This window comes from Carettochelys insculpta, chromosome 6 (assembly GCF_033958435.1).
Source record: "Carettochelys insculpta isolate YL-2023 chromosome 6, ASM3395843v1, whole genome shotgun sequence".
NCBI lineage: Eukaryota > Metazoa > Chordata > Testudines > Carettochelyidae > Carettochelys > Carettochelys insculpta.
In genome coordinates, this window is record NC_134142.1 from 103622215 (window position 1) to 103694303 (window position 72089).

General features: G+C 42.9%; 2 protein-coding genes across 2 annotated transcripts; one reads left to right on the top strand and one right to left on the bottom strand.

Moving 5' to 3' along the window:
- Nucleotides 1-651: 651 nt before the first annotated feature.
- Nucleotides 652-31152, bottom strand: CYP2R1 (cytochrome P450 family 2 subfamily R member 1). Its single transcript, XM_074999037.1, has 5 exons — nt 30940-31152; nt 16501-16642; nt 5308-5940; nt 2648-2977; nt 652-2424 (listed from the first exon to the last, which is right to left on the bottom strand). The coding sequence occupies exons 1-5, from the start codon at nt 31150-31152 to the stop codon at nt 2249-2251; spliced, it is 1494 nt and encodes a 497-aa protein (XP_074855138.1). The 3' UTR covers nt 652-2248.
- A 262-nt stretch (nt 31153-31414) lies between these two features.
- LOC142015495 (calcitonin) lies at nt 31415-49789 on the top strand. The gene is made up of 5 exons (XM_074999040.1): nt 31415-31435; nt 46687-46993; nt 48221-48316; nt 48635-48766; nt 49574-49789. Exons 3-5 carry the CDS (start codon nt 48231-48233, stop codon nt 49770-49772), a joined length of 417 nt encoding a protein of 138 aa, XP_074855141.1. The 5' UTR covers nt 31415-31435; nt 46687-46993; nt 48221-48230; the 3' UTR covers nt 49773-49789.
- The last annotated feature ends 22300 nt before the right edge of the window (nt 49790-72089 follow it).

Here is a 72089-nt window from a genome sequence, read left to right on the forward strand (position 1 = left end):
GCCAGCCACATTTGTAGAGAGCGCACATGAAGTCAGTCATAGCAGATGATGTAAGTACATGCAGCCATGCACCTCTAAGGCACAGACACACCCTGGCTGTCATCACTGGGAACCAGGAGACTCCTTCAGTGATGTCTGCCGGAGAGCTGTACATTTCCCTGGGGAAAAATGTTCTGACAACTGTGGCATCCAATACTACCTGGCTTGTTCCAGGTTGAGTCCCAGCAGTTGCATGCCAGGGAACAGAACCTACAATCTTCCCTTGATGGAGTCCAGTGCCATCATGGTGGGACTAAATGCAGGCTTGCTCCTAGATGATGGAGTCACAGAGGCCTGACCAGCTGGTACCAGCAGATGCAGTCTCTCTTGCACAGCCTGCAAGGCCTCCAGCATTTGGCGCTGAATCTCGTTGGTATGCTGGGGCCAGGATTGACTCTGCAGAACCAAATATCTCTTTTTTTTTTTTTTTGTTGTCCTTGGCTTAAAAGGTTCACAAATCTTGCACCTGCAACTGGTGTGGGTTTCACACAGGCAGCACAAGCATCTACGTTGCAGGTCACTGATTGACATGTGCCATTTGCAGGTGCCATGGGACTTGAAGCCCAAAGAGCTCTCAGATCTGGGCACAAGTCCCAAATGGGACCAGATGAAACTAACTATAAAGGAAAACCAACCAAAAGGAGAGAAGACAACAGCAGATAGCTAAAGCAAAACTATTCTGAGGCACTGTCATTGGTGGCAAGAAGGACCTGAGGGTGGGGGTTAAAGCACATTGCATCTCTTATACTGCACCATGGAGGTGCCACTCTAGGGATCACTAGAGGAGCTCTCTATAGGTACTTCTAGGGGAAAGTTTTCCAGCACCACTGCATTTGACAAGCACGTACACATCTACTGTGCAACGGACATGACCATACACACAAGAACTAGAAAAATGTAAAAAAAGGGGTGATTTATTTGGTGTCATGCCAGAAGAATGATCTTTGCAGCAGCACTGTGAATACACATAAGTGAGCAAGATGACATATGGCTAAAGGAATATATAAAGCAATGATTTATTTCAACATATTTCAAAAAGGGGTTTTAATGAAAAGTGTGATATAATTTTTAATGGAGTACTTTAAAAATAAGTTTGTTTGCACCATCCATTATTATTTTAGATTTCACATGGGGACTCCTGCCTGCTCAAAGTTTCATCCAAGCTCTCCAAATTTATCAAAACATTCTCTCAAACTAAAAACATTTTGCTACTTACATTAAAACCTTTAAATTTGAGAAAAATAGTCTTTATTTAAATATCATGTACGTTAGAATATAATTGAGTCAACTGAATTTTTATTAATCTTTGTGATCTATCATGATATTTTAAAAAGTCAAAATCAGAACTGAAACTTGATCTAGATTTTTGAAATGAGAACAGAATCTTTAAACATGTGAAGATATGAATGCCTCTTTTTATGAAAATGACTTACAAATAGAGAAACACATGCAAAGCCCACCAATAAACAAAATGTGTGTAAGTCCTTTAATGGAGTATTTAGAATTTTTTGTTCTTCTGGAAAACCTAAGACGACGACACCAGGAGCAGCAAGCTGTACATGACCCATGGTGTCTGAGCTCCATCAATATTAGAACATAGGAGCACAGCTGCACCAAAGCTCAGGGCTAGATCTCTCCCTTAGCCCCACCTGCTGCCACAATACACCTCTCCCACTGCAACCCCTATCCCAACCTACCACCCCCCAGAGACTTCAAAATACTCAATAGCCCCCACTGGTTCCACAGCAGAGCTAAAGTGATTTCCTGACCACCGACTCTGCACCACTTCTGAATCCAGAAGCAGCTGCCAGCACATCCCTTGCAGGCCCTGGGTAGGAATGTATATGTCTCCATGTGCTGCCCCATTCTAAGAGCCCAAAAAGGTAATGGCAGCTGTGGAGGTGGTGCCTGTTAGCAGCAGCGTCTGGAGACCATGCTCCCCATCCACCTAGAAACCTTTGCCACAAGGGGTGCAGACCACTTTTAGGAGCCACCCCAGATAACCACCACATCCTTCACCCACTCCTGTGCCCAACCCACTGACCCAGTCTAAAGCCCCCACCCAAAACTTCCTCTCCGAGCCTTAAGTGAGCTGCGGGGAGAGGGAGAAAGATGGGGCCTGATACTCATCTCCTGTAAAATGGTACAGTTCCATTTATTCAGTGGTACTATTCCAATTTACACCAGCTGAAAGTTTGGCCCATCTGCCTTAACGTCTTTCAGCACAGATGAGATACGGTTGTGGTTGTAGTGTCATGCCTAATTTTGGCTTCAGATTTGGAATCAAAGCATTTGGAAAATGTAGGTGAAAATGCTGAAGTAATGAAGTGAAAAACAAAAACATTTCCATCCTGGCCAGTTGTTCTCCAAGACAATGTCTTCTTCCTAAATAGAAAAAAATAAGTGTCTTTAAAATTTCAATAATTACATTTGCACTTCTATTTCAAACAAGAATAGTTCTGATTCCAGTCTAAGTGAAGCTGTTTGGACAGACCCCTTTGTCTGATTCATAATAAAGGACAAGTATCTTTTTTTCACATCTTACTGTTTAATTGTGGATCACTTAACTCTATTGTATATAGATGCAAGAATAAGCATGAACTCTTACCTAGTGAAAAAGGAACAAATGCATCTTTCTTGATAAACTGCCCACTGCTGTCCAAAAACCGTTCAGGATAAAACACTTCTGGGTTACTCCAGTACTTTTCATCAAAGTGTACAGAATAGAGGTTTGTAATTATTGTAGTACCTTCAGGAATAGAATAACCACGTACGACTGTATCCTTAGAAGTTGCATGAAATATACCTAAAGGAGCTATATTACAGAACCTTAAAATTTCATGTAGAACTGCTTCAGTGTAAGGCATTTTGGATTTCTCTTCTAAAGAAGGTGTTTTGTTTGGGCCCACGACTAAATCAATTTCTTTATGAACTTGCCCTGTTAGGGGAAAAAACCTTCAGTTTATTGTACAACACTAGACAATTCAATGATAAGGAATAAATACATGCATTATTTGTTCAAGACTTGAAATGTATTACTACTTAATACAACACCTATTAGACATTTTCAATATTTAATTTCCTCCTTTTCTCTCATTCTGCTGATGACAGGTTTTTTCAAGCGTAAATATATAGTAATTTTGCACAAATGATTTTCCTTATTCAACAAGCTGCCCTTTCAAGGAGCTCACTAGAATTGGAATAACTTACATCACTTTCTAGATAGTTAAAATGCAGTATATTAACTGCAAAAAGAAAAAAAATCAAATGCCAAATGTGACCATATATGTATAGAAAATTCAGAATTAAGAGCTCCATAATTTTGAATTTATCTAATTATCCCAAGTTGGTACATCACATATCTTGCACAAAGTCACCCACTAGTTTTAAAAATCTTGAAATAGACATACTACTGTAAAAGTATGAGGATCAGCCTTAGCTAGATTGTGGATTTTTGAAGAATATAAATTAAAATATTTCTCTTTTCAAGCTTTCTTTTGAAAATGAAGAAATATAAGATTGATCCTTTAAACCAACTCCAAACTGAAAAAAAAAAAAAGTCAGATGAGAGATTGCTCAACAGAGCAACTGTTTGTTTTATTTTTTTCCTGATGTAATTTACCCACATTTGTTAATGCCATTAGAGAGCCCCTAATTCACATAAAACAATAGTGATACAGCTCAGCTGGCATCAATACAATATACATAAGCAATACAGAACTAAGTTCTTCTAACAGAACTAACCTTGCCCATCCCCAAAAGAGTGCAAGAGAGAGATCAGACTAGGACCTTAGTGTATTTTGTAGTTAACTGGTATTATCAGCACATGCAGAGATACATGGAAAATGTCTAAGCAAATGCAGGGTGTTAATATTATTAACTGCTATGTAAAGACTTGGATCTTGAATCCTGAGCTTATTTTTTCCCCCCGAAGAGCTAACCGAAGTTGAGACTTTAGGAGAAAGGGATTGCTTTGCGTTTTAACAGTACAGTGCCTCCTGAATGATCTGGGTGAGAGACAAAACTCCAAGATATGCCTAGTTTCTGTCATCTGTTGGAAGATGTTGTTTTGGGAATGACATAATGCTAAAGGTAATAAGAATGTTTCTTTTCATGAAACCTATATGCTGCGTATAAGGTAAGAATAATCCTGTATTAGGAGGAAATTAAAAGGGAATAAATTTAGTTAATTATGAAAGTCATTATTAGCCTTCATTTTTTTCCCTTTCATTTCATGCAGCATACATATATACCAACATATATTGCTATCCCCTGGATTGTAACTGCTAACAAGGTGTGGACACACAAATCTGAAGGTTAGGAAACCCTTTTATATGAAATACAGGCCCTCCAAAATGTATAAAATATTTTAAGTCAATGCAATAACAATCATAATTTCTGTGGAATCGCTAAGTTGTACAGGAAAGGATGGTTAAAACAGTTAAACTTGTGAAAAGTAAACAATAAGCAGAATTCTCTGCTGTTATTATTGGGCACAGTTTCACTGAGGTTGAGGCCGCAGCAGCCACTTACGTGAGCAGAAAATTTGTCCCATCATCTATAAATAGACAAATTTTCACATTAATATCTGAGATACTTAATTGATCTCTTGCCGTAAGTATTAAAAAGTTTTATTTCAATCTGAACACTTACAAAGTTATGACAGGAAGAAGATTTTTACACCCCGAAAGGAAGTTAACTAATGACACTTAATGACAGTGTTGTTGCACAATGTAATCATTTTCAAGAATATGTTAGCATTGTATCTCAGAACTAAGCTAAAATGTTTATTTTAAAATGCTCATGTCTTTTTCCCCTACTAATGTAAATACATATAAGTGTATAGTACATAAACCTGCTATGCATTAATATACTTAAGGATTAAAAAATGGTTCAAAAACAGTTACCCAAAATCTGATTTACTGATACTTGTGTTCTTCTGCGAGCCAGTATTCTTGCTTATCCTGTTGTTCAGCCTATCCATAATAAAAGTAAGGCTCTCCTTATTTCAATAGTTCACAGAATTGTTTAACAAAAATTCTTCTTTAAAATATTGCCCTAATGGTAATTTGATACCCACTTTAACTGCAGATAAAATAAACACTGACATGTCTGTTTGCAATACATTTAGAAAGGGACATAATGGAGTTTTTTATTTTTACTAAGGATTATTACAAGCAACTCCATCACATAACATATAAAATGCAATCTAAATTCTCCCCATAAGGACTACACTACTAGTTCCTCAAAAACGACAACAATTCTTACCTTGGATGTTTGGATAAAGAGCCATAAACAATACTGCCCATCTTAAAACATTTGTTGTAGTTTCTGTTCCAGCTATGATAAGTTCTCCAACAGAAAAAATTAAATTTTTGGTTGAATATGTAGACTCTGGATCATTTTTACTTTGATCCATCTCATCTAAATAAGCATCAATGTAATGTCGAGGTGACTGAGGCGTCCTGGTTTTCGAGACACGCTCAATAAGCTCAAACAAAAAGTTATAGACTTCATCTGCATTCTTAAATAGTCGTTGGTGTTTTCCAAAGGGTAATATGCCAATCCAGGGGAAAGAATTATACAAGAACACTGAAGCGCTAGCAACTAATTCAATGTTTTCACTAAACATCTCTATCATGTGCTGAAATTCAGTGTCTTCATATGTAAAACGTTCTCCAAAGACAATCAAATTAGTAATATTTGCCACTGCATTTGTTATCAAGCACTTAAGATCAAAAGGTCTGCCTTTGTATGTGTCAATGGCATCAAGAAAAAACATGGATTCTTCTAAAATTTTGTGTTCGAAGGACTTTTGACCGTATCCAAAACAACGAAAGCTGCTTACAGCTAACTTGCGATGCTCTGTCCAACCTCTACCGTACTTGGAATTCAATAAACCTGAAAATACATTTTCAAACAGTATTTTATGCACAGCTCTATATCTTTATTCAATAAATAGCAAAACTATAAAAAACAGCAGTCCATTTTGAAAGTAAATCCATAAGTAGAGATTCCCTGTGTCTTGTTTAGTGGTTATGTTCATTCCTGTGAAGAAAGGACGCAGAAGTCTATTCTCTCATTAACGTATACAAGAATTGAGACCAAAGCACCCATGTATTCACACCCTACACGCCACTATAGTAATATGCTGAATGGAGTAGCATTTGAAACAACACCCTACACACTACTGCAACAATAATGTTTTCAGGTGATATCTCACAAAGAAGTTGCTGGTCAGTGGTATCATGGTGATATTTATATAGCAACAAGTTATGAATTCCTCCTGTATGTGTAGTGGGGCCTCTCACACACCTGGGCCCCAGGCTCCTGCTCTTTCCACAAACAAAGTAGAGACTACTCCAGGTCCAGACACCTATGCTTGTATTATGTCACATCACCTCCTATATCCTCAAACACAGAAATCCCTCTGGTTACTCAGCTACAGGCGAGCAGTGCCTTCTATGCCCTGGCTCCTCCTCTTCCCCCTTCTGTCTCTTCCCTTTCCTGCACTCCCAGCTGCCTTATATAATCCCTCTGGTTCAGGGGCTCACAGCTGCCAGCCATCAGGCCTGGGTTTGTTAAGCTGGTTCCTATAACCCTCTTTGGGTGGGGCAGCCATGACAGAGCTCTGGCCCTGGCTCTCTGCCCAGTAGTCTGTCACAGATGTTATTAGTAAATGTTCAAAACCAGACAGCCCTACTTAGGAAAAAGCTGTTAAACAGGTCTATCTTCACCTAAATAGTAAACAGGATCATCAAGATAGCCAGGGGGAGGATATGGCAGGAAAGAACATTTTGCATTTCAGCAAACAGCTGGTGGGGGAAGAAAGAGCCAGGAGCTTCCTTGACTTCATGATGCCTCCCTCACATCCTGAACAAGCTTTAAGGGATATTATTCAGGAGAATCCATGTCAGAGATTCAATGGACTATAAAAGAACGGATCAGAGAATCCAAAGTTATCACTTTCACCTAAAATGACAGATGTACCAGAACCTCTGGCCACTGGAAGAGATCCTGACCAAAGAGAAGGTAAAGCACAGTCTTGCTAGAATATTGATAATGAGAGGAGCTTTCTTGAATAAAGCCTTCAACTAAAACTTGCTAAAAATTAAGTTTTAGAAATGCGTTTTTGCTTCTATTTGCTTGTGGCCATATCTAACTTTATCTCTTATTCTTGAACTCACTTAAAAGCTATTAAAAACTATTAATCTAAACCAACAGTGCTGTGTTTGTACTAAAGTGGATGTCAATTCCAGGTAATGTAGCAAACCGATGTGTTTTGTTTCCTTAAGGAAACATTTCCCTTAACTGTCCTGGGGAGAGCTGAACATTATAGCATATATGAGTTTGGGAAGTTTCAGGCCTGGGAGTGTGTTGGGGTCACCGTTAGTAATAACTAAGACTTGGTGAAAAGCAGAGTGAGACTGTACATGGCCTATAATGGCCAGGACTACTAAAATTGGGCTGTATACCACACAGACCATCAGAGTATGACCTGTATGATGGTAGGTTGATCGTGAGTGGCCCAAGTTCAGCGCTAAAACAGCAAATATTGTGAAGCACACAAGTTCGCAGGAGAGGTAGCGATAGCCCATCGCTGATCAGGACTGTACTCCGAAACATGACGTTTTATTAGCAATTCCCTCAAATTCGAATGAGAGTAATGAACATCCCTATGCAAAGATGGGATAACAGACACTTTGTCTCTAATATAAAAAAAGAACAAAACAAGAAAAATGGTTTTATTCTCACAGTGATAATAGACACAAATGTATGCCAATGAATAAAAGACTGCTCTGACTACAGATATGCGGCTGCTTTATTTTCCCACCCTTACATACAATGACAGTGTTTCAGGCATTTGGCTTCTTAATTATCCTATCATAATTCATGATTTATCCAATACAAATGCTTTCTACAGAAATATGTTCAGGTTATGCTTTTTTAATATACTGTCACACTTCTAGCTATGGGAGAATATTTACAGAGAAGTTCATTTGCCTTGTGCAGTAACTGAGGGTCTTTGAGATGTTTCCCCCTGTGGTTGTTCCACTTCAGCCATCAGTGTGTCACAGCACTTGTCAATCAGAGATTTTTGATAGCATTTTCCATCAAGGCTGCTCATGCAGAGCAGATATCTTGCGGTGCCACTGGGGCCTTCAGTAGCATGTACCTGACCCAGTCCCCTCAGTTTTTTCTCTACCATATAGTCCTTACTGTGTACTCTAAAGTTGACAGGAGGTAGGTGGGTAGTAGCACGCCCACAGGGACACACACATCTCAAAGAGCACCTTAAAGGCTAACAAAATAATTTATTAGGTGGTGAGCTTTCATGGGACAGACCCACTTCTTCAGACCATAGCCATACCAGAACAAACTCAGTATTTAAGGCACAGAGAACCAAAAATAGTAATCAAGGTTGACAAATCAGAAAAAAAATTATCAAGGTGATCAAATCAGAGAGTAGAGGGGCAGTGGGGGGGGGGGGGGAAAATCAAGAATTAGATTAAGCCAAGTATGCAAAAGAGACCCTATAATGACTCAGAAAATTCACGTCTCGGTTCAAACCATGTGTTAATGTGTCAAATTTGAATATAAAAGAGAGTTCAGCAGCCTCTCTTTGCAGAATGTTGTGAAAACTCCTCTTCATTAAAACGCAGACTTTTAAGTCATTAACAGAATGGCCCACTCCATTAAAAAGTTGACTGACCGGTTTGTGAATCAGGAGTGTTCTTATATCTGTTTTGTGCCCATTAAGTTAGAAGTTAAGGAAATGTATCTCTCGTGTGGAGTAATCGAGGCACAAGTTGATGGTGGGGTGCAGATTGTTAAAAGTCTCAGAAATAATTGTGGGTGAGAACAAAAAGTTACAGAGGTCAGACACCAGATTGGCTGTGGTGACATCAGGGATGGTATTCTTGATCACTTGTAATCCATCTTCATGTGGAATATTAGTGTACAGAGCCTCTACATCCATGGTGGCAAGGATGGTGTTGTCAGGAACTTTTCTGATGTTTTGTAATTTCCTCAGGAAGTCAGTGGTATCTCAGAGATAGCTGGGAGTGTTGGTGGCACAGGGTTTGAGGAGAGAGTCCACATAACTGGATAATCTGTTGGTCAGGGTGCCAATACCCAAAATGATAGGGCGTCTGGGGTTCCCAGGTTTGTGGATTTTGGGAAGTAATTACAACACTCCAGGTTGGGGCTCAGATGGTGCATATGAGTAAATAAGGTCCCGAGTAGCAGCAGGAAGTTCCTTAAGTAGTTGTAACTTCTTTTGGAATTCCAGAGTGGGATCAGTGGAGAGAGGTCTGTAAAATTTGGTGTTGGAGAGTTGTCTGGCTGCCTCCTGTTTATAGTCTGACTTATTCATGATGACAACAGCACCCCCTTTGTCAGCTGGTTTGATTATAATGTCTGGGTTATTTTTGAGACTCTGGACAGCAGAGCATTCAGCATAGTTGAGATTGTGTCTCATTTGGCATTGTTTGCGTATAATGTCAGTCTGAGCACGGTTGCAAAAGCAGTCCCTGATGTCACCACAGCCAATCTGGTGTCTGACCTCTGTAACTTTGTTCTCACCAACAATTATTTCCGATTTGGGAACAATTTATACCTTCAGATTAGTGAAACTGCTATGGGCACCCACATGGCCCCACAATATGCTAATATATTTATGGCTGACCTGGAACAACAATTTCTCAGCTCTCATCCCCTATTACCCCTCCTTTACTTAAGATACATTGATGACATCTTTATGGTTTGGACCCATGGTATAGAGGCTCTAGAAGAATTCCACAATCTGCACCCCACCATCAACTTATGCCTTGATTACTCCACACAAGAGATACATTTCCTGGACACTACAGTACTAATCAAGGATGGACGGATCGGTACCACGCTCTACCAGAAACCCACTGATCATTATACTTACCTACATCCTTCTAGCTTCCATCCTGCACACACAACTAGATCCACTGTTTACAGTCAAGCCCTTAGGTACAATCACATTTGCTCTGATCCTGCTGACAGAGACCAAAAACTACAAGATCTCTACCAAATATTCATAAACCTGAATTACCCACCAGGAGAAATAAAAAATCAAATTGACAGGGCCAGATGAATACCCAGAGACCAGCTACTCCAAGATAGGCCCAAAAAAGCCAAGAACCACTGGTCATTACCTACAGCCTCCAACTCAAACCACTGCAATGCATTATTAAAGACCTACAACCTATCCTCAATCAGGATGCCACATGCCAGAAGGCCCGAGGTGACAGACCTGTTCTCTCCTACAGACAACCTCCCAACCTTATGAGGAATCTCACCCACAACTACAGTCTATACCACAGGAACACCAGTCCTAGAACTTTTCCTTGCAACAAAGTCCGTTGCCAGCTTTGTCTACATATCTGTTCTGGAGATACCATCACTGGACCTAACCAGATTATTCACAGAATCACAGGCACATTCTCATGTTCCTCAACTAACATCATACATGCCATCATGTGCCAACAATGCCCAGATGCTTTGTATATTGGACAGACTTCTAACTTAATGGGCACAAAAGACATAAGAACACTCCTGATTCACAAACCAGTCATGCAACATTTCAATGGAGTGGGCCATTCTGTTAATGACTTAAAAGTCTGGGTTTTAATGAAGAGGAATTTTCACAACAGTCTGCAAAGAGAGGCTGCTGAACTCTCTTTTATACTCAAATTTGACACATTAACACATGGTTTGAACCGAGATGTGGATTTTCTGGGTCATTATAGGGTCTCTTTTACATACTTGGCTTAATCTAATGCTTGACTCACCCCACCCCTTCTGCCTCTCTACTCTCCGATTTGCTCACCTTGATATTTTTTTTTCTGATTTGTCCACCTTGATTACTTTTTTGGTTCTCTGTGCCTTAAATATTGGGTCTGTTCTGGTACGGCTATGGTCTGAAGTAGTGGGTCTGTCCCACAAAAGCTCACCACCTAATAAATTATTTTGTTAGTCTTTAAAGTTCTACTTGGTTGTTTTTTTGTTTTGATAGTATATAGACTAACACAGCTTTCTCTTTGTTACTTACATCTCAAGGAATCTTAGTTACTGTACAAGGTGAGCAACTTTATCTTCTTCAAGTGCTATTCCCTACCCTATGGGTGCTCCCACTTCAGATGATTGTAGAACAGAGTCCTTACGCAGATGGAAGGAGCTTCAGAGCTGCATTAACAGTGGTAATTAGCACTGTTAGACCTTGCATTGGGTCAGAGCCTGAGCCTTGAATAATTGTGGTAATGGTTCATAAATCTGTGTTCAAAGTCCCAGGTGGCTGTTCTGTATATGCTTATGAATGGTACATTATTTAGAAAGGCAGCTGAGGTAGATAATGATCTTGTTGAATAGGCCCTGATCTCTGATGTTCTTGAGTTGGTCACGAAACAGCTGGATGCAGTTGGAAATTATTTCAATAGTCTCTAAGTGGATACTGCAAAGCTCTGTTGTTAAATGACTGCCAGGTGCCCTCAAAGTTGTAGGCATGTACGTGCAGATAGCTTTGGGCTGTTTGTTTCTACAGATATGAGAGTGATCAATATTAAGAATTTGTTCATTGGTAATGAGGGTCTTATCTCTATAGAGTCCAGATATGCTCTGATGAAGTCCAGTTGTTATGAGGGAAGGGTTAGATTTAATTTTCGTTCATTCATCTGTAGTCCTATTGTCTGATAGAGGATAATAGTTGTCTGGGTGATGTTTCTTGTTCCTGACTGTGTAGAACCCTTGAGGCAATCATCTAGATATGACAATATCATCATTCCTTGCCTGTGTAAATGTCCTGTTACTACCACCATTTGGTGAAAATTCTCTGAGCAGCTGAAAGTCTGAATGGTAGCACTCTGTATTAGAAGTGGTCTTTTCCCATTGTGAACTGTAAGAACCATCTGTATATGGGATATACGATAATGTGAGTCTTGTAGGTTTATGACTGAAAACCAGTTTCCCTTTACTAGCACTGAAATTATGGAAGTTATCATTACTATCTTGAATCTTTGGACAAGTTTTTTGAGGCTTTTGAGGTATAATTAGGGTCTCTATACACCCTTTTCCTTTTAGGTGTAGAAGTAGTCAGAACAGAATCCTTTCTCTTTGTGTTGTGGTGGGACATGACACTCAACTGTAAAAGAGAGTTCAGTTCTTGCTACAGAAGACACATGGGAGCAGAGGCCCTGAAGAGAGGCAAGTAGGGAGTTTGGAGGTAGGCAGGGTGGAGGTACAGGGAACAGCACGAACTCAGTTTCAATAGTTCTGAGACACATTGTTCCATGGTGATGGATGCCCAAATGCATTAGTACAGGAACAGTCAGTGATCAAAGAGCTGGGTATGTACACATGGCAATAGTTGTTAGAGAGTTTGTTCAAACTCAACCATGCTGAGAGATGCAATATACGAATATGCCAAATCTGCCTTTGGAACACGTAAATTCTCTAACAAAGAATGGATTGATGAAAGTGCTGACATTCTTAGGCCTCTTCTTGAAGAAAAACACAAGGCACATCTGAATAACATAAAGAACCCATCACAAAGCACAAGACAGCAGCTTCTACACGTAAGATATGCTCTTCAGAGAGAATCCAGTCAGTGTGTGAGCAAGTACTGGATTGATCTCTGTCCTAATATTCAAAAGGCATCTGATTTGGGCAACCTGAAAACCATGTATGATGGACTGAAGAAAGCACTCAGACGAAACATTACCAAGCTTGCCCCACTGAACCATCTAAATGGACAAGTGATCACAGACAAAAAGCTGCAGATGTCCAGATGGGTGGAACACTACTCAAGTCTTTCTTCCCACAAGCGTACAATATAACCTAAACTTGACAACCTCATCTCAACTCTTCCAGAAATGTCTGAGCTAGATATAGAGCCTACAGAGGAGGACCTTTCTCAAGCTCTTGATGCTCTCTCCAGTGGAGAACCACCAGGAAATGACAGAATCCCAGGTGAAGTCCTGAAGGTAAACAAGGCTGTGCTCTTCCCCTTCCTTTATGATTTACTGCTAAAATCTTGGCGAGCAAGAGATGTCCCACAGGACATGAAACAAACATCATCACTCTCTGTAAAAACAAAGGTAACAAGGGTGACTGCAACAACTACAAGTGCATCTCATTACTGAGCATCACAGGTAAAACATTTGCCTGTGTCATTCTCAAATGCCTGCAAAAACTCACAGATCAAGTCTATCCAGAAACACAATGTAGTTTCAGGGCTAGCAGATCAACAATGAACATGATTTTCTCTCTTCGACAACTACAGGAAAAATGCGAAAAACAAGGAAAACTGTTATTCTTAGCATTTGTGGACTTAACAAAGGCTTTTAACACAGTTAGCAGATCAAGACAATACAGAGTATCAACCAAGACTGGCTGCCCACCGACCCTACTCAAGCTCATAACATCCTGTCACAAAAACATGAAAGCAACAGTGTAATATGGTGGATCTACATCAGAACTGTCTGCAATGAACAACGGAGTAAACAAAGGTGTGTTCTTGCCCCTACCCTCTTCAGCATATTCTTCTCAGTTGTACTAAATTGAACATTTCAAAACTCACGCAGTATTGTATTTCTCCACACAAGATCAGATAAGTCTCTCTACAACCTGGCAAGACTCAAGGCCACAACTAAGGTCAAGCAAATCCTCATTAGGGACCTCCTCTTCACAGATGATGCAGTTCTCATTGCTCATAATGAAGACATGCTACAGGTACTGATAGATTCTCTGCCCAGAGTCTGTAGGTTGTTCTTCCTTGACATAAGCATGAAGAAAACTGTTGTATTCGCTCAAGGTATACCTCACCATCCAAATGTCCTTCTGGATAACAGCCAATTAGATGTGGTTCAAAAATTTTGTTACCTTGAATCTAGTGTCACCACAAACCTACCCATGGATGAAGAACTGAACATCAGAATCAGGAAGGCAACCACTATTTTTGGAAGACTTACGAAACGAGCATGGAACAATCCTACGCTGACAGTGAAAACAGGCAAATCTACCAGCCATGTTTATTGAGTATTCTCCTATATGGTTCTGAGGCATGGACCACTTACTTGAACCAGGAGGAAAAAAAAACTGAACAGCTTCCATCTTCTCTGCCTCTGCAGAATTATGAATATCAACTGGCAAGATAAAGTTTCAAAAACAGATGTCCTGTCAAGATCTGGCATACCCAGCCTCATAGTGATCCTCAACAGCAGAGCACTATGATGGCTTGTTTATCTGAGAAGAATGAGTGATAGAAAAGAAAGAAATCCTCTTCTGTGAACTGTCACATGGGTTGAAAACAACAGGAAGACCAAAGCTAGGATTCTAGGATACATGCAAAAACACCATGAAAAAATTAAACATCGATTCAAAATCCTGAGAATCTATAGCATCAGATCAAAATACCTGGCGACAATTGCTACGACAGGGCACATCATCCTTTGATAGTATATTTGCAATCCACACAAAAGAACTTCATCTTCGAACAAAAAACTGTCAGACTCAAGAATTTGGAAATAGACTGACATGGTTATTGCAATCAACCGTGCAAATCCAACAAGGCATGAGAGAAGCTGCAGACTCCTACACTGCCCATAGATCCTCACTGCTGCTGCTAGCCACTCTCTCTCGAGACGAAAAGGGGCCAGAGTGTCATCACTGTAGATCCAAGTGATTTACAAAGGACATTGGTATCAATGTTACATTTGTTTTTGTTTCTTATGTAAACAAGGGGTGTCCTTCCTAACTGAATAGAAATAAGACTTCCCAAAGCATCAGCTTGACACTTAAAAATGCAGCTAACACGAGGAAAATACAAAAGAATAATATGCTAATAACGGGACTAGGAGCATTTGGATTTTGCTGTTTGAGAAACAGGATGTGCAGGATAGAAAGAATGAAAAAACAGTCCACTACAGAATCCTAATCCAAGACGTAGTTATGTGTAAAATTGAGTGAGGGCCATGTAGCTGTTTTGCATATACAGTAATCCCTTGAGATATGCACATGCATGCGCATATCTCACTTTTATGCAAGAGGGGTTGAGGGTGAGGAAACCTGCAGCTGGAAGCTGGCAGAGCCAGCTGAAGGGCCCCAGGCCAGGATGAACCACAGCCCCACAGCTGGAGGCCAGCAGACCCAGCTGTGGGGTCCCCAGCCGGCGCGCAGAAAGACCTGCAGCTCCATGGGTGGGCTGCCAGCCCAGCCCCCAGTGGCTGCCCCAGATGAGGCTGCTGCTTTCTTCCCCTCTCCTCTGCTTGTGGGACCCAGGAAACTGACCAGCCATGAGCTGGTCAGTTTGCCAGGTCCCACAAGCAGCAAGGAGACAGAAACCAAGCAGTAGCCTGGTTCCCAACTCCCCACTGCTTGCAGGACCTGGGAAACTGATCAGCTCGTGGCTGGTCAGCTTCCCAGATTCCACTAGTGCCGGGATTTTTTCTGGGCATAAGAGGCTGCCGACAAAGGTGGGGTTTCACCAGCAGAACCACGTTTACACCACTTTTTTTCTGCCAGCGGCACTGTCTGCCGCTGAGCAAATATGCAAATGAGCAGATATCTCCATTTTTGAGACCACCTATTTGCATACTGCTGCTGGCAGTTTGGGTCAGTGTAAACATAGCCACAGAAAACTAACACATAAAAAGAGCTAGACTGGCATGGGAGGAAGGAATGGGCACAACACAAAAAGATACTCAAAAATATTTACACTGAGCAACTGGAAGACTTTGGCTGTGTCTAGATTATCCCCTACTTCAAAGGGGGCATGGTAATTAGGGTGTCAGGAGATTACAAATGAAGTGCTACAGTTCATATGCAGCACTTCATTAGTTAAAGTCTCCCCTGTGGCCACTTCGAAGCGTGAAACTTCAAAGTGCCCATGCTACATCGAAGTCCATTTACTCCCCAAACTTCAAAGTACCCGCAGCTGACCCACAGCTACATGCAAGCCGGCACTTTGAAGTTTCATGCTTCGAAGTTGCCGCGGGGCAGATTATGACTAATGAAGCGCTGCATAAGAACTGCAGCACTTCGTTAGTAATCTCCCGACAACCTAATTGCCATGCCCCCTTCAAAGTTCAGGGCTAGTCTAGACACAGCCTTGGAGTGGCAGATGAAGAAGTGTAGCTTCGGCATGGACTTTTTTTTCCTCTGACCATTATCAAAAAGACAACTCACTGAAAAGTTCCAAAGTCAACAGTGCCCTGGGTTGTGTGTGATCTTTGGTGAGGAGGGAGGTGACTCATCCTTTAACCTGCTACCACTGACCATAGGAACATTAATTTTAGGACTTAAAGAATTCCAATTCCTTTGCTCTGGTATGCAGCACAAGTACACAACTCTTTCCCAGATGCTATCTTTTTAAAAGTGTCAAATATTCTGGTACAGGAAATGAAAAATCTTCCCTTTCATGATGATGGCACGTACCTCCCATATTTGTCAATTTCTTGAATAAGGGAAGAGATGGTCTGTCTGCAAAAACTTCACTTTGATGAACCAGGCATTCTTTTACGACATCATAACCATTCAGTACAATAGCAGATATACCTCCAAGATCAAGACTGAAAATCTTTGAAAAGAACAAATGAACAAAAGTACATTTGTAAAATTCAACTGAAAGGCATTTTCAAGAATAAGTAATGAGGTCAATATTAAAAATAGTAAGACTGAGCATCACTACAATATATTAACTTTTAAGGGTTTTCCAGACTGCAAGTACAAACATTGTTCAGGATAATCTTTCCTCCCCTAAACTTTAGACTGTAAATTCTCTAAAGGGAGAGCCATTTCTCTATGTATTTTGAACAGCGCTAATTACAATTCAGCTCTAATTACATTAGAGGCTTTTGAACGTTCTTGCAATATTAAATATTAGTAGAAAGATGTTGAACTGGCAATGCTGTGAAATCCTCTGTACGTGGTTATCATTTACTCACAGAATAGTTGTGCCATGCAAGCTTCCCTAAACTGTCTTCTACTCTGATTTGCAAGGACCCCCTCTACAAATGAAAACAACATTTTGTAACCCTGGGTCTCTTTCTCCACTGAAATTGTCAAAGGTGATGAAAGATTGTGATAAAAGATTTTGGCTACAGATACCTGTAAACTACTACTGGACTGAAGTCACCAGCTCATTTCACACTAACCACCAAAAAAAGCTATCAAATGATGGCAGCCACAAAGTTGTGCCAGCCATGACAATTATCAAATTATGAGACAGTCAATCTAGTTCCAGTTCCTTCCTCTGTAATTGGCCAGTCCTGTCCAGTTCACTTCACACAGGCCACTAGTCATTAAATGAAAACACCTATAACAGCAGCCATAAATGACCATAGTCCATCTAGTCCTGCACCTGTTTCCAAAAGTGGTCTGGATGCTTTTGAGGAATACACAATAAACCTTGCAGAAGAACATGCAATAACCCTGTTCAAGGCAGATACAGGATAATCTGTTCCTAATTAATGTATTGTACTAATGGATAATAAAGATTAGCTTAATCACTAAGCATTAGTTTTTATATTACTTTCAAACATTTTTTTAGTATTATAACTGGGTATTCTAAATATCTGTAAGACTGCGTACTCTCTCTTTGAAACTTGTTAAGCTCTTGGTCTCCATTACAACCTGGGGCAAAAAGTTTCACTTCTAATTATACATTGTGTAAAATAGTATTTCTTCTTCCGTTCCAAATGTGCAGCCTTTCAATTTCTTTGGCTGTCTCCCTGGTTTTGTTTTATGAAATAGGTAAACAGGAACTTCTACTGTACTTTCCTTACACCATTGACCCATTCACCATTGTGCATACTTTTACCTTATTCCGGCTACGTCTACACGTGCCCCAAACTTCGAAATGGCCATGCAAATTCCCAATAAGGGGACTTCGAAGTAGGCGGGGCCCTTTCGAAAAGGAGCCCCTTCTGGACGCGCCGCACAGCGGCAAGGCGCATCAATTTCGAAGCGCCGCTGCCGCCCGCATGCTAATGAAGCGCTGAATATGCATTTCAGCGCTTCATTAGTAAACTTCGAAATGGCCATTTGCATGGCCATTTCGAAGTTTGGGGCACGTGTAGACACGGCCTCCCTGTTACTTTCTAAAATATACAAATAAAAATATAAAATCCCAGTCTTTTCAATTTCTCATCAAAAAAGTTCTTCCAAACCATAATCATTACACTTCTTAGTGTATGTCTTCACAGCAAAGTTATTAAAAAAAAAGCCATTATTTTGAAATAACTTTGCTAGCATCTACAGAATGCAACTGCTATTTTAAAATAGGTAAACCTCATTCTGCAAGGAATAGGACCTATTTTGAAACAGCTATTTCAGAACAGGTGAATAGACAGAGAATAGAACCTATTTCAAAATAAGCCACAGTGGCTACGTCTACACTAGCCAAAAACTTCGAAATGGCCATGCAAATGGCTTTCGAAGTTAACTAATGAAGCGCTCAAATACATATTCAGTGCCTCATTAGAACGCGAGCAGCCGCGGCACTTCAAATTGATGATGCTCGCCACCGTGCGGATCGTCCAGACGGGGCTCCTTTTCAAAAGGACACCGGCTACTTCGGAGTCCCCTTATTCCTATCTGCTCATAAGAATAAGGGGACTTCAAAGTAGCCGGGGTCCTTTTGAAAAGGATCCCCGTCTGGATGAGCTGCGCGGTGGTGAGCCGTGTCAATTTCGAAGTGCCGCGGCCGCCCGCATGCTAATGAGGTGCTGAATATGTATTTCAGTGCTTCATTAGCAAACTTCAAAATGGCCATTTGCATGGTCATTTCAAAGTTTTTGGCCAGTGTAGACACGGCCAGTTTGTCCAATGCTTTTTTTTGAAATAGGCTCTACTTTGTCTAGATGCTCTATTTTGAAATATCTGAGGGCTATTTCAAAATGCATTTTGTGTGTAGCAGCTTTATTTCAAAATAAAATATTCTGGAAAATCTCTTCCAGAACAGCTTATTTCACAATAGCACTGCTATGTAGACATGGCGGCGAGGAGGGGAGCCACCCCGCAGCAACCAGCCCCGGCAGGTGAGCAGTCCCGTGGCAGACAGCCCAGACCCCATGGCAACTGGCCCTGACCAGGAAGCCTACCTGGCCAAGAAGCCAGACCTTTGGTAGACAGCCCAGCAGAACAGATGACCCTGGGGCAGTTACCCCATGTGCCAGTTATCCAAGTGCCAAATAACATATTTTTTATTGTACTCTTTATTTTTTAATTATTGCCTTGCCTATTTACTAGGAATAGATATAATGTTTAGCGATCTGTCATTTCCTAGATTACTACAGGTTGTACCTCCGAAAACCAGCACTCTCTGGTCCCATACCATCCTTTGTCCAGCAGAACCAGGGATGTTCCTGGACCAGAGAGCCAGGCAGAAGGGCAAGCTGCAGTCCTGGAGGCGTGAAACAGGTATCCCTGGCAGCCCCACAATGAAGCAGCTGCGCAGGCAGGAGCCTTCATTCCTCAGAAACCCCAATGGGGGGAGGCAGCTAAACAGGGCCCGGGTCGGTGTCCCTAGGCAGCCCCATGGGGCTGGGGGCAGCCATGCAGGGCTGGAGCTGTGTCCCAAGCAGCCCCATGGGGCTGGAGCTGGGGGGCTGGAGCCAGCACCAGATTCTTCTGGGAGCCCTGCAGGACTGGGGCAGCTGTGAAGGGCTGGAGCTAGAGCCGACTTCCCCCAGCAATTCCTCAGGGCTGGAGCCAGGACTGTGTCCAGGAGCAAGTGAGCGGGGCCAGGCTGGAGCTGGCTTCTCCTGGCAGCACATGGGCCCAGAACCACACCCTGGTAGCCCTGCCAGCCAGAGTTGGCGCCTGTGTCCCCCAGCAACATAGCAGCATGAGCAAGAGCCCTAGCAGCAGCCTAGGCCAAGATGCCCACACCCCCAGATGGGTGAGCAGCCAAGTAAGGAGGAGAAGGGGTTGGTGGCAGGAGACTTTCTCTAGCCCAGTAAATTCTCTTGTTTCAGACCGTTGAGGTCCTGACCATGGGACCAGCGAGATGCAACCTTTACTAGAACCCATTTTAAATATAGGTGAAAAATTTGTTACTCTTTAGTCCTCTGTTATATTAGCTGTTTTTAATAAGAAGATGCATATTTTTGTTAGCAGCTTGACCACTTTCTTCTGGACCCAGTGACTTACTACTTTTTAAGTTATTAATTTGTTCCAGCGTTTTTTCCACTAGCATCTCAATCTCTTCTAGTACTCTATAGGTACTACCAAAAAAGAAATCATTAATTTTGGTTTTTAAAAAAAACAAGATAAAGCTGTAAATATGCCCCTTAGTCCCACAGGCATTAAAATGCTCAAGAATATACAAATTATAATTACTTTACCTTATTTTTATATATAGTAAAACCTCAAGTTACATGAGAGTTCCATTCCGTGCACCTTCACGTAACCTGGATTTCGCGTAAGTGGGAGTCCAGCTTTTTCCCTGGCAGAACACATGTTCTGCATCCAAGAAAGCAGCTGAAAGGTAAGACGTGTGTTCTGGCAGGGAAAAAGCCAGACCCCCCACAACAATCACTACTAAAAGACAACCTGAGAATTACATGTGCTCAGTACTTTTGTCAAAGTCAAGTTCCAATAATTTTGTCTGCTAAACATATCTTTGCACACTTCCCAAGTCCTGAAGAACTTGTAAGGGCTAATACTGTGGTCCACAATGACTGGCTTCTGAAACTCAACCTTCTTACTATTTAGCAAGCGTTTCCACAGTCAGGCCGCTATTGGCCAGCATGCCAACTGAGAATGCAAACTTAAAGACTTTTGTTACTAGCACTTAAACGTTTTAAAAATAAAGACTAATGAAAACATTAAAATGGTTCACTTGTATGCAGCTCTCTCTAGCTTTCCATCTGTTGCCTCTTGTATTATGGTTTGATTGTATGCTCTTTTAGGCAGGATATAATCATTTCATTTAGCATTGTACAGCACCTATCACAGGGGTCTGCAACCTGCAGCTCCAGAGCTGCATGTGGCTCTTTAAGGACTCCTGACGAGCCTCTTTGTGGCTCCTGACGCTATAATTGCCAAGTTAAAAAAAAAAAAAAAAAACCCTCCTGATTTCCTGAATTATTTTCTATAAATGGTGAGCATCTAAAAGCCCAAAAATGAACAACTCACATTTAAACAACAAACAATATATGATCTTGAAATGTCAGATAATCCCCTAGAGTCCTCCAGAGAGAAAGAAGGTTCAGGAGTGAAAGTCCAGAAGACTGTGGTACATACACACACGAAAAGTATGAAGAAACAGAATACGTAAAAAGTTTGTGACTGTCCTGCGGTAAACATGTATCACATTAGAAATTACTGTGTTGCTGTTCTTAAAGTAGTTGTTACAAAAAGCATGATTTACCGTGACATCTCATATTCACACGCATTGTGGCTCTCAAATTATTGATTTTTTTTAACCAAACTAGAAAAAATGGCTCTTTTTATTCTTTCAGTTGCCAATCCGTGGCCTAGCTCGATGGGGTCCTGGTTCATGACTAGGGATTCTAGGCACTAAGACAATGTATATATATAGTTAAGGAATTACAGATGTTATAGTATTCCCTCACTACCAGAATTATCCCCTCACCTGTGCCAGGACACAGCAATACAGGAACTTAGCCTCTCCTGTGTCCCCATGTCCTGGTTCTTCCAGCCAGCCCAGCTCTCAGTCCAGATCCCTTCCAGAGAGATCAGAAAATTTCAACTCAAAATAAACACCTGGGCATTTAAGTCCATAATGTATTAGCCAAGGGTAAAGTATGGTGCCCCTAGCCTTTAGTCAAAGGCTGGAGACAGATGGCAGGAGACAAATCGCTTGATCATTGTCTTCGGTTCACCTCCTCCGGGGCACCTGGCACTGGCCACTGTTGGCCGACAGGATACTGGGCTGGATGGACCTTTGGTCTGACCCAGTACGGCCGTTCTTATGTTCTTATGCACTATGCCATCATAGCATCCAAGTCCAGTGCTCTTAAAGCAAAGCTACTTGGGTTACAGCAGGGAAAGTCTTCCAGAAGAAGTCAGCCCTTTTAATCTGGGCCACTCAGTTCTGATTGTACTCAGCTTCTCCTAGGTGCCAGAAGACAAACTCTCACTGGTCCTATTGCAGTTGCTCATGATAGACTTCTTTAGTCATCTCCCAGCACTATGAATTCAGTCTTCCCTTCCAGTGGGGCAACTTCTGATGGTGGGGTTTGCCAAGGCTGTGGGGGCTCCAACATGAGGCAATGAATGCTTGGTACACCTTAGCACACACCTCATCCCACATGGATCTCTGCATCTCACCTCCTGTTCCTTCCTATGAAAAAAAAATTTCCATGATGTGTTCCTTATCAGTGATATATCTGGAATGCACAAGACTGAGATGCCAGGTACCATCTTGTAGCATATGGACTAATGGTGTAGTTCACTGCTTGCATCCAGGTTAAGGGGGGTATCATGGGACATATTCCCTGGGCCTGGGTTTTGCTATTAGCCACAAGGGAAATGGCACTGTAAGAGCAGTGGATAGTGAACTACTTGGTTTGATCTTTTCTGAAAAGATTTTGTAAAATCTTCTAGAAAGGAGAACCATGGAATGGCCTGCTATCAACAGTGGGACTTGACACAGACTGTCCTCCAAGTGGATGTTCTATCATAAATAGCAGGGCTCGTGACTCTCTTCAGGGGCATTCTGCACCATGAATGGTTGTGCTCTCAGCAGTCTGTGGAGAAACATCCCTATGTGATAAATAGCAGTAATCTTGTTCAGTGTTCCTGCTGTTTTTTCCCCATCCATGTGTGGAGGCACATGCAGATGTGCACCATCAGTAGAAACTTATATTGTTGGCTGTGGGCGCTCTTCTAATCAGCTGAATGGTATCTGAATTTTTCCTATGTAGCTGCCCAGGCTTACAGGGAACACTGCTCTTGTCATAACTCGGACAGACATCCTGTGCTATAAATAAGGACACTGTGTATTAACATAAGAATGACATACTGCTTCATACCAATGGTCCACCTAGGTAAAGAGCCTGTCTTCTGACAGTAGCCCATGCCAAATGCTTCAGAGCAGTGGCAGGCAATCTGAGGTCCATCAGGGTTCTGTGTGTGGCCTGTGAGACATTTTACTGTTGTCCTTCCACATGCTTTCCAAATTCCACTGGTTTCCATCTGCAAAATCTTTTTCTTACCAGTATTACTAAAGTAACATGTGCGTAAAGCAGGGACACAAAGTGAGTTGTGTGTTGACTGCACACCGCACTGACTGCGAGAGCCATGCACTTACTCTTCATTGAATCAAAGCATTGCTACCGTTCACTTGGCAGTCCCTGCAAATTATAGGTACACAAGTGCAGCTAGCAAAAATGTCCTATCATAGGAAACCATCTTGGTTCCAACACTCTTGTGGCCCACCAAAATGTGGCCCTCTCACTAGCCTACATTGCACATCACACTTCAGAGATAAAGAACCAAAACAGATAAACATCAAGCGATTGCTATCATCCACTCTCAGCTTTTAGCAATCAGAGGGTAGGGACTCAAAAAGAAAGGTGCGCTCATGGCTAATAACCACTGATGAATCCCTTTATAAGTTTTAGTCTTCCCAACCTCCACTGGCAAAGAATTCCAGAGATTGACTGCACTGCATGAAGAACTACTTTCTTTTGTTTGTTTTAAACCTGCTATTATTCACTGATTTATCCCCCATTTTGGCTGCGTCTACACGTGCACGCTACTTCGAAGTAGCGGCAGTAACTTCGAAATAGCGCCCGTCACGTCTACACGTGTTGGGCGCTATTTCGAAGTTGAAATCGACGTTAGGCGGCGAGACGTCGAAGTCGCTAACCCCATGAGCGGATGGGAATAGCGCCCTACTTCGACGTTCAACATCGAAGTAGGGACGTGTAGACGATCCGCGTCCCGCAACATCGAAATAGCGGGGTCCTCCATGGCGGCCATCAGCTGGGGGGTTGAGAGATACTCTCTCTCCAGCCCTTGCGGGGCTCTGTGGTCACCGTGGGCAGCAGCCCTTAGCCCAGGGCTTCTGGCTGCTGCTGCTGCAGCTGGGGGTCCGTGCTGCATATACAGGGTCTGCAACTAGTTGTTGGCTCTGTGTATCTTGCACTGTTTAATGAAAGTGTGTCTGGGAGGGGCCCTTTAAGGGAGCGACTTGCTGTTGAGTCCGCCCCGTGACCCTGTCTGCAGCTGTGCCTGGCTCCCTTATTTCGATGTGTGCTACTTTGCCGTGTAGACGTTCCCTCGCTGTGCCTATTTCGATGTTGGGCTGAGCAACGTCGAAGTTGAACATCGACGTTGCCAGCCCTGGAGGACGTGTAGACGTTATTCATCGAAATAGCCTATTTCGATGTCGCAACATCGAAATAAGCTATTTCGAAGTTGGGTGCACGTGTAGACGTAGCCTTTGTGTAATGTGAAGGACTTTTTTTTCCACGTCAGTCACAGTTTTATAGATTTCTATCACATTGCTTTTAGTTATCTCTTTTCCAAATTCCTAATCTTTTTAATCTCTCCTCATATCAATGTTTTTCCATACCCTTTGTCATTTTTGTTGTCCTTCTCTGTATTTTTTCCAATTCACTTTTATGGGATGGGGTGAGTAGAACTCCACACAACATTCAACACATGAAAATACACTGGATTTATATAATGGCATTACGATATTTTCTATCTTACTATCTACCCTTTGCCAAGTGGTTTCTAATATGTTAGCTTTTTTGACTGTTGTTGCATATTGAGCAGCTGTTTTTAGAATACTATTCACATTGATTCCCAGAGTTCATTCTTGAATAGTAACAGCTAAATTAGATCCTATTATTTTGTATCTGTGGTTGAGATTATGTTTTTCCAATGTACATGATATTGCATCTATCAACATTGAATTTCATCTGCCATTTTGTTGCCTAGTTTTGTGAGATCTCTTTGTAACTCTTCACAATCTGCTTTAGATTTAACTATCTTGAGTAAGTTTGTATCTTCCGCAAACTTTGCCACTTCACTGTTTCCCAGGTCATTTCTGAATATTTGGCATAGTAGTTGACCCAGGATAGATCCCTGAGGGACACCACTTTTTATCTCCCTATGTTTTGAAAACTAACCAATTATTCCTATCTTTGTTTTGTGTCTTTACTAATCTATAAGATAACCTTCCTTTTTATGACCGCTTACTTTAAGAACCTGTGGGGAGGAACCTAGTCAAAGGGTTTCTGAAAATCCAAGTACATAATGGCTATGTCTACACTAGAGCATAAAGTCAATTTTGAGTGACTAAGCTTGATTTAAAATGTGCCCAGATCAAGGTTGATTTTAAGGGGCCCTAAAGTCAACTTTTGCGTCCCCCCCTTTTCACAAAGAGTAACACCAAGTTTGAATTTAAAATGTCAAATTAAGGATAGTGGGAAACGGCATATTATTAGATCAATGTTATTGACCTCCTGAAGTATCCCACAATGACCCCAACAAGTCCATTATGGCCGCTTTCCAATCCACTGCTCTCCAGGTGTGCAGGAAGTAGGTAACAGGAAGCCTCGGAATTTGAATTTGTTTTCTTTCTGGCTAGCAGATCTCAGAAGTGCACCTCAGGAGCAACCACATCTAGCCATGAGTTCTCAGGGTTCCCAGGGTTGCAAAAGAGCCCCAGCATGGCACCATAAGGAGACCCAGGATCTCACTGCTGTGTGGGGCATGAATCGGTGCTAAACAAACTGCAAACCAACAAAAGAAATACAGACATTTATTGGGAGATTTCCCAGGGCATGCTGGAGTAAAGCTACACCAGGGACGCTCAACAGTGCCAGGTGAAAAATCAAGGAGCTCAGGCAGGTGTATCAGAAGGTGAAAGAAGCCAACAGGCATCTGGGTCATTTCCCAAAGCATGCCGCTTTTATGATCAGCTTGATATGATGCTAGGGACAGACCCAACCATGATCACAAAAAACTGCCTGGACTCCTCAGAAGAGAATGCTCAGCTGTCCTGTGAGAGCAGCAAGGCTGAGGAGACAGAGACTGATGAAGAGAAGGAAGACATTGAGCAAGCCAGTCAGCACGTAGCCGAGGAAACTTATCCTGCCAGCAGCTAGGACCTCTTCATCATCCTGGAGGCAGTCTCCTCACTGCAGGATGCTCTGGAGGTAAACAATGCTGGAGAGGACTCTTCTGGTGAGTATATTTTTTAAACTGCAACAAGCGGGTTGCAGCTGGGGTGAGGTGGATCTGTGCATCCACAGCCCGGAACTCCTAGAACAGCTTGTTAATATTTCTGGGGATAACGGCACTTATCCTTCTTGGAGATCTCCATAAAGGTGTCAGACAGGCACTCTTATTTTTCTCACAAGGTTATTCCAGCTTCCATAGTAGCACACTTTGCCACACCTAGCTACCAATAGGTAATCTGGAATCATGGCACCACTCAGCATTCTTGCAAATTTCCCAGCCCTGTGCCCACAGAGTATTAGCATATTTTCTTTTTCACTTTATGTTATCCTTAGGAAGCTGTTATCTCTTTTTGCAATCTAGAAGACACACGGGAAGTTTCATGGAAGTCTGTCCCTTTAATATTATCATACTGCTCCCTGTCCATTTACATTTCTCAGGACTGCCCCACCACACCACATGGTTGGTGGGCTCTCCATCTCCCTCCTCTTTCATGCAGCGGGTGGGTTCTCCTGACCTCCACCCTGCCCACCACGCTAATGGCAGGCTCTCTAGCTCCCCCTTCCCCCACACCACCACATGGTTGCACAGGATTTAGGAGGAGACACCGAGAAAGATTTTTTTCCTGCGCTTTACAGTCCATAGGACTGCCCCTCAACCCACCATGTGGCTAGTGGGCTAGGCCCCTGCCCCTCACCATGCAGCTGCTGTGCTCGGTAGACTATGCTTCTGGACACCAGCATGTCCAGCACAGAGTTTCAATGTATTACTAGCTGCCATGCTGTGTCTCCCACCTCCCCCTTATCCACCAGAATCTTACCATGTCAATAATAAATGGCCTGGAGAAAGATGTAGCTTCTGTTCTGCAGAGATTGATTAATTCTCAGCCTTAAGAGGCCAAAAGTGGCCTTGTAAAACAAAAGATGCTGTCATTGTGAAACACACACTCATTCACTGTATGGCTCTATGTGTTGTATCACATTTTAAAATTGCATCTAAATTTTGACCTTGACAATCTTCAACAGGCATCGCAAGTGGGAGTGTGACTGGTGTCCCATCCCTGTCTGCAGACAGGCTCACTGATGCAACCCAAGAAAAGAGCAAAGGAGGACCTCATTCTGCAACAGCTGCAAGAGGCCCATAAGGACTGAGTGCAATCTGCCACGGACAGAAAGTGGACACAGCAATGTCAGCACAGCATGTTCCAGCAAAAGATTCAGGAGTCTTCTGTTGGCTGTCAGGTTACAGATCTACATCCTCCGGTCCCCACAGAACTGCAGAGAGGCACCCCTTTCACAGAATGAACAATTATACTGCCTCCTCACCATGTTCCCTGGCTTCCCCTCATTGGAGTCTCAAAATGTAGGTGGATGAGGAGGGAGCAAGGACAGCCTGGCATTCCACCCGCAAGACCTCTCCACACAGTGGACAGCTCACACTCTCCCATATGTGATAGTAGGATTCCATTTCTTTTTCTCACTCCTTAACCTTCAGTCTCTAAATAAAAATGACATAGGTCAGAAAACCATAGTGTCATTTATTGATTAACTAGGGGTGGGGTGGAGTGCAGTTGGAGGTGCTTTCACATAAGTCAAGCACACCTCATTGTGGGGGTGCCGCAATACTTAAATGCAGCACATTCATGTGGCTGTCTGCTCATTCATAAAGCTACTTTTCAAAGCATCCTTGATGTGCATTGCATCCCTCTCTGCTATACTGATTGCCCTTGTTTCCAACAGTTCATAAGCACTGCCCAGGACATCTTCCTCTGCCCTTCAGCCTGGCATGAAATTCTCCCCCGTGGCCTCACAAATTTCATGAAGACAGTACACCCCAATCATGGCGGGATGCTGGCCTCACTAAGGTCCATACAGGTCAGAAGGCACCTGAATCTGGCTTTTAAATGGCCAAAGGCACATTCTACAACCATTCTACACTTGCTCACTCTGTTGTTAAAGCACTCCTTGCTGCGGTCCACTGTGCCTGTTTATGGCTTCATGAGCCAAGGGAGCAGAGGATAAGCAGGGTTGTCCAGTATTACTATAGGCATCTCCACAACTCCAATCTTGATTTTCTGGTCTGAGAAGATAGTTCCATCCAGGACCTTTCTGTACAGACCTGAATTCCTAAAGATGCATGCATCATACTCTGTTCCCAACCACCCCATGCAGATGTCAGTGAAATGACGTTTGTGATCCACCAATGCCTGCTACACCATAGAGAAGTACCCCTTGTGGTCTATGTACTCTAAGGCCAGGTGGTCCAGGACCAGGAGGGGGATGTGCATTCCATCTATCATTCCACCACAGTTAGGAAACTCCATGGTAGCAAAGCCATTCACTATGACCTACACATTTCCCAGAGTCGTGGTCTTTTCAGAACAAGGGCATTGATCTCTTCGGCTACCTGGATTACCACAGCCCCCCCCACCCCCGTGAATCTCCCCACGCCAAATTGATTTCCTACTGACTGGTAGCTGTGGGGTGCTACAAACTTCCACGGGACAATTGCTACTCACTTGTGAACTGTCAAAGCAGGTCTCATTTTGGTGTCACAGTGCTGCAGGGTGGGGGACAGAAAGTCACAAAGTTCTATGAAAGTGGCTTTGCACATGCAGAAGTTTTGCAGCCACTACTGGTCATCCCAGACCTCCAAAACAATGTGGTTCCACCAGTGTGTGCTGGTTTCATGACTCCAAAACTGGCATTCCACTGAATGCAATGCGTCCAGTGCAGACAGCAGCTCTGCATTGCTGATCTCCAGTCCTTCAGTGTGCTCCGAATCAAGGTCCACGTCCGCCTCATCCCCCCACTCACTTTGTCTAATAAGATGCTGCAGGACACTTCTTGAAGTGGCCCTAATTCAAGATCCCTGCTAGCTTCTTGTAACAACATGTGTCCAGGGCAGGCTTTGGAAAAGTGGTGTGAAAATTCCTTCGGCTGATTGTTTTCAACAGCGGGGACAGTGAGGGCAGTGCACTCTGGGATGATGATGATATCAGAAACCCACAACCACTTGCGGAACATTTTCTACCCATAACATAGTGGCACAAAAACCCAGAATGCAAAAGGGCTGCACAAACTGTGGGATAGGTACACAATGTACTGCTGACACAGTCAAACCGAGCAAAGGTAATGGAGGCACACTATGTCAACTTTCTGCATGTGTGGACCACTCAACATCGACTTCATAAAAACTAGCAGTAAAAAGTCCACTTTAATAAATTCAACTTTATTTCATAGTGTAGACATAGCCTATATCCTCTCGATCACCCTAAGGTATGATTTCCAAAGTTGTGTTGACTCTTCGCCAACAAACTGTTTGTATGTGTGTCTGATCATGCTGTTCTTCATCATAGTTTTAATGAATTTTCCTGGTATTGAAGTTAGGGTGACTGGCCTGCAGTTGCCAGGATCGTTTCTGGAGCTTTTTTAAACAATTGGGTACATACGATAATTTAAATGACAGGTTACATACCACAGTTAGTTCTGCAATTTCACCCTTGGAGTTCCTTCAGACCGCTTAGGTGAACTGGTCTGGTGACTTTTTGTGAACAGTGACAATTTTGACAGGTCTCTGTTCCGCACTATGGAGACTAGTGGTCTCCCCACTAGATCAGAGTCCTGACCCAGAATAGTGGTGTCCTTGACCCACTGGTGGGGAGGAAGGTTATTCTGTAGCCTGAATAATGGCACTCACACCACCAGCAGGGTGTTCTGCAGTGGTTCTATGAATTGGTTGCTGCTCTTGGTGCCAGCTTTGTTTCACTGTAATGCTCAGTTTTTGTCGTCATTGTTTTTTGTTTCTCTGTTAATTGGCTTGCCTTTTTCCCTAACCTCTGCAGATTGGCTGGCAATGCATTTGTTTTGTGATTTCGCCACTACCATTTTCTATACTAGCTGGCAGCAAAAAAAAAAAAAAAAAACAACTAGGGCCACCCTTCGTCCTGCACTCCAAGCAGTGGTGCTCTTGACATGAAGAGCAACTGCACATGACAAAAAGCATGTCTTGATAACCGCTGGAGGTGCGTCCTGCATAGTGAACTGAGACAGAATGGAAGCGCTCCAGGGTCAGTGCACCTTGTACAGTGAATAGAGGTGCAATGGGAATGTCCTAGGCCAAAATGTCCTCCACAGGGACTAGGGACACTATGCGCATGCCCTTGGGATGGGCTACTGCATACAGTGACTGATAACACTACAGACATGTCTCTGGGATGGAGCATCCTGCACAGTGACCAGTAGTGCTACAGACATGCCCCAGGACAGAAGTCCTGTAAACTGACTGCTGGCACTAAGGATGTGCCCCTGGAACAGGAGCCTTGCACAGTGACTAGCGGTGGTACGGACAAGACCCTAAAAAGGGAGTCCTGCATGGTGACCAGCATCACTACAGGCATTCCCTGGCACAGGAGTCCTTCACTGTGACTCGTGATGCTATGAACATGCCACATGACAACAGTCCTGCATGGTGACTAGCAGCACTACGGACACGCCCCGGGACAGAAATCCTGCAGCAGTGCTACGCACGTGCCCCTGCGACGGGAGTCCCGCACGGGGACCAGCGGCGGTAAGCACGTGCCCTGGGTCAAGGTGCCCTACGCTGTTCTATAATCATAGCTTTTGGCTGCAGTGTGGGGGGATCGTTCCTTAACCGGCCTTTCCCTCAAGCAGGCCCCACGCCGGCAGAGGCAAGGCGGTGCTCACATACCTCACCGTGGACTTGGCTCTGCCTCTTCATATAGACGTGCGGTTGTTCCCTGGCTAGCGAGTAGATGTTGCCGATGAGCGGCAGCCCCCGAGGCCCCGGCGGAAACCCCGGCGGCCGCCTCTGCTTCAGCAGCTGCCTCACCACCAGCGCAAGGACCAAGAGCAGGAGTGCACCAGAACCCACCGCCGTGACCACCTGGCCCTGGGACCACATTGCACCGCTGCCGCCCCGCCCAGCGGCCGCGCCAGACTCCCGTTGCCCCGCCCCTTCACACAGACACGTGGGCTGGGTCTTCCCTCGACCGCCCTGGTTGGCGGTCGGACCGGCTAGTCAGGAGACTCCAGCTGTGATTGGTGGAGTCAGTCGGACGCCGACTCTTTGCCAGCCTCCGCTCTATCTCCCGCCCTCGCTGTTCAAAGAGGACGTTGGGATTTCGGCCGTTGGGAGGAGTCGTTAGTGCCTCCACGCCTCAACTAGCCGCTCCGCTGGTAACTAGGTCTGCGGCCTTTGGGTCCTGCTGTGCTCCTTGCCGCGGCCAAGGCGGGCTGGTTACATAATTTCCCCGTGTAACCGCCCTGCGCAGACACACAGTTCGTCCCAGCCCCCTCCAGCCCAGCAGCGCGACGACCGGGGAGCTAAGCTGCCAAGACCCTGCTGGGTTGTTTAAAGGAGGGAGCTGCCACCTGTGCTTGCAGGAAAGGTCGCTGCAATTTGCAGAGAGCCCTGTAGTGTCTCCGAGACATGGGTGACTGGAGGTAGCACTCGAGAGGTGGGTGCACCGGCCCCCCCGCTCCAGCCTAAATTCTAATTGCTAAATGGCGGTGCACCCTCATGTCCCCTCCCTGTGCCTCTGCGTGGCCCTCCCTGCACACACTCAGAGAGAGCCTCAGTGGGGTGTGGGGGGCGGAATTAGCGAGTCGCGGGGAGGAGCAGACAGAAATGAAGCACCTCACTAGAAAGAGAGTGGGTGGGTAGCAGGGAGGCAGCTTGGAAGCTGCAGGGAGTTTTGGGGATTTGGATTGACTTTTAACTGCGGGTGGGGTGGCATTTTACACCACCTTGTCTGCTTGCAAAGTTGGCAGAGCAGGCTAAGACACTTTAAGAATGTTTCCCATAGATGGAAGGATCTGCTGAGGGTCAGAATGACTACCTGCCGGCTGTCAGCATCAGCCAGTAACTCCAGAAATGATGCCCTGGAAAAACCTTTGGGGGAGAAGCTTCCAAATCAGGCTATGGGGAAAAATTTCAACAGCCCTTACATGATTTAGGAGCTTAACTCTTACTGAATTTCAGGAAGATCTAGGCTTCTAAATAATTTACAGGCTTTTACATAGCCCTCTATATGTGATGATTATTTTATTGGTTTAGAAGGATGGATATGCAAAATACTTGGCTTTTCCATCTAAAAAGTAAATTGATTACTGTTTTGAATAAAACATTATGAACATGTTTGAGAGAAAGGAATCTTTAACTTTGGAAAGATTTTCATTTTTATTTTGCTACGGTACGACTGTGCAGCTGTGAAAGACAAAATGCAAACTGCATGTTTGAATTGCTTTCGTATGATACCAAGTCATGCTACACTTATCCGTGATGAGGGTGTGCGATATATTTCTAATGAACAGAGATTAAATTGGGTAGGGGGGAGTAAAAGAAAAGGAGACAAAATGGAAAGTGTGTTCCAAAGAGGAAATTGACTGATGATAAACTCAAAAGTTCTATTTTTTACACTTTGTATCTTATGTAGTGCTTGAAGGTTATTTTTAAAGAAAATGCATAGCCAGGCTAAAGCACTGCTCTGTTCCTGTTTCTATGACTACTTTCCCCTCCATACCTACCCTCTCCCTCTTCTGGACATTCCACCATTATATCTTCGAAGTGTGGATTGCAAATCAACATTCAATAAAAGTACTGTTGCACTCCATTTCACATTATTTTGGAAAGATTTTGCAGTCATTGGAATGTTTGGGTGAAAATGGCAGTGTCCCAAAATACGAAGTAGACTGTATTCAGCACTTTCTTTGAGAGAGCTAAGCAGATTATTATTCACGGTTGTGTCATCTACTCCCAATATTACACAATAATTTCAATCTGACAATTTTGATCTTCTGTGCTGATTTTGAAACTCAATAGTACAGGCTGGACCTCTCCACTCCAAATCTCTCTTATCTGGCAACAGCTGTAGATTGGCATGATTTTAGTTAGCCCAGATGACAATTTATGGGTGTGGCCAAGTTTCCTAGGGTTCCATGAAGTTTATTTAGAATCACCAATCCTGGCTGTCAGTGTTCTGTGCTATAATTTAGCTGTAATTTACCCCCAAATGGAAGTATTGGTAGTAATGCTAGACAGAATTGAGCACCTTTGGTTCAACACACTCTCTCATTTGGCACCGTTCAAGTCCTGAGGGTGCTTGACTAGAGCAGTTCAACCTAGAGTTTGTAGCTGAACCTCCATGCATAGAGAGGGAGTTCCTTTACTTAACTGGTATCTTTGAATAGTAACAGACAGCTAGCCGTGTTAGTCTGTATTCTAACAAAACAGTAATACAGTGCTTTAAAGACTAACAAAATGATTTATTTGGTGATGAGCTTTCGTGGGACAGACCGACTTCATCAGATCAATAGCATTTCCAGTACAGACTGAGATCTATAAGTACAGAGGTTCAAAAAAAATTGCAATAAGAGGTAAGACTCTTAACATCCCCTGCTGCTCACCTGCCTCCTTCAGTCCTATGTACTTGAATTGTCAGTTTTATTGCAATTATTTTTTACCTCTGTGTTTATCAGTCGAATGAGGAATGCAAATGAAGAAAATTGAAGATGCAAATGAAGGACTGATTTACTTCAAAAGAGATTCTTTTGAAAGAAAAAAGCAGTGTAGACATGGCTCTTTCAAAAATAAACCCCATAAAAGAAATTAGGAATAAGGGTTCTTTTGAAAAGGGGGTTTATTTTCGAAAGAGCCACTTTTACACTGATTTTTTTCTTTCGAAAGAATCTTTCAAAAGGAGATATGCAAATGAAGTGCAATATGTGTAAATCAGCACTTCATTTGTATTTTCAATTTTTTGCATTTGCATTCCTCTTTTGAAAGAGGAATGCACGTGTAGATGTAGCCAAAGGAATTGACGTTTACTGTCATACAGCTTATGTGCTTAGGTAACAGAGAAGATTGTAATAGAGAATGAAGGTGTTGGAAGTACATTCAGGAGGAATAATGATCTCAGTTTTGGCCATGTTGACCTTAAGAAGATGCTGAATCATCCAAGATTAAATTTCTCATAGTCACTGAAGAATGCATGATTGAGTACAGAAGTAAGGTCCAGAGTGAAGAAGTCTATCTGAAAGTTGCCAACACAAAAATGATAGTTAAATCCATATGAGATGATCCATTCACTCAAGGATAAAATATCCAAGCAACAGACAAAAGATCCAAAAGCTGAGCAGGGAGGATATGATGGGCTGAGTCACAGAGCTTGCGGTTGTCCCATTGTGCACTGATTAAACCACTGACACCCCACTTTCTACTCTTTGGAGGTCATTAACATCTTGTCCTGTTGGGCCAGAAGCTCTGATCTCCCCCAGCAAAGGTGCAGAGCTGGGATAACTGCCCCTGCAGAGCAACACAAATGATGAACCAGTTCAGCTCTGGGAGGCTGCTCCTATACGAGTTCAGCATCCAGGAAACCAACCCCCAAAAGGGACCAAAATCCAGATAAATACATCTTACTCTGCGTCAAAGTTTTACATGGAGAAAGCCCGTAAATATGTCCATCCCCTTTGTCAATGAAAGGGAGATATGCACAGTGGTTGCTCCCCCTCCCCAGGTAACAGTTATTTATACAGCTTGATAATAAATAAAATCAGTTTTAGTAAGTATAAAAAGTAGGATTTAAGTGATTACGTGTGAAAACAGTCAGATTAAAAAAACCACCTAATTCTAGTGTACTAAGAAATTTGTTAAATACAAATTGTTACCCTAAACAGTTAATCTAAACATCTTTAACAAGTTGAGCAGCCTCCTGTCTTGGGCCCAATCCTTCTCCTTTTCAGCCTTTCATGTTTCCAGAAGGCATTTTAGGCGGTAAGGGGAGCATTGCCTGGTACATGGCAACTGCCCCCAGGCCTACTAACATGGGGGAACAAAGGGGACAATTGGCCCAGGGGCCAATAATTCTAAGAGGTCCGGTGCTCCTGACCACCACCACTGCTGCTGGGGCAGCAGCTGGATCCCTGGCTCCCTTTGAATCACCACCACTGTGCTGGGCATGGGGCTCTGAGAGCTGCAAGGATGTCCAATGCTGCGGTCCACGTACACCGAGGGCTGGCTGCCCCAGCCCTGCCCCTTCTGCCTGAGGCACTTCCCCTTCTGGTGGCACAGAGCCAGCCTCCACCTTGCTTTCCCCAGGGCTTGCAGTGGCTGCAGACCCCACTGATTGTCCCTATTGTTGGTTCTTCCCCCTTATATCCCTTTTGCCCAAGGCAAATATTTGTTGTACTCAGTTCAAACTTTTCTCACCTTGAGCAGAAAAATACCAGATCAAAATGGCTTACAGCAACAGGTGCCCTGGCCACAAGTCTTTCTGGGACCAACCGCAGTTTGGGCTTATAGGACAAACAAGATTATTCACAGGTTGTTGATTGATCTCTGAGCCATTAAGTTTCTGAAGCATTAGTAATGGCCTCATTAGTACATTTAGAATTATAAACAGATCCACACTTCATATTTTTATTTTCACATACAAGCACAATACATGCACAAAAATAGGCTATACGGATTCAGAAAACTGTAACTTTAAAATTAATGTCATATGATGCATTTTTCATAAAATGTCTTCGAGTGTGCATATTTATAAACTAATTTTCATAAAGTATGGTGGAGGTCTGTGTCACAAAGATTCTGTTAGGAGAGTTAAGCTCCCTGTCTTTATAGTCGCTCTTCTTTTCATTTCCATTTGCAAAATAGTTTCCCTTTTATTAAATACCAGTGATCTTTTCTGGTAATATTAAGTATATTTTGTCTCAGCAATGGGAACTAATCAGTTAATTACAAGGTTTGGGTTTTAATCCAACTCTAATGCTATTCTGTTTTAAAGTTAAAATGTTCAGTATTATTAAAGGCTTGTAGCTAGTTTGTGCACGTGGTTTTCAGCCTTTTCATAAGGCTTTTGTTGAACCTTTTGACATCACCAAGTCAACCCACATCAACTGAGCAAGTTTAACATGTTTCTTGATTATGATTACAAATAGTGGCTGAACAAACAAACCTTTTAGAACATTCATTCTTAGTTATATGCAGTTAAAATGTTTTTATAATTATGATAACTTACAGTTAATTTGCATCCAAAAAGACTCTAAAGAGACGAAGAAGGCAAGTCAGTGATAGGAAGTGACTGTCATATTTCATTTTGTTTGTTTTTGTTCTGTTATAAGAAGAAGTATCATACACAGATATGTGGGTAGCTTTTCCTTCAGTGATGATCTTGGGATCTCTCTGTTATATTCTTATCAGAAAGTGAATAATTTCTAATTTCCTTCTGTATCTCACATAGGCTGTGTCTACACGTGCACGCTACTTGGAAGTAGCGGCGCCAACTTCGAAATAGCACCCGTCATGGCTACACGTGTTGGGCGCTATTTCGAAGTTGAAATCGACGTTAGGTGGTGAGACGTCGAAGTCGCTAACCCCATGAGGGGATGAGAATAGCGCCCTACTTCGAAGTTGAACGTCGAAGTAGGGCACGTGTAGATGATCTGCGTCCCGCACCATTGAAATAGCGGGGTCCGCCATGGCGGCCATCAGCTGAGGGGTTGAGAGACGCGCTCTCTCCAGCCCCTGTGGGGCTCTATGGTCATCGTGTGCAGCAGCCCTTAGCCCAGGGCTTCTGGCTGCTGCTGCCGCAGCTGGGGATCCATGCTGCATGCACAGGGTCTGCAACCAGTTGTCGGCTCTGTGGATCTTGTGTTGTTTAGTACAACTGTGTCTGGGAGGGGCCCTTTAAGGGAGCGGCTTGCTGTTGAGTCCGCCCTGTGATCCTGTCTGCAGCTGTGCCTGGCACCCTTATTTCGATGTGTGCTACTTTGGTGTGTAGACGTTCCCTCTCAGCGCCTATTTTGATGTGGTGCTGCCCAACGTCGAAGTTGAACGTCGACGTTGCCAGCCCTGGAGGACGTGTAGACGTTATTCATCGAAATAGACTATTCGATGTCGCTACATCGAAATAAGCTATTTCGATGTAGCGTGCACATGTAGACGTAGCCATACTTGCATTCACCCATGTTACTTAATTCTCTTAGCTCACTGACCCCCTATTTATAGGCTGGTTACTTCTTTAACCACCTCTGACACTTGTATTCTATATTACACTTCTGATTAAGAATAAGTTGGAAAAGATATAGGCAGATTAGCGTTTTCTCCCTAAAATTCCATGATTGTTTCCCACTTAATATCTACTAATAAGTGCTCTTGTTCAGTCCATTCACACCAGAATTTATGAAGAGCAATCCCTAGTAGATAACGTTTTTATATCATACAAAAATAGTGTTAGAAAAACTTTTCCTCTTTCCTTTTCTGTTGAGAGAGAAACTGTGCATGAAATACACATGCTAATTACCTAACACAAGGAAATTTAAAAAACTAATTAAATAAATCTGCTGACAAACACAAGATTTTATCTAGGGGTGTTAAACAACACTTTCTTAAGACACCCATAAAAGTACAATTACTAGTTTACAAATTACAGTCTCTGGCTAGCTAAACCTACAAATGCTATGGTATTTTGTAGATATGTTAAACAGGAATAAGTAGTGTCTCATAATTTCTCTTGGCACTTTGTTATTCAGAAGTTGAAAAACTGCACTTTTTCAGTTATGGTACTGTCTACTCTAAACAGTAAAAATCATGAGACAGGCCCCCAAAATTATGAGATTGACTTAAAAATTTAGATTTATTTAAAACAGTTTTGTGACCTCTTTATTAGCTTTTGAGCCTTCAGGGTACACTTAGGTTACATTTTCAAGCTTTCCTCTGCAACCATGAATTAGAAACTTACTTTAAAAATATGAAAAATGAAATTGTCAAGAAATCACTTGTTTCCATCAGAACAGATTTAAGTAAAACAGCAAATATCATGAGAGTTTCAATTTAATCATGCGAGTTTGCAATACTTACTTCTCCAAAGTATGTAGCCCTTACCTTGATCTCTTTATCAAAAATACAGAGACCTGTAGAAGCTTCACAGAAGAGACTAGACTAGTTTTTTGTCTATGCATTGTTCCTATTGCAACACTCTGGCTACACAACTGATACAAAAAGCTGGCTTTATAAACTATGTGGGGCTGACTAATTTCTCCCAGGCCTCCCTATGTGGAGAGCATATGAGTGCACATAAGGATACGAGTGTGTGTGTAGTCAGAGTACATTGCGCTGTAGTGATCCTGGTTCAACTGAATAGCTACTATTGGGCTACGAAGACAAAGGTTGTACTAAATTGAACAGGATCCAAACAGCCTTCTGATTACTGCTGAGAGTGAGAAGGCAGGAGGAGCATATCTTTGCTGAAACTGAAGACCTTGTCTGTAGTTTCTCCATCTGACTTTTGCTGACATTCCATTAAAGTATAGCATGCAATCATATGATTTTCATTCATGCAAGCAATCAGATCCATAGTGTGTGTGTATCTGCATACGTATAAGAAGATTAATTGTCCATTCCGATTGTAACTTTCAAGTAGAAATGGAGAAGACTGTTCACCCCGCCTCAAGTGCAGGATGTGTAAGATTGAAAAGATCTATTAGATTTAAATTTAAATTACAGTAAAGTTCCTCAGTCAGATTTTCTTCCCTCATGCTGGTCTGGAGATGTAAAGTGGCCATATGCTAGTCATATCTGGGGAGCTGAGAATTTCCCTCATTGTATGAGCCCTCAGCAGGTGGAAGGCCAGAATAGCTGCCTCCCATGTCATTCTCAATCATAGAATGGCTTTGGACAGAAGTGGATGTGGATGGAGCTCTGTTGTGTGTTGGTAATTTATAGTTGACAGGAGATCCTAGTGGGATCCATTGTACTTGGTATGAGTTAGGGCTCAGGGCTTGCTCAAACCATCAGTGTCAAAGGACTGGAACAATGTAGAACTGAGAATCAGGGAACCATAAATGGCTTTTTAATAGTTTGTTCTATATCTTGTGCTAAGCAGATCTCAGTGCAGACTAGACTCTGACCCTCCTAATTTTAAAATGCATGTTCGAACACATCCCTTTAAATAAGTCAGATTTGTTCTCAAATTTAGATTTTATAAAAACAAGCTTTTACAGAACCAAAGACCAAAGGAAAGGAAGTTCCATTATTTCTATGAAGTTAAAAATCCATTGTTAAAAAATCTGATGCTTGCAATCATACTACTGTAGCTTTGTTCTGGAATTGGAAACTGAAGTGAAAATTGATAGCTTCTTATTGTGAAAAAAATTCAAATCACTAAAAAGAAAGTTATATTTTAAAAATTCTTCATTTAAAAAATTATTGTCACACTAATAATGCAGGCTGGGGCTTTAAAAAACCAACCTCAGTCCTATTCATTTAGATTTTTTTTTAATGTCAGGACAATTTTTGTTTAGGATTGAAGACTAAAAGATAGTCAGTCTTATAATTTGTTTTGTGACTATGGTTACTACGCACTATCTGATCATATTACACCACCTGATGGTGTGTGTCCTCCTGGAATATAATCACTTGCTATGGGTTTCCAGCATTTAACCTTAAGCCTAACAAAACATCCAAAACACAATGAAATCTTAGTATGACTCATATGCATGCAAATGTACACACCTTATTTTTTTAATTTTAATTAGTCTATAATCTGCAGGTGTATTTTCTTTTGCATGAAGTAGTTGTATTAAAGGAGAAAGGAACCAATAACCTGACAAATGTACAAACAAATACAGAGCCAATTTCATTATATCAGCCTTCTGAGACAAACAAGCCATAGTGAGTCTGTAGACTTATTAAAAAACTAGTGTGTAGTATTCATTGTTGGTTATATCATCCTCCTGCCATGTAACCCATTTGAGTTACTTCAATGCTACTCTGTTAGTGGTTGTGGCAGTAAAGTCCAATTTTATAATGGAAAGTCCTATAGGAGCCTCCATTTTCTTCCTGAGCATTATCTCTATATTTTTTAACCAGGGGAAGGAGGTTTGCAGCCCCTTGTGTCTATTAGGTGACAAAAACAACTAGAAGACTGATATAGTCAGGTACAAAGATCTTCACTCTTCTTACCCTTATTCTTTTCTCCTCCATTCCCAGAGCAAGGCAGAAAGTAACACATAATTTAAAATATTATTCTCAGTGGTCTTAATATATTAGCCTAGAAAAAATGTAGATATCTGGGAGTAACCCAATCTACTCATATGTTACTTGACTCATTAATGCATTCTCAAGAGACAAATGGGATAGTAAATTTCTTGGACTCACAGATAGAGTTCTTGTGCAAGCAGTGGCTAAAGAATGCCTGATTCAGCTTTCCATGGCTATTGCAGAGAAAATACTTCTACACTGAGATCAACTTCAGTGATTAGGTAGCTCAGGAAACTTTAAGGCTAGAGAGTTTTCTCAACAAAACTTGTGGAGTGTCTACACATAAAATGTGTTTTGTCAGCACTTCCTTCCTCTGAGGAATAATGCCTTTGTGTAGATTTTCTGGAGGGCCTTCTGTTGACAGCTAGGGCTTCTGGTTTAGTGGGCAGCCCTGTTTGCTGAGCTTCCAATTGGCCATTCTGTTTGGAGAGCAGCTGCGCAGTCTGGCCACTCTGTTGACACAATGGATTGCTCCTTTGATCTGCTTTTGTGTGGACATGATCTGTTGACAGAAGTTTTGCCAGAAGAGCTCTTCCAACAGTAACTTCTGTGGACAGATTGCTGTAGTGTATACACAGCCTAAGAGATTTTGCAAGGCAGATGGTTATTTAATGGCCAAATTAAAATCTGCCTGAACTGCTATTTACTTTTATAGAATTGGTGTCCACTTACACTGTTCTGAATTTGGCCTTTCAGCTAGACTGGGCAAGCAGTACTCAGAAAGAGATTTGACATTCATATGGATAAGGATAGCCAGATTTTTAAATAATTCGAACAAAAACTGCCTCATTTTTAGACTTTAAGCCAATCTCCATTAGATATTAGGATGAGACCTACTTGGAGGGCTGATTATCCCACACCTGCCTACTGCAAGGTTTCTCACACTTTTTCTGAAGCATCTGGTGCTGTCCACTGTTTGAGCCAGAATGCTGGACTAGATAGACTATGGTTCTGATCCAATATAGAAATTCCTATGTTCCATATTACTCCATTTATAGAAAGTGACTGATGTATGATGTAATTTACTCTATCTGAATGAGGCTTAGTTAGACTTTGTGCTTCCTGCATATTTTGTGCATGGAGTGGGTGGGGCATGAATTCAATTCCTCACAGCTCACTTGATCTGTATGATAAATTAAGAGAAATGGTACCATCTCAGCCCACACCTATCATGCATGTCTGTTGTGTTTGGTGTAGCAAGTGGCTGTTCCTTTCCCCTGTGTTTCCTTCATGTTCAGCTGCTTTGTACATTTTACAGGCTTGTGTGTGTTGGAAAATTGCTTTATGTCAGAAAACGTTAACAAACACCATGCTAAACACACAGTATAAGCAGTATTTTGTTTACAATCATTTCACCTGGTGGTGCTGAGCAGGGTTAACCAAGATCAGAATACACAATGAAAATGAGTAGAGTAGGGGAAATGGCTATGTTTTCAGCTAAAACTTTTTAACATTAACACTTTTAAACAAGACTTTGTCCCTAGCCTAGAAAAGCAATGTACTGTTATTGGAAAATGAGGGCTTCTCTTTATTGCATTATATCTGCATCTGTAACAAAAAACAGTCTGAATGTAGCTTTCAAATCTTGATACAATGAACCCATCTCTATCTTGATATTTGAGAGAAAATATTTATGTGGAAAGTTGGATCCCTTTAAGAAAAAATGTATTCTGATGTAATGTGAATAATTGTGTATTCCATGTTGAAAAGACTAATGCATTTTCTGTTTCTTCAGATATTAATACTGTGGGTTAAAGACCTTGGAAGCAAAAAAATTAACTGTAAATAATGACAAACTGCTTTTTAAAAAAAGTTGGCCCAGTGAAGGATATTACCTCACCCTGTCTGCTTTAAAGACAAATATTTTCTAATGTCCAGAAACAGGGATAACAAAGAGGCAAAATACACTAATTTATTCTTTCAATAGGTTATTAGAGGTTGCCTTGGTGAAAATAAGCAACCTGAATGGGGTATTTTAAACCCAACTTCCATCAATCTGGTAGAAGGAAATAAAGCATCTCAAAGCCAAATATTTTTTTAAAAATTAAATCAATATTTAAAAAAAAATTCCTAAAGGAATTCCAGTGAAATGCAAGTCATATTTCTGCCTCTCAGGTTAAGATACTCTCATTTCTGCCGATTGATCTTTGAATTCGTTAAAGTTTTAGCAAAGCAATCTGTGCTGTCATCTTGTTGGCACGAATTCAGATGCGTTTGGTAAATGTCCTACATTTTCTTTTAGAACGTTATTTCAATTGTAAATAAGTTGGGAGTTTGTCTGTACATGAAAGCCACGTAGATGCACAGCCAACAGTTCCCGAGAGAAATGGTGAACCTTCGTGCAAAACACCAATTTCACCTTGTGGCAGTCCTGAAAATCCTTACCAAACTTTGAAATTATGCTGGTGGTAGTCAGCAATGCACTAATTTCTGCAGTTCTTGAAAGTATGATAATTTTTTTTGATTAGCTTCCGTACATGAAATTAATTCCTCGCGCATGTATAATGCAAGCACAGGGTTGGTCAAGTGTTAGTGAACTTAATGTAAACAAGAGGAATAAAACTTAAATGTACGTGGACACTTTCATCAAAAACAGAAAAGTCAAAATTGTATATGTAAATATAGGGAAGTCTCCAGGAAACTATATCCCCGAGGTAATTTACACTTAAAAATAATCTCTACAGCATAGGTTTGCATTTATATACAGCCATCTATTGCGTATTGCAGTTGAACTCGGGAACTTGAAAATAAAACATGGAAGCCCCCCCAGGACCTTTAACGGCCATTAAAATCCTGAACCCAGTGAAAACTGCGGAAGGACGTAAATTCTCGGTCATTTAGGGAAACCCTCTGAGGCTGATTTACAACCATCCTGTTACAGATAGCCAGTGAATTACGTGCCTCTTTTAACACGTTTTCACTACGATCAAGCATCTTTATGGTTTAGATCTAAAAATAAAATTAACAGAAGAGCACATACTGTGCATTCACCTTCAAACGCTATCAATCGGCACATAAATATTGTTAGTACAAAATGAGGTATCCCTTTAAGTATACTTTGAGTACAGGTCAGGTTATAGAAAGTTAGGCTCCTAAACCCAAGAGTAGGCAGCCAAATGAGTGGCTTGAATTTCCAAAGTGTTACACTCAGCTGCTTGAAATACAATTACAATCTCTTAAATGAAGGGTTGTGAGCCTAATTACCCATTTGAAAGCGTGAGACATAATCTGTAAAATGTTTATGTGATTTCACCAGCTTTTCAGAAATGAAAGGTTGCCGTAGAGTGCCACGGTGTCATTACCAAATATTAACTAAACCTGTAATAAGAAAGCCACGTATCTGATTTTCAAGCACATGTAGACAATAGTTTCAAATGATGGGAAATAATGAATCGGGAATTAGAATCTATATGAGTAATTTAAGTAAATGGATAAGTAATGATTATATATGGGTGTGTACAGCGAATATATATGGGATAATATTTCTGTGCAGGAACTGTCTCTCTGAACAATCTTGAAAGCTTTACTATTGTGGTCACATGGTGTGATGGTTTCTATCAGTTTTCCATATGCATAGCTACTCGATAACACAGGCCGGGGGAGAGGGGTCCCCTTCGGAATACCGCAGGGTCCAAAGCTGCCTGGGTTAGGAGAGAAATACTTGCTTTCGATCTTCGTAATTATGTGCCTGGATGCTCATTTCATACGATGCGCCTATGGACGGAGTATCATCGCTACAAACAAACGGGAACGGCTGGAAAGGGTTTCGGTGCACGTCTCCGGGGTGCAATGAAAAGGCTTTTTCTGCTTTAGAGCCCTGAGAAGCAATCAGCCTGATGCACTTCTCTCCTCTCTCTCCAGCGCTCCCAGAGGGGGATTTCTCGGTAACCACCCTGCTCGCTCTCCCTCACCCAGGCTCCCCGTGTCTCCGTTACACCGGAGCCAATTCCCGGAGTCCTGCCAAACGCGCGCAGCCAGAAAGGCAGCCCAAGGGACTCCAGGGCTTGCCCAAAGTCTCCCTTTCAGCAGCCTCCCGTTTTCTCCCTTTCAGCCGAATGAGATGGGGACGACTTGCTGCCTAACAGCAGGGTTTAACTCTGAGCCCCGGCTCCGGGAGCTACACATTGCTGTGCTCCGTTTCGTGTTGTGCAGCCGCTCTGCCCCTCTTCCCTGAGTGAATGTTATCAACCGAATGTAGCTGCGAGCCGGGACTCGGATACGCACGCGCCCATAGTGGAAAGCGAAGTAAAAGACAAACGTTGTCCAGTACTTACCAGCAGGAACAGTCTCAATAGCACAATGGAAAGGTAACTCAAGGGAGAAGAAAAGGCAATCTTTATTATGATGACGCAGACTGAGAGGGGTTTGCCCCCATTTGTTGTTGGGGGCAGAACCTATTCCAGCCCCTCCAGCTTTTCGGAATGGAGAAAGTACACCCCTTACTGATATTTTCCACAGGGAAAAGCTACGTGCTGTCCGCTCTTTCCCTTTCCATGGGTTCGTGTCAACGAGTGTGTGTGCAAAAAGCCTTTACAAACATACAGCAAATCCAGCCGTCCAGTAACGGAGCAGGTGTACAAACGCTAGACCCTTCTACGAAGCCTCTAGACAGTGACTAAGAGACCCCTTAAGAGTGATTCATTTGACCCTCTAGCTTAAACAGCTCGGTTCGGGCAGAGGCTTCTCCGCTGCGGATGCAGCTCTTCTAGCCTTAAGTGCCCCAGCACGGGAAGCAGCTGGGAAGCTGCCGGAACGTGACCACTTCAACTCTGGCACGGGGGGGACCGCGGATGCGAGGTACACTCCGAGCACTTCCAGCTGCTCCGAGCAGCCCGTACCAAGGGAGCTGCCACTTGAACGGTATTTACGGCAATCACTAAAGGCAGGGGTCTAGCACCAATGACTGCATCACGCCGGATACAACATCTGCGAATAATTCTCCCCTATGAGAGAAGGTGGTCGGGCCCATTCTGCAGTTTGTACACTTTCAGCGGACAATTTGCTGCGGAATAGAGAGGGGGTCTTACATTGCTACTAAGAGCCGCTGCTACCGTTAGTAAACAACAGTTCCGGATTTAAGATCAAACTTCACCCGGGCTTATATTAAATAAGCTACAAATCTTAATTGCGTATCACAGAAGACAATGTCATTGCTTTTACTTTTTCACTGAATCCTGTTCGATTCAGTGACTGTAAAACCTGTCCTCTAAAGAGTGCCCACCAAAGACCATTTGAAATCAACCCTGGTCAAAGAAGACGCAGAGAAGAACAAAGGGCCACAACTTAAGCCTCACCTTTGTAAAGCAGGAGACCAGGCTCCTGTCCCTTCAGTCTTCAGCAGCATCTCTCTTCAGACTTGCCTGCCACACAACTGCCTACCCCGCTAGCTGGCGCTGTTCTCATACCCTATGGAAAATTCATGTAATGCTCGGAGGGAGAGAATTATTTTGTAAGATATTCAAGCTTCCATTAGGAATTTAGGTTACACTGAAAAACAAGCATGGGTGTAAAAGGCTCTAGCGGGGTCGAGACTTGGGAAAGAGAGGAAAAGGGGAAATTGTTCTTCGCGGTTGACAGTCACTTTCCTTCATTACGGGCCGGATTGAATGCACAGTGAAATCAGAGTGAAGATTCACATTAATTTCATTGGCCCTGGGCTTCCCATTAATGCTTGGCTTTTATTTTTGGTTATTTTATAGCCTTCTTTCCCCTATTTACCCATTGTACATGGCCAAATGCAAATGTACATTAGGTATCAGGGAACTAAGGGAACAGTATCTCAGTTTGGAAATCCACACTCGGGAATCTGAAAAAATAAGCCCCGTTGAAATTAGGGAAACTACCCCAGGGAGCAAAGGTTTGCAGGGTCGGGCTTCAGGATGCCAAAGGAAACTTCTAATATGTTAAGCATAACAAACTTATTTGTTCCGAATAGTATTCTCGTAACGTGATATAAGTAAACTTATTTAATACATACAATTCCCATTCGTTAGGGAAATAGTGAAATAACTTCTGCACTGATGTTTCAATTTGTAGCGCAACATAAATTGTGCTATCAGAATAAGTTTGCAAGCAATAAATATTAAAATATTTATTTATATTTTAACATATACCCGTGTATCCAGTTACATTACTATAGCCGCTCATTTGCAGACTAAAAATAATGATAATCTGCTTCCAAAGTCCTTTTTTTCTGTCTGCAATGCGGTATTCTTTGCAGCAGATGTCGCTTCTAATAAGTAAATAACCTGTCCTTTGGATATTTCATAAAAAAGATATGGTACTTTGTGTGGGGGTAAGGGGGTGGACTGTACGTTATTAATCACTGGAGACGATTTCCCTTAGTTTTCATTAATCGTCAGTTTTTGTTTTTTTTTGGTTGGGTGACCTCAGTGCAAATAAACCTATCGGATGGCGCCAACTGACTAGCAAATTTTGTGAATGGAATACTCCGTGACTGAAGGATGACGTAATTCGAGACCTGTAGGTTTCCTGACTAGCTGTGGATTGGCTCCATTCTGCCAACAGACCTTGTGATTGGCTGGCCAGTGCCGGTCGAACGCCTACACGATTTCTCCCTGGCGGTAGATATAAAAGCGGGGGACTCAGGCATTGAACAGCATCACGATTCAGAAACATCTCTTGAGGAAACCTCTCTCCGCCACGTTTCACTGTTTCTTAAGAAGCTTTGCATTTCAAGGTAAGCATGCCATGCTCTTCCTTTTTTCTTTACTTTTTCTTCAGTCTGCAGTTTGGTCACCTCGCCTCAGAGCAGCTGAATTTGCAGGACTCGAAGATGTACGTGTACCCAAGAAGGTTTTTAACTGTTGCTGTGACTTGGCTTGTGATGTCTTTCTCTATTTTGCTTCCTCTGTTCTTTCAGAGGAGGCATAATTTGTGGTTAGCTAGAGGTCGTATACGTTACTGGGTTCGTCAAAATAAAATAGAAATAAAATAAAAATACCAAGATACAGGAAGGGTTGCACAGTTCCATTAGAATAATTAAAAGCAAGCGATACTGAGTGGTATCAGACATTATGTATGAAAAACCCTAAGCTCTCTACATTTCTGTATTACTTGTTTTCTTCTGTAAGCATTGTGAGCTTTTCAGAAAGTCTTTTTATAAAGTGACAGCCTTCATTGTATGTTAGCTAACAATATATGTTGTCTTAATAGGTGTTTTAATGTGTGAGTGAAAGGGAGAAGTTAATCTAAAGGTATTTAATTTAAGGCTCTGTGTGACAGAGGGAAGTTCTTCAAGATATGAGTTTTTAGAACTTTCTACTGTCTTGACGTATTTATATTTTTGGTCATAATTTGGGGATTTTTAAGGTAAAATTGATTTAAATGACACGTTTTGATAATTTTATCTAATTTGTATTTGAGTTTGAATATTAGTATGTCAACTGTATCAGGAAGTGAGCATCCTTTAATATAATGTAGAGATTTCTAAACAAACAGAATTATTTTTAAATTTAGATCCATTACATGCATTAATAAAATGAAAATGCAGAAAAGTATTGGTCATATTTTAAAAATAAAAATAGCTTTATCTTTCATACTTTTGGATAAGATTTACTATACTTAAAGTGCCATTTTGTCTAGTTTAGATACGTGGGATTATGTATAGTTCTTCAACTACTGGGCGAAGAAGCACATTTCCCATCATTTTATAGACAAATCTGCCTTAACAAATACCATTTTAGTTACATCCTGGTATTAATCCTAACTCTGAAAAACTTAAAATATGACAATATGATCATACACAAAACTCGTGAAAATTATTTGAGAAAATTAAAGCAAAAGGCCAAAGCAACTGAACAGCTTATTAGCAGGTATTCCTGAGAAAAGACAGCATCTTTAGTAGGTCCGACCCGATTGAGAAGGTTGGAAAATGGCCATTGTTTGACGTGACTCTTTGTTGTAGAGAGGACATTATGGTTATGCTGAAGATTTCGTCGTTCCTTGCTGTTTATGCCTTGGTTATGTGCCAGATGGACAGCTGCCAGGCAACTCCACTCAGGTAAGAAGCAGAGTTGTGGATACTCATGAGTTTCGGAGCGCTGAGTCTGAACACAGTGGAGCCTTTTCCTCCTGGCTGCAGATAGGAAATGCGCTACAGTGAAGGCGAACACTTAGATCTCCTAATAGTGCTCTTTGGAACGCTCACGTTTTACCTGTGTAGTGTGGGGGGGCTGAGGTCGGTACGCATAGAGACAGCGGTGCCAACAGAGACACCGACGTGGAGTAGCTTAAGGAAGAGCTAATCAAAGCGCACACGCGCGCGAGTCTGAGCAGCAGTTACGCTTGTGTTCATGCTGTCTGGCTTGTCTCCACCTAGACCTGGCTTAGACTCCGTAACAGATCGAGTGACACTCAGTGACTATGAAGCTCGGAGGTTATTGAACGCGCTGGTAAAAGAATTTGTCCAGATGACAGCGGAAGACCTGGAACAAGCGACGGAGGAGAACAGGTAAGGGGTTAAAGTCCCGCTGGTAGACACAGCGGCTGGGGAACTCCCACCAGAGCCTCCGCAGCAGCCGCTCGGGCAAGCCGAGAATTTCCTCTCCCTGGGGACTGCGGGTGACTTCGTATGTAGTCGGGAAGGGATGGCCCTGCAGAGCCGCTTTCCCGTGTCAGTGACAGGAGGATGGTTTGCACCTAGTTAACCTGACTGTGTCTGTTTTTACCCCCTGGAGAAAATTAAAAAAAAGTCGTTGGAGGGTGAGTTGAACTTCAAGGAGGGGGTTGTTGTAAATATGGCAGCAAGAGGTATGTTCTCCTAATGGGAGTACTGAGGGCTATGCCATCGCTCCTGGATTCTCTGTCGCGATAGTGCATGCTGTCGTGAGGCATGGATGGCCATTGATTGAAACTGGAGCATTCTGTTGGTGCACGCAGCATCACCCTCTCCCTCAGGGCCAAGGCATGCAAGTACATTTGCATTAAACATAACGAATTCCTGTTGCAAAGCATGTTGATGAATGAGAGATTGAACAGCATGTCCACTACGGTAGAAGGCAAACCTCCTATCCTATGACTACCAGCATCCAAAAATCAAATCAATTTGCTTGATAAGTAAACACTATTAATTTTGTTGATGATAAAACTCTGCTGTTCCTCTGGTTTTAAGTGTGACACCCCTTCCTCCTTGCATGAAATGAGTGAGGGGATTTTTTTTCTTTTCTTTGTCTCCTTAATGATATATTAAATCTAGGTATGTAATGCATGACTGTGCATGATTTGTATTACTTTGTTGGCATGTTTTTTCCCCCTGCAGCCTGGATAGACCTATTTCCAAACGCTGCGCCAGTCTGAGTACTTGTGTGCTGGGCAAACTGTCTCAAGAATTGCACAAATTGCAAACTTACCCTCGTACTGACGTCGGGGCTGGAACTCCTGGCAAGAAAAGGAATGTGATGAATGACCTGGAAAATGAACGCTATGCAAACTATGGGGAATCCCTGGGAAGCAACTAAACACTCTTATTTCCACCCTTCTTTTTTTTTTTTTTAACTTGATGCATGTGGCGCTAACCTTGATTGCTAACTTTGCTATGTTATTTTGATTCTGTTTTTGACAGAGAATGTTTGAGATGGACTTAAAGTTAGAAAGATAAAGTACATAACACACATCCCAAGTTAGAAAAAAAATACCAAATAAAAATAATTAGCAGCACTGAGACTTCAACTGATTTTCTTAGACAGTTATTTAAAAAAAATCTAAACAAAGCTTTTCATTTCTGGCTATTACATGTACAGCTAGATTCTTCTTTCATGCCTGCTCATACCCTTGTTCAATAAATGTATTTTTCTATGAGGACTAGGCCTATTGTTTTAATTAATTGTGTGGGAATGCAAGATTTTAGACAAAGGCAGGAAAGTTTTTTACAAATATTTCCAGAAATGAATCAGAGCCAGACAAGACAAAAGTTGTATAATTTAAATGCAGAATAGCTGAGCTATTTTATTATATTCATGTATAAAGGAAGAACCCCTTGACCATCTTAAAATTTTCTGTATTTATGAGTGTATGAGACAGATTATAGATGCATAGTTTTAGTAAAGCAATTTGTGTGACCTTTTGAAATGGCTAAGCATCAAGAAATGCATGTGTTAAGTAGTGTGAAAACACTAAAAATGTAGTCTAGTTTTAAAATTGTTCTCATTCATCAAGGTAAGAATGTCAATATTCCTTGTTCATTTTCCTTAATTATTTACATGAAACTTCTTTACAGTGATGTACTAACATGAATGACTGTTTTTTTTCACATTTATATCAGTTTTAGAAGTAACCTCCCAGAAATTTATATATTAAAAGATTCTAAAAGGGGAGTTTCCATGTCTGGGTAATTTATGTAAAATCTTGTTTTCTATTAATCCTTTTACTTTAATACAGTGACTCTTTCAGATTTAGCATTAATTTTGTATCTTAACTTTCCTCCCCCCCGTAGAGCACATATATCTCACAATAAGGCTACTATTCAGAAAAGAATTGTCATGTTACCAGGGTTATCTTTCTATGGTAAAAACAACAAGGAGTCCTGTAGCACCTTAAAGACTAATACATATATTTGGCATAAGCTTTTGTGGGCTGGAACACACTTTGTCAGGTGTCAGAGGACTCCGAGTTGTTTTTGCTGAAATAGACTAACATGGCTAACCCTTTGAAACTCCTCTATGGTACTCCTTCTGGGCCCTATTCTGTAGTCCTAAATCAGGCAGTGTTCCCATTGGTTTCAGTAGATCAGCTTGAACAGAGCCTACAGAAACATATATTCTCAGGCCCTAGTCTAGCAAAACAACCAAGCATGCACTTACTTCTAAGCGAGTCGTCCTTCTTAAGTCAACGGGATTACTAAAACAATTAATGCTTTGCTCAGTGAAGGACTTAGTAAAGAAGAAATGTATTTTAAATAATGTAATCAGATATGTGGAAGAAGACAAATGACTGAGTGCAGTTCAAATATGAAAAATTAATAAAAAACCAAACTCAAATCCTAGCATCATCTTCTCTATAGATTTAGTTTGATGAAATCCTTGCACTGACTTCAATGTGGCTAGGACTTCATCCCCTTTGTGTGTTCTGACATATCTCATGATCTAAATAACTAACATAGGGTTTTGCGTTGTTATTCCATCAGAACTAGAGAACTAAGCCAGGTGTGGTTTAGCAAGATTCTTTTACTTCTTCTGCATTATCAACAGTTTTCTAAGTTTGCTGGTGGAAATGGAGTTTTATCAAGTGTTGTCGAGGGCATAATTTTGTCCACAGGATATTAACTACTGGGGATGATGTGCAAGAAATAGAGCCCAGTTTGGCTTTCACAAGTCTGTTAGCACTTGATAGAAAAAGAAAAACATGTTTTTAATTTGTAATATGAGAGTACAATATGTAAATAAATATGCAACTCCACATTCACATTTTCACAGAGATACTTTCCAGGTAGAATCACGTCTTATTGATTTTAACCAAAGTGTTTTTTACAGTCTTTCTACTTTTTTATTTTGAAAACAGCGTAACAGCACAGAAAAGGGCATGTAACACAGCAACCTGTGTGACCCATCGTCTGGCAGACTTCCTCAGCAGGTCAGGAGGAGTGGGCAAGAACAACTTTGTACCTACCAATGTGGGATCTAAAGCTTTCGGCAGGCGAAGAAGAAATGTTCAAATATAAACAACTAACTGACACTTGGAATATGGTAAACACACTGCAATAAATACAGAATTAATACATCCTTTGATAATGTTATCATAGCTAATATCTTACTGAGAATTCTTGTTTGAATGAATAATAGATTTATGGTGTCTAGATCCTAGAAAGAAACAGTCATATGGAATACAAATGTATGTTACAATTTAAATACCTCATCCCGAGTGAGAGCTTTTTTTTTTTTTTTAAAAGTAAAGTGAAAGTTTTAAATAATTAGTTGTAATGAATGCTAGATCACCTTATAAAACAAAGTTGATGGCAACTATTACTTGAGCCAGTCAGTGCATATTCATGCATTGTACCAGAAGTAAAATTTCAGTGTCAATATTGTGGTAATTTTTGTATATTTTTTTTTCTTTCAGATTGCTATGAAATTGAAATGTTGACTCCCTTTTGTTTCTAATGAAAGCAACTCTTCTCCATAAATCAAGAAGGCCAAACAGAAGACTCATTTTTTTTTTTTGCTTCCTTCTAATATTTAAAAAATGTTTTGTTAAAAACAACTGAAAGCACTTCTGTTATGTATAGTACAAAACAATCTAATTACTCAAGTTAAATTATTGTATATTCTTTTTATATGCAATTCTATTTAAAATAAAATGTGATAGCATCTATTATTTATTTATCTTCTAGCATATATGTGAAATGTGACCCATGCTATTTATCATGGCAATACTGCCAAATCTCGGGGATTACACTAAACTGCTGCCTGTCAAGGCATATCTGTAAAATATGGTGTGCTGTGCCTTGATGTAAACCATTTAACTGACATGATTGTACAGTATGTTTAAAATCACTTCAATATTGTATCATTTGTGAATTTAAGCAAGATTAAAAAAAGTATTTTAGATACATTTGGTTGAGAAACTGATTTTTCACTTAAACAGTTCTATTGTTAGCCTATGGTATAGTGTGGTGTGTTTGTTGTTTGTTTGTTTTTTGGAAACTGGCATTAACCCAAAGCGGATATCAGATTGGAAGGATGATTGGCCTGTTACCATATTGTTACTTCCTAGATCTTATCTAACTATAGGCTCTAGAATTAAAGTTTGTATGTTCAAATGAGAGAAAACATTTTCCTTTTTACACATTCATGGAGCATCTCAAAAACTATTACAAAATGATTAAATAGAGTAACCCAGCACAGGTCCCCCTGGCAATGGTAGTAACGGATATATTAATGAACAGAGTAAGACGACACAGTTTTGTATAGACTCTGTCATAGATCTATATCCCCAAATGTTTTACAGAGTTAAATAGTTTGGGTGGTGGTGGAGGGGTATACAAAGGAGAAAAGATATGTATTCAGCAGAGACTGCCATGAGAGAGAGAATAAATGAGGAAAAGATTCAGGAAGGTCATTATAGACTGAGGGAACCCACAAAGAAGTAGTTTCTTTGATTAACTAGTGTTAGAGACTGTGTGTATTCACGGGTCAGGGTTAGAGGAGCTGAAGAACATTGAGTGGAGTAAAGAGAAATTGGAGAAAAATCTATGAGGGTTTTCAAACCAAGGAGGACAGCTTTTAACTAATGTGAGCCCTTTCTCCTGCAGCAGGAAATTGCTGACTTTTCACTATGCTGGCTGGGCTAGATACTCTGTATATCTACGCTGCACACTTGCTATAGCATTATGTACAGTATATACGTGGGTATAAAGAGCAGGTGTAGGTGGCGAGGCACTTTTCAGGAGAGTAAATATGTGAGTATACTGTGAGTATGTACCCTACATGGCTTTCCACTTGCCCAGGCAGTGCTTCATATCTATGCTATTTTAGACACTGTAGTGTCCCACTCTCTATTATAGCTGGAGTCTTTTCTCACTTCAGGGGAAGTCATTTTAGCAGCTGTGAAAGCCTCTCATAGAAGGGAGCTCCTTCCCCTTACGTCTCCCTCACTGCCAGAATCTTTTCTTGCTTCAGTGACAGGCTTTGGCAGCAGAAAGTTACAGAGCCCTTCCTCCTTTGCTTGCCATTGATGCATGCAGCTATACACTGCAGAGTGGCCAACATTTTCACCATGGCATACAGCTATATACATCCTCTGTGCCAACACTGCTGGCAAGCAGCGTAGACATAGCCTCTAGGTCTACTTTGCTCTACCCTGCACTGCCAGTGCAATCTGACTCTAAAGTCAGCTTCACTCATCCAGGGAGGATCACTTCATGGACATGATGATCAGATCATGCTGTGGAACAGCCTCAGGGCTTCTGCACCACTGTGGCAAGTGTAGGGAGAGAGGGGCATGGTTGGAAGCAAGGCTACGGGATATATCCTATATCATGCCAATCCTCAGCTACGTTTTTGGTCCTTTTGGGTAAATTAGAGCAGCTCTAAGATTGTATGATTCCCACAACATCCTCTCCTGTGGAATTTAAGTGACATGGAGGGCAGTGTTGGATTTCTTACTATATATTATGTTTGAAACTGAGACCATTTTTTTTCTACATGCATTGCTTGATACTTTTTTCTGAGCTTTGGTGGTGGCCAATGCAATTTGTGTTTAATCTAGAAATCTGCCCTGTCTAGAATTCAGATGCATATTGTGTTTGTGAAAATTAACCTATATTACTTTGCATTAATATAATTGGGCCTATTACTTCAGGAACACAGAGGAGCACATCCGTCATTATATACTCAGCAATAATACATTTTACTGAGATATAACATTGGCTAAACAGGCCAAGATCTAAGGCTGCATCTACACTACAGTTCAGTTTCGAAAGAACGTCTTTCAAAAGAGAACGTCGAAAGATGCTCTTTTGAAAAAGAGCATCCACTCACACCAGTGGTGATTGAAGTTTCAGTCCCTTCTTTCAAAAGGCCCCTAGCACAATTTTGAAAGAGAGTGTTCACACATGCCAGCCCGCTCTTTTGAAAGAAAAGGGGGAGGAAGTACTATGGGCAGGGTCACATGGTTGACGAACCCTTCCGGAGCCGCCATTTGTTGTCCCCTTAAAGGGCCCCCGGACCTCAGACTCCACATGCCATTGCCCAGCAATCCTGTCCCCAGGCAGAGCAAGAGAGAGAGTGAGCGAGAGCAAGAGGCATCAGAGGTAGCATCCTGGTTCACCATGGACCCTGAGCAGCAACCCCCCTCCATTGCAGCCATGGCCAGCTCCCTGGCCGCTGTGCTGCAGTGGCTCCGGGTGGCCACCACAGTAGCCACCCTCCTGGAAGCCATCCTCAGGGCACAACACCCCCAGCCGGTCCCCCGGGTCATCCGCCGCCTGTGGAGCTTCCCTACAAGCAGCAACTGGTGGGACCGGCTGGTGCTGGAGGACTGGGGTGATGACCAGTGGGATGACCAAGGGAACATTCATGGAGCTGTGCCATTGGCTCACCCCAGTCTTGCAGCACCAGGACACACACCTGAGGCTGGCGCTCCCCCTGCAGAAAAGGGTGGCCATTGCCCTATGGAAGCTGGCCACCCCGGACAGTTACTGATCCATTGGCCACCAGTTCGGGGTGGGCAAAGCCACCGTCGGGGCTGTCCTCATCAAGGTAAGCCATGCCCAGCTCACACCTAGACTGCTTGTGGAGGCGGGGAGGGAGGCTGCCTGGCGATGGGCACCGTTGGGAGAAGGGCAGGCACCCCAGCAATAGGGGCGGGGATGGGGACAGGCACAGGCGGGCACACTCCCCCCCAACCCCTACACTGCACACACCCACCCACCCATCAGCACCCATGCATGCGGGACACAGGATAAACCATAAAAATAAATGTTTACTATAACGGAAAACTGTGCCCCTCATTATTCAGGGAGAACTATATACACGTGTTAGGGGAGGGTGAATGCGGAGAACTATATACAGGTGTGGGGGGAACTATTTCCATGGAAGGGGGAAGGGTGAATGGGGAGCTGGGGTGGGGACCCTCACCCCTCCACGGGGCTTGATGGCTGGGAGCACTGTTGCCTGCACCCACCCCTTCCTACCCAGGTCCAGGGACTCCACTGGGGCTGGGCTGGGGCTGGCAGCATAGGGAGTTAAGGGCACTGCTCAGGACCAGTACCCATGCCTGCGCTGGGCTTGGCACGGGGGGAGTGGGGAGCCAGGGGCTCGACCTCCACCTGGCTGGCCCTGGCCAGCAGGGTGTGGGCCAGGTGTACGAGGCTGGCTGGGGGGAGGGAGCAGGGCCTCAAGGTCAGCCTCCTCGCAGGGTGGTGGTGTGGGGGAGGCAGGGGGATGGGGGATTGGGGTGGGGGGGAAACACTGGGGGAGAAGGGACACACAGGCAACAGGGGCGTGGGGGATGGTGGAGAGGCGAAAGAAGGTGTGGGAGTGGCCCGCAATGGAGCAGCAGCGGCGGCCAGGTGGCTGACCACAGCCTGGGTGAGGGTGTCCAGGTTGGACACCAGCCGGTCCCATGCCTGCTGCTCCATGGCAAGCCACTCCCACACGACGCATGTCAGCTCCCTCAGGGCGGCCGAGTGGGCCGTGTCCCCTGCCTCCTCCTCCCCGTCCTGGTGGCATTAGTGGAGGGACCAGCAGTGGCCCTGTGTTGTCCCTGTCTGGGGCCTGGGCTGCTCCCCCTTGCCCTCCGTGGTCAGGCTCCCCGGACCCATTGTGGGGCTGGTCCAGCTGCTGGCTGCTGGAGTTGTGGAGACATAAGGGGAGCAGAACGGGCCATTAGTCCCAGTGAGGAACCCCCGGAACGCCCCCACTGCAGCCACCCCATCCCGGTGGTCCTGCAGGGACTACATTTGGGGTTCCCTGTCTGGGTTGCGGGAACGCTGGCTCTCCCCTGCCCCCCTTGGTCCCTCCGCAGCCTGGCAGCCTGTGGTACAGGCCCACATGGTCCTAAGTGCCACACATCGGCCCTGTGAGGCCAGGGCAGCAGGGCTGTCTGGCCTGCCCGTGCCGTGGGACTGATGTCCCAGTGGGTGGGCTGTAGCCACCCCGGGCGGGATTGTGTGTCTCCTCCCCCGGCCCCACGGCCACCAGCGTGCACAATACATACCTGTGGGTCCCTCCAGGGCCTCGGGCGAGGCATGATCTGAGGGGGCCAGGCTGGATGGGCCCGAGGAGACTTCGATGATGAGGGCCCCCTCACTTGAGCCCTCATCATTGCTGCTGGCCGGAATCCATTGTGGACGCCTGAAGGTGGCTGGAGGTCTGGGGCGGTCCTCCCCCTCGGTCCCTGTCTCCTCCTGCTTTGGCTCCATGGCGGGGGTCCACCGTGTTGGGGAACATGGCCGGGGGTCGTGCCTCCTTGGGCCCAAGGAAGCGGTCAGGAGCTTTAAAGTAGGGGCCTGAGCCTGACAGTGGGCCTGCTGGAGCTCCTTCACTTTGGACCTCACCTTGTCTGGGGTCCAGGAAGGGAGACCCCAGCCTGTGAGGCCCTTGGCGAGGCGTTCGAACGCAGGCACATTTCGGTGCTGGACCCCTGTCTGCTGCAGGATCTCCTCATCTGCCCAGAGGGCGAGGAGGTCCTGCAGCTCAGCGTCGGTCCAGGAGAGGGCCCGGCACTTGGGGGGCTGGCTCCCCTCCTAGGAGGGCTCCCTGGTGTCCTTGGGGGGGCCCCTGGGGTGGACAGGGGTCAGGGGTGCTGGCCCTAGTGCCAGAGAGACTGGTAGGCGGGCTGGAGCGCCGCCCTTTGTGGATGGCTGTGCAGTAGTGTGGGTTCCCTGCTGTCTGCACGCTCTCAGCTTCCTGCCTCAGGGCTTCTGGGAGCCTGCGTCCTGAAACACGGCCACACTCTGGAGCATAGAGCTCTGCTTATGCTGTGAGTGGCGCTGCCGCCTGCCAGCTGATTGCGGCCCCGGAGGACCCGCTCTTTTGAACGAGTGGGTCATGGAGCACCTACACTTGCTCTCTTTCAAAATTGTCTTTCGAAAGAGGGCGCTTTCCCCATCCTGGGAGTGGAGGACCAACTTCAAAAGAACAGGGGAGTTCTTTCAAAGTTAATTTCGGAAGAGCGCCATGTCAGTGTAGACATTCTGTGGCTTCTTTCGAAAGAACTCGGTCTTCCAATCCTAATTTCGAATGTAATTGCTAGTGTAGATACACCCTAACTGTTTTAGTGGCATATGCATTAAACCTGTACAACAGCTGGAAGCAGGTGGAAAGAATAACAAAAGGTTGATTTTCTTTTTGGTAGTTTGGGTTCTGTTGCCACATTTGAATGTTGCTCTTTTAAAGGCATTTGAAAGCACGCACCACACCTCATTCTATAGTATAGATCAGTGGTTCCCAACCATTTCAGTAACAAAGGCACTTTTCAATGAGACAAAAAATTCCATGGCACACCCACTCTTTTCAGCTGAATCAATTGCTTATGAACATCACATTTACTATGGTTACAGTCTTACTAGAGAGGTTTGCAACATAGTAGTGCATACAACAACCTACACAAGGATCAAATGCATTAATGCAGGGGTCAGCAATCCCCAGGAAGGGTACCAAGAGAGGCACACAATCCGATTTTCATTGGCATGTGAGGTGAGAGCTCAGCCGCACCCTTCCTCTCTCATGCAGCCGGGGGCTTGCTCAAAGCCATGCTGCCAATGGAGTAACCAAAGACCAACTACCACCAGCCACCGCCTAAAAGGTAAAGCTCAGCATCTTTTTTCTTAATGAAGCTGTTGTAAGTAGGACTATTAGTGGCTTTAAAAAGTATCACCAGCAGTTGGACCTTAATAGAGGTAAACAGGTTACATTTTGGCACTCTGCCTCAGAACGGTTTCTGACCTCTGCGTGAATGTTTCAAATCCACCACAGCCTACACCATCTTAGTGAGCACAGGCACATTTTTAATATCTGCTCAACATCATTCCAGGGATGTTGAGCAAACAATTAACCACTGAAATCAGGCTCCCCTCCCCAGAGGCCATTGGCACCAGAAGGCAGCATTTAAACTGCGTCCCAATGGCAATAGGTTCCCTCCCTCTCGCCCAGTAGGGAGTGGAGGTTGGCTCTCCGCCAGCTCATTCAGGCCAGGAAGCAGCATTTCAGCTGCCTCCTGGTGCAAAAAGGGTCCTGTGGGGTTAACAGTTCCCCAGCTGCTAGCAAGGATCGATCCTCTGGGTAGGGACAGCCAGAGGGCCAGGGCTTCACAGCCAGACCCTAGGTTCCCGGAGGTGCTGCTCTGGGGAGGTGAGGCTGCTGGCTGCTGGTTGGCAGCCTCCCCTCACCCCATTTCGAAGTGTGCAAGGTCCCTTCGAAAAGGGCCCCGTGTAGATCAGCTGCACGCAATCAAAAGTGGCACTTTCATAGTGCCACGGCTGCCATTATGCTAATGAGGCGCCGCATATTCATTGCAGCGCTTCATTATAATATCTTGAAGTGTCTCATTGGCATCTCCCTTTCAAAAGGGGGGTGCTAGTGTAGACATAGCCATGGACAGACAGACACACAAACACTCATATTTTATATATATACAGTGAGAGAGAGAGAGAGAGATAGTATCAGCTTAAATGGCACTGACCACTGTCTGTTTCTTTTTGTGGTCTCGGAAGAAGGGTCCCAAAGAAATAATAAGAGGCTGACTAAAGACAGCTGTGTTTTACTTAGCTGATATTAGGTTTTCTCTGTGATTTCTCCCTTCTGTCACAACACCAGATTGTCCATTACACATATTCTCTGCATTACCCTATATTGTATATGTGAATCCAGTCTCTCAACACACAAAGTGTTTTCAGAGGCAGTGTGATTCAGGCACATTTCGACAGAGCTCTTGTGACAAGTTCCTGGTGAAAGCCTTTGAAGATTAAACAGACCCAAATAAAGATATGCCCAGCCATCCATTACCGAGAGGCATTCAAGAGAGCTTCATTTTACTTCAACCATAAATTCCAGCAACTCTAAAACTACCAATCCTTCTGTCCCACAAGAGTTCGGAAATTCTTCTGTACAATTAGTCAAAGAGGATTTCACAGCCAAATGAGAATTGTATACAAGGACATGAAGCCCTATTAGCTTGGTCTCACCATTTTCTAGATAAAAGAGTCAAGAACTTCTTTTCAGCCATTGGTGGTGTGCCCGTTCTAACAGATAAGCTCTCAGATTTCTCAGGCCTGGTTTACCCATAGCTTTTCAAAAGCTTCTGCCTAGTCTTCAGGTCTGAAACACAAGGCTACCTAGGAAGAATAATGACAGTCATAGGCAAAGAGAGGGTCAGGTTTCTACTCCAGATGCTTTGTGGTGAGAGGTTCTGAAAGACTTCCTCCAACTCCATGCTTAACCTTTTCATGTGGAGAGCTAATTTCTGGTTACAGAAGTTGGGTATCTTCTTCAATTCAGGGTACTTGTGTTCTGACTGGAAAAAAAAGGGATGGTAAACTTTTATCTGACACTTCTTTTTCCAAGAGAGCAATATTTAATCTGATATCTCAAGTCAAATCTGCTACTTTTTTCCTCTTTCTCATGGTAACACAGAGAGCAACATCAGCATAATTCAGCAGATGGCAATGGTAGCCATAAAGCATTGCTGGAGTTGGAGAAGGTGGAGGAAAGTGTTTGTGGCTATGTTTACACGTGAAGCCAACATCGAAATAGCTTATTTCGATGTAGCAACATCGAAATAGGCTACTTCGATGAATAACGTCTACACGTCCTCCAGGGCTGGCAACGTCGATGTTCAACTTCGACGTTGCGCGGCACCACATCGAAATAGGTGCTGCGAGGGTATGTCTACACGCCAAAGTAGCACACATCGAAATAAGGGTGCCAGGCACAGCTGCAGACAGGGTCACAGGGCGGACTCAACAGCAAGCCGCTCCCTTAAAGGGCCCCTCCCAGACACAGTTGCACTAAACAACACAAGATCCACAGAGCCGACAACTGGTTGCAGACCCTGTGCATGCAGCATGGATCCCCAGCTGCGGCAGCAGCAGCCAGAAGCCCTGGGCTAAGGGCTGCTGCCCACGGTGACCATAGAGCCCCGCAGGGGCTGGAGAGAGAGCATCTCTCAACCCCCCAGCTGATGGCCGCCATGGAGGACCCGGCAATTTCAACGTTGCGGGACGCTGATCGTCTACACGGTCCCTACTTCGACGTTGAACGTCGAAGTAGGGCGCTATTCCGATCCCCTCATGAGGTTAGCGACTTCGACGTCTCACCACCTAAAGTCGAAGTTAACTTCGAAATAGCGCCCGACGCATGTAGCCGCGACGGGTGCTATTTCGAAGTTAGTGCCGCTACTTCGAAGTAGCGTGCACGTGTAGACACAGCTTGTGTGATGTAAAAAAGCTACACAAACCCTATCAGCTCAAAGCCTGAAGGAACAGCAGGATCACATTCTAAGAAATAATATTATATGTCAGAAACTAATGCCTTCTTTTTTTTAGGGTCTTATTCTGCTCCTGTGCCCCCAAATGTTCAGTGTAGTTTGTCCATTTTTAGAAGCAGAAGGAATACAAGATTGATCAAGAATTTGTAGATAATTTTGATTATTTGACTTCATCTGCACCTGGGAAATACTAATCATGTTTCATTTTTCATGACTGTATCTGTTGATGAATTTCCAAAAGTCCTAGACTTTTTTTTAAATGAAAAGCTACAAGAGATAAAAATATATTTAGAAATTAGCATATAATAAAAGAATATATAGTTTCCATTGTACTATCTTTTAATTTTTAATTACATTACCATTCTAAGCAGTGCTGAAAGTGGATTGAAAATAAAATGCTAGGGCAGTATAAATGGCTTACACTTTATGGGAAGTAGCCTATCTCAGTTATTTAGAATTCAGCCAGGCAACATAATACAGATTAGTCATATGCAAATATTTGTATGAATGTTGAAGAGGCTATATACACAGTACCTACATTTTGGTTCCAATGTTTTCATAAATGGTCAAAACCATTTTTCATTAACAAATGGTTATTTTAAATGTGTACAACCAAAGCCTCTTTGAAGTGATGAGTATAGTTGCTCATGACACATCACACTATTCTTGCAGACTTCTTGGGCCTTCATTTTGTACATCACTATGTGGTGGCATTGATCTCCAGTGCAAATGTGAATTGAAGCAACGCGTGGGCACCAGGAAGGTTATGCACTAGGAATAGTCTTCAAAGAAAAGCTCTGTCTCTCCAGAGTACAAAATGAAAAAGCACCAGAGTGTGACATGGGAATGAATGTATCAGAGGAGACATGGTGATCCTCAGCATGCAAATATGGTGCTCAACTACATGCTCCTTCTTTGGCTTGACCTTGACAGGCAAGGTAATAGTGGCTGGTAAAACAGTACTTTCATTACTGTGGGGCATGTGTCCCTTCTGTTCCTGGTTATGCTGATCGCTTTTTACCTTGTTCTTATACATGTTACAGTCTACATCTGTACTGTGAAGGATCAAGCTCTGGGATTCCACTTCACTGAAAATGTAGCAGCTAGACATAATTTTAAAATAATGCAAGTGGATTTACACAGTAACTCTGTCCAGTTCGTTAAATCTCTTTGCTTCTCGTTTGTTGGTAGAGTTGAATTAATCTTCCTGAAAGCTTCCATAGTCTGCTTTGTAAGAAATGGAGCAGAACTAATGCTATTGCTTCTGTCACACAACCTTGCCAAAAGCAGTTTTAGTGTACAGCAGTAAATTTTGGTATTGGCTATTTAATTCAACATTGTCATGTATAATTAGCTGATGGAATATCTGCCTGAAGTGGGTAATTTTTAAAATCTGTTTAGATCTGAGAATATTTTTGTTTCTCTCCAGATATATATATTTAATTATCACAGAATTATAGTATTTATAGAAACAGCTGAGAATGCTTGATAGTCAAAGGTGTTGACCATTCACAGCTTCTCTTGACTTTAGTCTGAAGTCTGGTTGGTCATTGGTTTGGAAAATCAGGACCATTTGGTCTTTGATGACAGGGTTTGGATATTTATTTATCTGATTATACTGCATATTTATCCTGTCATAATTGTTCTAAAATACAGTCCAATCTTTTCCAGTTTAGCAAGACATTGTCCTTTATTTTTAATTAGTCTAAGGCTATGGTTACACTATAGCACTCTGTCAACAGATGTCACTGTCGGGAGAGTTTTCCCAACAAAAGTTCTGTTGACAGAGTGCGGCCACACATAAAAGCCAATCGGGAGAGCGCTCAGCTCTGTTGACAAAACAGACGGATTACCCAGCTGTTCTCTCGACAGAACAGGCACCTGGAAGCACAGCAGACAGGGCTGCCAATTGTTGTGGATGCCCTGTCTGTTGAAAGAAGGCCCCACTGAGCCACACAGCAGCAGTGTTATGCTTCAAAGATTGGAGGCAGAATGCTGCTGGCAAAAGTGCTGTGTTTTGTCCAGATACTGTTAACAAAATGCATTTGTCTGTGCACGCCCCATGAGTTTTGTTGACACAACTGGGGTTTTTCCAGCAAAACTTGGTAGTGTAACTGTAGCCTATGTGTTCATATTTGCCTCTCACTTTTTAGAGTTCACGAGGGAAGTTAGAAGGTAGCAGCAGAGTTAATTAGATTCCACAATAACTTGGTGTGAGAGATTTTGCTAAATGCTTTTTGAAAGTCCAAACAAATATCAACAATTTTTATGTATGTACAGTTCTATGATATGCTCAAAAGGTTTTACAGAGAGGATCTACTTTCTGTTACAGAAGCCACTTTTACAGTAAGTTCATCTAGTTATTTCATATTTCTATTTTAATGATTGATTAAACCCATTTTTCTTGTCTTGACATATTTCAGGGCCAGAAACATTTGTACTATTAGTTGATTAAGGGCTAGTTTTCCTCAGTCTATATATTCTTTCTTTAACATTATGTGAAGGTATGGGTGTCAAATTAGTTATAAGAAATCTTTTGAATTATTTTCTTAATGCAGAAGAATCAGCTTGAGAATTAGTCAAATGTTTTGAAAAATATTAATTTGCGGTGCAAAGGACTTCAAACAAAAAACATTCCTGGTTTATAAGAAGGCCTATAAACAAGCAGGTAAAATAGTTATTCTGTATTAACTGGGTAGTTAGATCATTTTAATAAACTTCAGCTTCAATCACTGAACATTTCTGCACAAAGGTGATAGCTGATAAATCTACACATTTTAATGTTGAAAGGCATAGGAACTATATTGTGAAGATACCTCTTTGCCTATCTTTTATCAGGTAGACAGAACAGACAAAATGTCTGTATTGTAGATATCATTTTCCAATTTGCCAGTGGCTTTTCTATGAGTTCCATCTTGTTTCTTAGATGCTGTAGTGCTAATTTCATGTGTTAGTATTTAAAATAATTTTAGATAGCTCTAGTCTAAGTTAAACAATTTTGTAATTGGAGTCTTTAATGAAATAACTTGATTATTCAGCTACTTCTGTGATGTTCCACAAACTGTTGGGATGCCATCACCTTATAATAATGATATATAATATTTTTAAAGAGTGAGTATGTCCACTGATAGCCTAAAGATAAAGAAAGAAGTCACGGTGAGTGAGGCAGACAGGACCAGATCCAAGTTCTCCTGACTCCTTGTTTGAGGAATACTTCAGGACAAATTTGTCCACAGCTGGGGCACTCCCCAAGGTGATTGGGAGAAAGGACAACTTGCCATGTCTGTACAGCAAGACACTCTGGTCTGGTTATATTCTGGTAGAGGTCTTCAAGGCTCTGGGAAGGAGCCCTTCTCCTATGCACATAAGGAGCTCTAGTGGTGGCAACGGGCCTGTCCTGGTGAGCATCTAAGTTCCATCAGAGTAGAAGTTTGCTCCAAGATGGCTTCACAGGGCAAGTGCTATCTCATAAGACTTCTCATTATTGCCTAGAATGATGTGATTTATAAAGACACACCTTGGTTTTTGCTATCTGTATCTGTCAACTTTTCCTCTCTTTCAAGATGGAAATAACCAACTCCTAGAATTCACAGGCCTGATTCTCTTTGACCACGTTTTTTAACAGACTCTTTTACTCTGACATTAAATGGATGAAAATGTATAGTGGATGTAAATGTAATTCATGCCAACTTCAAGGTGTCTTTATATTGCATTAGTGTAAATGAGCATCCAATCCCCAAGTTTCATGGCTGTAGGGAAGCTGTGCCAACACTACACTGTACTTCAGTCTTGTGAAAATTTTATAATTGAGGAGAAGATTAGGCATGTTATTTTACTTTATATCACTGAAAGTCATAGTTAATTGGAAATTAAAACTCTGTAGCTTTAGATAGGCATGTTAAAATTAAGAAGTGGAGTAACTAGAAAATACAGCTTCTTGAAGCTAGAGGGCATAGGAGCCATAGAATGTCTGTATGTAGAATTTAGTTATCAAGATATTTGAGGCAGCCATTTGGAGTAATTTTCTATTGTTTTTATGCAACATGCCACTCACCACTTAACATAATACCGTTCAGACTAATTCTGACTCCTTCCAAAGAATGGCTACTGAATATAGAAATATGTTTTTGAATGTTGATTACTTTTTTGCAGGGTTAGTCAAGATTAAAAAAAAGTAATTTGTGGAGAATTCAATCTAAATGGAGACCCTAATATATACCTAACTCAAAATACTACATACTTAAAAAGTTTGTGGTTTGTATTAACTAATGTTACTGAAGAAGCTATTTTATTAGTTTCAGAATCCACTCAAGAATTTTAGTAGGTTTTCATGTCCTTCAAATAAAAAAAAATACACCTTAGTGTAAATATTTTTAAATGAAAAAGCTAACACTTACCTGTCATATGAAAGATTAATGTATTTATAATGATACAAATTTTACCATCAGGTAGAATAACCGTTTATATATATGGTCTGTGTTTCTACAAAAAGGTTCATGATACTGACCATAAATGTTGCAAACAGCCATGTGAAATTTCTATTATTAAAGCCACACAAAATTCACTGAGTTTTGGATTCTTATGCCATGTTAATCAACTGGAGATTCATCAAAAAGTTTACTAAGAATCTTCATCTTTCAGGATGAAGTGGGACTGATGCAAAGCACAATTTCATGTTGAGATTTTGAGTTTATTTGAACTGTGTCGCTGAGTGAAATCCATGGAGTCTGAGCTCACAGGAACTGAAATGAAATAAAAGATTTTTACCAGTGATTAAAGCCAGAACTGCCACATTTCTCACACTTCTAATTGTAGTTATATGAGTGGCCCCTGATTTATTCTGAGCCAGTACTCAGGATACTCTCAATTTCCATTTCAGGCAATAAGAACTATTGTGTGTATCTCAGGAAGAGATCAGAATTCAGTGTAGTTTAAACAACGAGAAGTCCTGTGGCACCTTATAGCTTAACAGATATATTGGAGCATACACTTTTGTGGGCATAGACCCACTTAATCCGATGCATCCAATTGGAGCTTATGCTCCTATATATCTGCTGATGTATAAAGTGTCACAGGGCTTGTCATTGTTTTTGCAGATACAGACTAATACAACTACCCCTCTGATGTTTGTCAATGTAGCTTAAGAGATATCTCTTCAATATGTTATAGAAAAATAGTTTAAAATTGTTCCTAATCAGAAAAACTGCATATACAGTCACATTCCAATGTACAATATACAGTAAAAGCCGGTCATCTGGCATTTGCATAAATGGCACGCTCGGTTCACCAGTATCTGCCAGGCCAGTGACCATGGGGCTGGCTGCCAGGCCAGGGCTGGCAGCATTGGGGCTGGCTGCCCAGCCAGGCCAACATAGGTGGGGCCAGTGGAGTGGGCCAGGGGCCAAACTCCAGTAAATGACATATTTGATTTTCTGTCAACCCCTGTATCCTGGGGGTGCTGGATAATAAAACTTGTAGTGTATTCCAGAGGCTTTGATCCTGGGGCCTTTATTCAAGAGAAATATCTAAAGATGTAAAAGATATTTTCACCAAGATAAGACTTCAGAACAGGACCTAATATTGGATTGGGCAACCCTACAAACTCTCATTCATATAAGTAACCTATAATCCTATAAATAGTCCCATTGCAGTCAATGGGAATATTCAGGGGAGGAAGGGTTTGCCTGATTGGAGACTCCATGGGATGCTGCATGTGACATGTGTGAGAATGGCATTCAAGTAAATAAGGAACTGGTAAAATAATAACTCTCTAGTGAATAATTCATCAGGTACTAAATTTTGCAGTAATGATTATGGATGAATATGTTTTAGGGAATACACTCGAAGACAGCAGAGGTGCAACAAATAATGCACTGTCTCTGCTATACCTTTTCGCAAGTAAGCCCATATCAAAATGAATAAATGCAGGAAATATACAAGAACAATAAGAGTCCTGTGGCACCTTATAGACTAGCAGATACTTTGGAGCATAAGCTGTCGTGGGCAAAGACCCGCTTCATCGGATGCGTGGGTGCTCCTCATGTGATGAATTCATGCATCTGACGAAGCAAGTCTTTGCCCACGAAAGCTCATGCTCCAGATTATCTGCTAGTCTATAAAGTGCCACAGGACTTCTTGTTGTTTTTGAAGACACAGACTAACTCTCTGACACTTGTCACCATGAAATGTACAGGAACGCTGGTTGGTGAGTCACTGTTACATCCTAAGAAGCTATAGGCAGGGTTCACAAAAGCACTCAAACACATTCTTAAATCCCTTTGGAGTTTAGTGACAGATACGTTTAAATGCTTTGCTGAATAGAGATGGACTTAAGCACAGTGACAATGGAACATTTTTACAGTGGGGGGTGCTGAAAGCCAGTGGTGCCCACCGCAAAACTTTTATCTCAATCTTCCTTACTTCTGTCTGCGCCCCCTCACCCGCCAGAGCTCTGGGAGGTGGTGGGGGAAATGCTAACAGTGGTATGGGGGTCAAGGCTGAGAATCTGCGTATGGGGTCAGAAGCACAGCTCCTGGTAGGAGGCTGGGGGCAGGTGGGACCAGGGCTGTCTTGGGGGAGGCAGGGCCCAGGGCAACTCTCCCCAGCATGTTGCACGCCCTGCACCTTCTCTGCTCCTCTCTCACCCTGACCCCTGACCTCCTCCCTGATGAGCCTGGCCAGGGATCACCTGGGGCAGGGGGTGGATGGCAGACAGCAGCAGCAGTCGCAGGAGGTCATCTCCCTGCCTCCCCAACACATGGTGTCTGCTATGCCCTCCCAGCCCACTGAGCCCCACTTCTCTGATGGTGTCTGTTGGACCACCTAGCTGCATCTACACGTGCACGCTACTTCGAAGTAGCGGCACCAACTTCGTTAGGCGTTAGGCGGCGAGACGTCGAAGTCGCTAACCTCATGAGGAGATAGGAATAGCGCCCTAGTTCGACGTTCAACGTCGAAGTAGGGACCGTGTAGACGATCCGCGTCCCGCAACGTCGAAATTGCTGGGTCCTCCATGGCGGCCATCAGCTGGGGGGTTGAGAGATGCTCTCTCTGCAGCCCCTGCGGGGCTCTATGGTCACTGTGGGCAGCAGCCCTTAGCCCAGGGCTTCTGGCTGCTTCTGCGGCAGCTGGGGATCTATGCTGCAGGCACAGGGTCTGCAACCAGTTGTCAGCTCTGTGTAACTTGTGTTGTTTAGTGCAAGTGTGTCTGGGAGGGGCCCTTTAAGGGCTTGCTGTTGAGTCCGCCCTGTGACCCTGTCTGCAGCTGTTCCTGGCATCCCTATTTCGATGTGTGCTACTTTGACGTGTAGACGTTCCCTCGCTGCGCCTATTTCGATGTTGGGCTGAGCAAAGTCGAAGTTGAACATGGACGTTGCTGGCCCTGGAGGACGTGTAGACGTTATTCATCGAAATAGACTATTTCAATGTCGCAACATCGAAATAAGCTATTTCGATGTTGGCTGCACGTGTAGACGTAGCCCCTGTGCCCTGCCCCAGTTAATCCTGCCTCACCACGTCCAAGAATGCAATGGCTCTAGGTGGGCCCCAATGTGCAGGACCAGGAACAGATTGCTGGGCATGGGGCTAGCAGTGCTGGGATCCTGGGTGAGGGGTGGCAGCTGGGAACCCACCACAGCTGGGGGAAGGGTGCGACAGCACTTCTGCACCCACAGTTCCAATGCCTAAGCATGTATTTGAAGAGAAGCATATATGCGTGTGGGCTTTTCTGAATGAGGGCCTATGCCGTAAGATGGAGCCGCTTGGTATGTGCCACAGCTAAAGGCAGAAAAAGCAGATTTGTGGTGTGATGTGACTGTATACTATTACATAAAATTATAGCTTGCACCTCCCTGGGCCAGCGTGGGCGGGTACTGACTATCCAAAATAATAGAATTTGCTGCACCAGGGGAAATTTCCTGTCACTAGCCTCCAGCCCACCAAACTTCCCCCTCCCACCGCACTGGGCAGCTCACCATTCAGTAGTGTGTGTGTGCCCTGGCCTAGGCTGCTGCTGGGCTCCCGCTCATGCTGCTGGAGGACATTGGCTCCAACTCTGGCCCAGCAGGGTTGCTGGGACATGGTTCCAGCCCCACAAGGCTGCCCAAAGAAGCTGTTTCCATCCTGGCATGGCTGCTCCTGGCCTCTGCCCTGGCTCTGGCCCCGTGGAACTGCCAGGGAAGCTGGCTGCAGCTGTGGCCATGTGGGGTCCCCGGGACTCAGCTCCGATCCCATAGGGCTGCCAGGGGAGTCCGTTGCTGGATCCAGCCCCAGTTCCGGCCCTATGACGCTGCCCCAGAGGAAGCTGCAGCCATGCACAGCTGCCCCAGCCCCAGCCCCGCAGAGCTGTCTGGGGACACTGGCCCTGGACCTGCATGGCTGCCCACCTCCCCTGAGTTGCTAGGGGATGTGGGCAGCCCGAGACACTGGCCCCCGACCCCCGGAGGTGCCTGAGGACATGGGCTGCAGATTGCCCTCCTGCCCACCTCTCCAGTCCAGGAACATTCCTGGTCCTGTTAGACAAGGGAAGGTGCCAGGCCAGGGAATGCCGGTTTTAGAAGGTACAACCTGTACCTAGAAACCTCTTTCCCCCAGTGTCCTGTGAATTTGCTCAAGGGCCAGTATGACATTACAAAGAGGTAATATAAGCACCACTGTAGTATAATAACAATAATAATAAAAGAGGAAATCATAGTCTTATATTTCAAACAAAAATGAAGGAAGAAGTCCAATAGAAAAAAAGAGCGGATAAGATTTAGGGAGTGTGAAAGTTTTAAACGTTGGCCAACAGTGGACATAAAACCAAACCTCTTCACGATGTAAAAATCTTGAATGTAATTTATTTATTTATTAAGAAATGGGGATAATGGACTGAGATAGGTGCTAGGGGCAGTGTTGCAAGTCACTTGGGCTGCCTTGACGGTAACGTACGAGTACAGACTTAGATCTATATTTTTCAAGGAAGCACTGCAGTGAGAAAGATGGCCTCTTAAAACTGAATCTTGCCAATTTGACAGATCCAAAATCCAAGTCGAAATTTCAGTAGGAGGGGATAGATCCTTTAATAAACCAAATGATGAGCCTTAGATCATCACAACCCCATCCCAGTCTGGACGCTGGGCAAAGACAACTTTGGCAGTGAGAATCATGTGTTTTTGGTCCTGACCTGTGGTGACTGAAGGGTCTTCAAGTCAAACGAGCAGCTGTGAGCAGAAGGCAAACCCCAGAGACAAAGTCAGTTCAACAGGCCATAGAAATAAAAAGACTAAGGAAATAAGGAATAACATTTTACTTTACTAATGTTCAATAGCTCATAATGTAGGACCATCCAAAGTGAGAAGGTGGGACAGGGAGCGATGTTTTCTTATCAGACCAAGTGTAGAAAGGAAAGAATGACTGATCAGAACAGAACTCTTTTGTCTGTGTAAAGGAAAAATGGGCCTTTATTTCAGAGTTAAAGCGCAGAAGGGACCACTTTTGTTCTTCTTTGTCCTTTGTTTTTCCAGGTCCTCCCTTATTTTGAGCTGCAACAGAAAGAAAGAAAAAGAAAGAAAGAAAGAAAGAACGAAGCCCAGCCCAGTGACATCTGCTGAAAAGCTGTTATGATCCATGTAACTGCACAATCCACGACATAGGTATATTTCCTATCAAAGGGGGTGGGAATCAAATGTTAATTCAATTCTGTTCAGCTGGTATCATTCATTTTTAATGCCTGGCTTCATTCTGGTGGCAGCAGTTAGTGTGGGCTGTAGCAAAGCTTTAGTTCTGTCTATGACTCATTGGAAACAAGTTGTAGATATGCCTTTATTGTTAAGTGATTCAGGTTGCAGATATTTTTTGTCCTTTCATTTAATAGATTATAATTTTGAAGAGGAAAGCAAACCATTTTAGGATGCTTAAATGCCCTGCAGTAAAATAGTACTTCATAATAGAATTGGAAACACTGCTTAAGAAGCCAAAGACCTACTTGGTACATGTTATAGTTCTAAGCATATGCCTAAAGCCCTGCAAATCCATGGATATCTACTTTATATTTGCAGATATCCACTTATGCAGGTGGATATCTGTGGCTCATTTTTTGCAGATACAAATGCAGATGCGGTTACAAAGTCTGAATCTAGAACCTTGCAAATATGTGGAGATCCATTTTATACCTGTAGGTATCTACATCTGTGGATATCAGTGTGGAGAGCCGTGCCTCGTTTGTGTGGATACAGATGCCGATATAAATTTGTATCTGTGCAGGGACCTACATATGCACATCTTATTATTCAAATCTTCTTGGTATGCATTTTTTGTTTCAGTTTTCATTTGTGGGTCACTGGGAGGTCTCAAAAATATGGGTTTTAATTTTGTTTATTACCTTGACACGTGTATGTGTGTGTGTGTGTGTGTACATAAGACTGCTGTTTTTGCATTTTCCACAGTGAATGTGCCTTCAACCTTTGTTACTATCTTGCTGTAGGATTGTGTTACGGACTCCTGGCAAGTCCAAATATTGTTTCCTTGAAATGATAGATGTCTTTTTCCAGCTGCTAGGATTCTACCTAGTTCTTGAGTTGGAGATTGTTGTAACGGTTGTGTTTCACACTTTAGTTTCTTCAGTTCACTCTAAAAGGGATCATTCCATAGTTCTTTACTATATAAAAGGGATTGCGGGGGGGAATGGTGTAGAAATAATTTGGTCTAGAAATAATTAGGTCAAGATCTTTCCTGAATAGAGGCCTTCCAAAAATTTTTGATGTTTGTGGACTGTAGCAGATTTTTGTGCAATCCCAGTCTATTGGACTGAAACAGTTCAATATCTAGTAACTGCAGTTCTGTGCTCTATTTGATCCAGATATTTCTCCACATGA

What these genes read in the sequence shown, in the direction of transcription:
- LOC142015495 (XM_074999040.1), top strand. Translation starts at nt 48,231, where the DNA reads ATGGTTATGCTGAAGATTTCGTCGTTCCTTGCTGTTTATGCCTTGGTT. An exon ending in TGCCAGGCAACTCCACTCAG is followed by an intron (nt 48,317 to 48,634) that starts GTAAGAAGCAGA and finishes GTCTCCACCTAG; the next exon opens with ACCTGGCTTAGACTCCGTAA. An exon ending in CAAGCGACGGAGGAGAACAG is followed by an intron (nt 48,767 to 49,573) that starts GTAAGGGGTTAA and finishes TTCCCCCTGCAG; the next exon opens with CCTGGATAGACCTATTTCCA.
- CYP2R1 (XM_074999037.1), bottom strand. Translation starts at nt 31,152, where the DNA reads ATGTGGTCCCAGGGCCAGGTGGTCACGGCGGTGGGTTCTGGTGCACTC. An exon ending in AGAGCCAAGTCCACGGTGAG is followed by an intron (nt 16,643 to 30,939) that starts GTATGTGAGCAC and finishes TTCTTTTCAAAG; the next exon opens with ATTTTCAGTCTTGATCTTGG. An exon ending in GAAATTGACAAATATGGGAG is followed by an intron (nt 5,941 to 16,500) that starts GTACGTGCCATC and finishes ATGTATTTTCAG; the next exon opens with GTTTATTGAATTCCAAGTAC.